Source organism: Triturus cristatus, chromosome 11 (assembly GCF_964204655.1).
Source record: "Triturus cristatus chromosome 11, aTriCri1.1, whole genome shotgun sequence".
Classification (NCBI taxonomy): Eukaryota; Metazoa; Chordata; class Amphibia; order Caudata; family Salamandridae; genus Triturus; species Triturus cristatus.
Window position 1 is genome coordinate 1,042,910,977 of NC_140594.1, and position 72,089 is coordinate 1,042,983,065.

Sequence of the window (72,089 nt, forward strand, 5' to 3'; positions counted from 1 at the left end):
CAAAATTAGCCAAAGTCGATGTGAAATTTGCCAACACTTTTTGTCGATCCCGTCTTAGAATATTTGGCCCTTAGCCATCAGATCTTGCTTTTGCTGTGTTCTTTTTCAATCCGAAAAAATAGTACTAACTTAGGGCCAGGTCTATCAGGGGCTTGCATTGCCCTTGTGTCACACAAGGCAGCACAAGACCTCAAGTTAGCTTTACTGTGCCACGTAGAGCCAACTTGCATAGCTCTGCGTGGCTTAGTAAATCTGGAGTAACGCAAGGCAGCGCAATTCGTGCCTTGCGTTACTCTGCCTTGGTAAGGTGTTCCATGGGTGGAGTATGGACGTTACCAGGCATCCGGATATATGTATTTACAACGAATGCGCTACAACACATTCCATTACAATGCGGTCGTTACAACGACCGTGTTGTTACAACGCAAACCATTACATCGCAGGTCCTTACAACGACTTGCTGTAGGGGGTGCGCGGGACTTAGGAGTAGTATAATTTACTATTCCTACTCCAGTTTGTGCAACAGCAGTGAAGGGGTTGGATTGTAAAAGCAACACCAGCACGCCCCCTACAGCAAGTTGTTGAAATGGTTCGCGTTGTAACAACGCAGTTGTTGTAACAACCGCGTTGCAATGGAATATGGTGTAGCGCATTCAATGTAAACAACGTCTCCCCACGCATCCACCCATGGTTTTTGGCGCATTCCCAGATTAACAAAGACTATTAACTTGGGAAAGCGCCAAAATACAACGCCTTCCCAGGTGAGGCGTACCAATGAGAAATATATTTTTTTCTCCTCGTTATTTCCTCCTTCTACGTGTGCTGCATTCTACAGCACACATAGAAAGAGAAAAATGTATCTGATTATTGTTTTTGTGCAGGAGAGTTTCTCTTCCTGTGCAAACACAACCCTGTCTGCAACACAGGCACTCAACTCTTGCACCATGGCGCAAGGGAGGGCCTGCGCTGGCGCTTGGTAGCTACCAGTGTGCCAATGCAAAGAGAGAGCAGAAATGTACCATATGTTGGTAATATGGCACATGCCTGCTCTCTCTCCACTTGATGCAGAGCAGCAGGTTGTCCAGCTGCGTTGCGCTAAAGGTTGATAAATGTGGCCCTTCGTTTGATGCATCTTTTTACACTGTCACAACATAGTCATCTATTCTAAACTTGTAACAAAGAAATGTTCACTTCATTTCCTATCAAGAAAAATCTAAATATTACAAAATAGATTTGCTTCTTATGTTTTCATCTGTGAAAGAATGTATTATTGTCATATAACGTTTGATATAAGGTTAAAGAAACAGCTAAAATATCCCTCCTCCAGATGAATTGATGGCTCTCGGACTCGATTCCAACAGTTCAGCTGGTGAATGTTCTCTCTAGAATAACTTTGTGGTGAAGACAGGGAAGGGTGTAGTCGAGAAGTAATAAAAAGTCACAAGAATGACAGACTTCTGTTCAGTCAGCATGATCCAAGCCAACCTTCCCAGAAAAAGACACAATGCTGTTTTCGGTTTGATTTCACATGGGTAATTTCCATAATTACAGGGTTTTGAGTTTCAACAACGTTTACTTTGTGCTCAGTTTTATGGTATACAAACAATTCCAAGTTGTGTGTCTGCCAGACGCAGCTCAAAGGGAAATATGTTGTGGCGCTGCTATGTAACCTATATGGTTCCCTTGAAATACTGTTCACAACTTTGTAATGGTACTTGCTGTTCAGATGTTCCACACCCTTAAGCTACGGAATACCTGTATCAGATTTGTGTGTACAATAAAGAAATGTGGTTTTAAAAAAGAGGTTCTGATGAGACCAGGAAGCGCAGGAGTGAATTTTGAAACTCTAGAAGCGATGAGCTGAATTCACAAAACTTCTACTACAAGTAAGTGTGACTTACTCTCGTGGTACTGTCCTCGCTTACTCTTGGAAGATACTATTCCAGTTTGCAAGCGGTCCTTTTTTGTGGAGCAACCACCCACAACTGTGACAGAACAGATGTATTCAAATGGACAACAGTGATGGGAACAATGTTTGCACCACCATTGACAATTGTTCTGGGTAGCATTCCAAGCCATCGTCTTTCGTCCTCTGTGCCATTCTCGACAGAGGACAGCTTTATGAAAAAAATTACTGATTGAGGATTGTAGTATTGCATATCTACCCCCCCTCCCCGAATATTGGGGTACAAAAATATTGAGTACAGACTATCAAGGGACAAAATATTGTACGGTAAGTGAATATCGGGAAGTACAGATTTACTATTCCGAAGTCTACATCTGTGTGCCTTGAAGATATATGTGCTACATAGGCACATATGTGCAGTTAGAGATAGAAAATCTAGTTATACGTACCTTTCAATATTTTTGTTAAATATTTTAATCATCTATATTTAGTTCCATCAATATTTTCGGGTTGATATTCAGGGTAGTCACCCATGTGAGTAACCCCCTTCCAGAAGGGAACCCAAGTATCCCTAGCCGGTTTCAGCATTAATAAGCCTTGTCAGTGATTATCCTCCATTGTAATAGAAATCTGACCTTTGAAATGGTACTTTTGCTTAATGCCACATCATCATAGTGATATTCCCCAGTTTAAAAAAATATCCGCCGATGAGTTTTTCCAGCCTTTCCAAAGTCCGTAAAAGTTTGAAACACTATATCCACCTAAATTACGCCTACCTTTCATTCCTAAGAGTCGACACGATCTGGCTCTTTCTGACCTACAAGACATGACCCGTCAGTCTACCTACAGCAAAGGTACACATTAAAGAACCAAAACCCGTCCTATACCATCACCTACATGATGTGGCGTGATCGCTGCTTCATTACTGCGGCACATCACTGGCCCTCATACAAAACACCTTCTCCCACACATGGGCCCTGCCCCACTCACCTCCTCTTTCCCACATGCTTTCACTGCAAGCCATCCCTCATCTCAGTGCAGACAAGCATGAGTAAATTAATCCAACAGGTAAGGGGTTGATTGAGGGGAATGAGCTAAAATTATGCAAATCCTTCCTGCTAATGGATCTTTTTGAGTATGCAGTTGATCACCCTCTGTGGGTGTGATGGTTATTAGTACACAGTTGAGTGAACTGGCGACCATGCTTGAGTCCCGGGTGACAGAGAATCCTTGAGAAGAATTGGATGGAGACACTTTACAAAGCGATACAGAAATGAATGCGAATGGGCAGCAATGCAAGGAAAACGTTGGGATAAATGCTTGGGCCACCTAAGTCTGTCAAAGGATGAGTTGGTCGGACTCCCATCTGCTAACCCACAGTGGACCTTGGTGGGAAGGCTGAAGGTGGCTACTGCATGCCCATGGACTGGAGCAGAGTTCTTCAAAGTCGGTCCTGGAGGGCCGGTTCCATGACAGATTTTTAGCATATTCCTGTTTAAATAAATGTAGTTAAAATAAAAAATCTGGCATGGATCCGGCCCTCCAGGACCGACTTTGGAGAACCCTGGACAGGAGGATGGGAGAGAAGTAAAGGGAAAATGCAAACATGGTGGAAGATGCTGAGAGAACAGGTCTCCCCAAGGATATGCATCTTGTGTGTTTATCTTGTCAGTATGCTCACATTCAAAGATGAGCGCGCAAGAGAACCAGATGACTCCATATCATCAGTGACGCCATGCTCCAAGTCTACCTACAGTGCTCATCAACAACCAGGGCTTTAAGTGGGGTCTGAGCACCGGCAGCTTTTTTAAGGGGGGCCTCGAAACGGGTCTCTATCGGGCTCTGTTTTGTGCCCTGGCACAGGCGGCCCGTTTTGTTTTCCGGACTGCAGTGACAGCAGGCACATAAATGTGCGCTGCTCTCACTGCTCACTTCTCACTAGTGAAGAAGTTACGGCCTGACGTCATGCCAGGGGAGCGTTGTAGGGGAAGGGAAATGCTTTAAAGAGAGTAATTTTCTCTCTGGGTTTCCCTTCTCTTTTTTAAACTCTGGAGCAGCACAATTGTCGTGGTGTCACCAGGTCTTTAAGTGGAAGCTTTTTCAATATTATATACAAGACATAGTTGCTGCTTATTTATCTTATGTATCTCACAACCATTGACAAAGCCAATAGTCCTGACTTGTTGTAGGTATAATGTTACTTGTTGTATCATATCTCTAGATGCAATGACAGAAACAGCAAAATACAGGTCGGGCGGCACACTAAGCTAATCACAGATTTTTAGTTTGTGTGTTTTAAAGCCATGCCCTTAATTACATTGGCCACACCCCTTTAAGAGACCACCCAGTTTTTTCATCCCAATTAAAGCCCCGTCTACAACGTTAATACAACTGCAGTTTACCAGAACTACCAGTGCCAGAAAGAATAGTGATCTAAAGTGAATGTTTTATAGATGTTGTAAATGAGATTTTTGAAATAAGTTTGTAGAAGAACTTTTAAAAAGAGATGGAATTATGTATTTAGTATAATTGTCGATCTCGTAAGAGATCTAAATCAATAAAAAATCTAATTGAATGAGTAAAGTGAATTCCCAGATTGAATCATGATGTCCCCGATAACATGATGTCATCTGGTCACTTTACCCAGAAGGTATGTGAAATCTCATAACTCAAAGACCCACATCAGAAAGTCAATAACACGTCACAGTTGTGAGTATTCACTAATCTTGGGACTGGCCCTTAAACTACGGAGTTACACAACAAAGAGATCAAAGAATGAAATTTGCCCCTGACCCTGGTCCGTGCTTCAGAATACTCCCACCGTAGTCGGTTGATGGAAGCCTGCACCTTCCTCCTCACGAGGAGCGCGCGGCGGCGCGAGGACTTTCACATTATAGTTCAACAGCGGGGGTGACATTGGGCACGCGCGGAAAATGGCGGTCGATATATTTCCATGTTCCCCCTCTTCAGGAAGCCAACCCTCTATTTTTCCGCTTCAATTAAAATGTCAGTGTGAACCCATCCTGCAGCAGCAGGCTGACATTTCTGCCTTTCGTATAAACAGATGTTTGTGCTGGCTGCTGATTCCAGTCAGTTGAATTTTCCTCCTCTAAAAATTTGCACAAAAAAAAAGCTAAATAATAAATGGCTTGTTTTAGCACCAAACCAAGGAGCGGGCTTCGGTGTCATCTGTTCCCGGCAGTGGTGACAAGCCCCGCCGCGTGCTGCTCGGTGAAATGCACCCACTGTTGTGTTAAATTGAGAGTTATTTTCAGGGGCTGTCTAGAAACAATGTATGCATCTTTAGATGTAAATTAGGCTGTTTCTTGGAAATAAACTGCTCGTGTTTGGTTTACTGTCTTCATCCGCCCACTTGTTCTTGGTCTGAGGCTGAAAAGGGAACCCTCTCGGCTCGGGCCACCCCAATTGCAATGGAATACAAGCCACAGTTCTTGCAAGACAGGCAGGGGCTCGTGAAAGTTTTCAAAGGCGATCAAGCACAGCAATGACATTTTTTTTTCATCGTCAGTCACCTGCAAATCATAATAAGGCATCCACTGGATCACAGAGAGGATGTGGCTAAACGGCTAGAGCGTCCGACTTTGAAGCTGGGGAACCAGGGGGCATATCAGCAAGGCGAGGCGATAGAATTATCAGCGCTTTAGCGTCTGTTTTCGGACGAAAAGCAGCGATAATTTTATCGCCCTATCAGCCTGGACACGCTAACGCGTGAATCCATGCCTTAACGCCTGTTTCCGGAACACCCAGCTTCGCATCTCTAGTGAGATGCAAATTGGGCGTTCCTCCCCAAAATAACTGGAGAAATGTCGCTAACCGACATTTCTCCAATTATCAAGCTTTACGCTAACAAGCAGAGCGATAAGAAAAGTAGCGCTAACCGCTTTTCTTCTGTAATCCAATGTGAGGTGGATTACATGGCTAAATCCACCTTGCCCTATCATCAAGGTATCGCCGGTCTCAGTGCGATTATCGCTGGATTTCCAGCGATAATCGCACTGTTTTCTAGATAACGCATGGATTTCTATCGCTTTGGAGATAAGCGTTGCTGATAGCACACTATCTCCGCGATAGAATCCAGCGATAGCCGGCGATAATTATCCTAGCGCTAAGTGCGGTTAGCGATAATTATCGCCTCGCCTTGCTGATATGCCCCCAGGTTGGAGTCACACATCCTGTGATTCTGGACAAATCACTAAAATCTCCTGTGCCTAAAAAATGAATGTGTCCTTCTGTAATGCAACTGCTGCTCATGTAAAGCGCTAAGAAACCTTCAGGTCGAGTTCCTGCTATATAAAGCTGCATAAATAATAATAATAATACATTCTCACGGCACAGGTGCCTCAAACTAGAAGTGATGCTTGCTTAATGATCATTGTAACCAGGACCTATTTGAAGGGCAACTGAATTTATGCTATCTTGCTACGTTTTCTGCATAATTATGGATTTGCTTCATGTCCCACATAATCCATCATCTGCTGCATAATCTGTAAATTTAGGGATTTTTTTTTATTTTGAGCTTAAATGCATCAAACGTTACCACAAATGCAGCAACACGCGTTGCTGCACAGAGGAAGGCTCTCTGCAAAGTTTGACTGGTCCAAGGGCCAGACTGGCTGTAGCCAGGGCCGGACTGGCCGTAGTAGGCACCGGGAAATCCCCAGGGGGGGCGGCCGAGCACTTTGCCAGGGCCAGTTTTGGTTCCCAGTCCGGCCCTGGCCGTAGCGGGCACCAGGCGTTTACCCGATGGGCCAGAAGAGTGGGGGCCAGTTTTGTTACTTGGGGTCGGTTTTGCAGCAGTGCTGCAATATCGGCTCCCTGTAACAAAAGTGGCAGCAGTGCTACATCTCGCTAGCAGCCTTTTCTTATCTCGTAATTTAGCCATTCCTGCCACATAATTTGGTCCTCCCCTGCCTCATACATCCAGTGTCCCTGCCTAATGATCTTCTATCATCAATGATTTACAAACACATCACTCTTGCTTACCTTTAGGAAGCAAAGGGTCCAAAGGAGTTTATATTCGACTGCAGACATTCAGGCGAGAGAGTGAAGTAAGAATTTAGAGAGTCTTGCGGCTCAAATAATGGATGCCTTATTGTTTGCGGTTGTCTGTCAGATGGAGTTGGGTCTCATATGCTCACATATGCTAAGTGGCTCTGTGATCACTGAAGTCCTATGCAAGAGAGGGGATGAAGGCACCCAATGAAGACAGCGAGAGTGACAATCCCTGCAGGATCTCCTTGAAAGTGTTTGCAAGATAGAATTTGCATTCTTCAAATGTTTTTTTTTTTTTTTTAACTATTTTATTAACATTTCGCTTATTGTTACAATGTCTTGTAGTACAGTAATCGTGTACGGTGTACAAACAAAGATGAGATGTCGTATTTATAGAAGTCTCACAGTGTATATATAAAATAAACTTGTCCCATTCTTCAATTTTTGACATATTTGGAAATATTATGGCTTGTTCATCAAGGCTGCTTTAACCCAGAAAATTGACGTGCAATTGATGCCCATGCTCATTCCCAAAGTAGTGCCTCTCGGACCATGGATTTGAACGGAATTCAAAATTGGACCTAAAAATTGTTCCTATTGTTGTCCATAAATGGATTATCCTTCTCAGAACATTTTCAGATGTATTTTATTCTCAAAAAATGTTGATATGTTTGTTGCACGTTTGTAGTTTGTCTGTTTACTAATTAAAGTTAAATACACTTTTTGCACACACAAATATATGTTAATTTACGAGTTGCACCATAGAAACATAAAACTGTTTTTTACACAACGTAATTGACGTTAACACATACAAAACAAATTGGTTGGGCAAATATTACATTTAAGGAAACACAAAGTAACTGATGATATACATCGACATTATTTATCTACAAAACATGTTTACAGACTCCTCACATCTCATTAGTTCTGAGGGTAAATCCACAATATCGCAACCCTTTGTTGCTGTATCCTTGACTTGTGTCCTCAGGGTAGTTAAGATGGGGACCTGTTTCTTGGTCCTCTTAATAACTTGTTTATCCCTACTACTCTATGGCCCTATGGAGGTCAGAGCAAAAAGATATTTGGGCAAATTCCCAAATTTCTTCTCCCGTTGAAGATCATCACTCTATACTCTGTGGTTCAGAGAATGGAAGCTCTTGGCTGCGTCAATGTTTGCGCCCGCAAAGGCATTAGATAAGTACATGGTCATTTTCCAAATAAACAAGTACTCCTTTTCATGAGGATGAGTATTGCAGGATGATGGGCATCTACAACCATTAGAAGAGTTTAGCCCATACCCATCAGGATATATTCCATCCTGCTGACGTGCGAGGTTCGGTGGATGAACTTCTGATTGTCTCATGTCCAGCAGATTGTTCCATGGCCTTATGAACAGAGTGCAGAGTGGAAATGGGTCAGTAATTTGAGAGTTTTCTTAGGATCAGCCTTTTGTCAGGAGTGTACTTTAGCTTTCTGTAAGATCTTAGGGACTGAGACTTGGGCTTTCATGATAATCATCAGGGTATGTGCAATTGGATGAGCTCCATCATGTCTTCTTTGCTGGGAGAGAGGGAAATGCAGCGATTTGGAGTAATGAGACTATCTAGCTGAGTAGTGTTATATCTAGTCAGTCAATATCTTTATTTCGGGCTAAAAGGCCATAAAAGAGCAAGATAAATACATAAATACAAAATATATAAAAGCAAAAAAAATACAGAGCATATAAAAGAAACTAAAAAGATCTGACTAAACATATTAGAGTAAAACCAGGATAAAATATTTTAAAACGGTAAGTACACAGCAGCATTAGGGGACACCCCTTTTTCTGTCTTAACCTCCACATCAAATACCTTGTGTCTGCAAAGACAACAGACTGCTTTGTATTACTTCTGAGTATTCTAAGGGTGAATACTAATTCCTCAGTCCCAAATTACAACAAAGTGGCAAAATCCACATTTTTCTTGGACCATGATAGGCTGGACAAAATAGAATTACATGTTCAACCACTTCGATCTAGGGCCAGACTGGCTACTGGGTGTTTTTTATTGGGTTGGCAGGGTGGGGTCCAGGTTCACTGCTGAGGGGCCGATTTTGTGGCTGGGGAGCTACCGGCGCTTCTAAATGAACACTGCAAAACAAATAGCTTTAAAGCGTACTTTTTAAAACATTTGTTTTGCATTATTTATTAAGGATAGCCCAGTAGCCAGTCCAGCCTTGCTTGGATCACCCCAGGGCAGAAAGGGCATGTTTTGTCGGAGTCCTAGTTCCCAGCCCTCCATTCAGTGGTAAAGGCTCAAACTGGGAGGATCCCTAGATGGAACTTTAAGTACAGGGTTCTGGCATGGGGAAGTTTCACCTCATCCAAAAATGATTCAAAGCAGTAATCAATCTTGAACTTCAAGAAAGAGGCAGTGAGGGAGCCCACCCTAGAGGTACCCACAGTATTTTGTTCCGCATATTGCCATTAGGCTCGATTCAATGCCTGTTTGGAGACCAGGGCAACATCAGTTGGTGTTGACCAGAGATTGCCAAAACCAATCTGTCTCAACGGATCCCCGATCACCCTAAACCAGGAAATCTTACTGGACCACAACTGCCCCTTTACTTCTTCCTATATTTAATATCTAGCAACTTGACTACTATGGGCTTAAAGAGGTTCAGCACGTTAGTACATAGATTGAACTAGGGTTCAGGAGTAGGACTCTATATGGGGCCTGTTACCAATGTAATGACCTTGAATAACTCAATTTTTGATGCATGCTCTATCAGTGAGCAGTATATCGCAGTGCTTTCATTATGACAATATTCCTGCGGGTGAAAGAACCAGGGTCACACTAGGCTTTACAGTGGCTATGCGCAACATTGCGGGGAAAGGGAGGGCAGATTCTGCACCAGCATTTGAAGATTGGAAAACAAACATGGATTGGTGTATGCAGGCTGAGAGGGTTATATATGAAGGTTGAGGCTGCCCGCAAAAATTGGAAAAAATATAAGGGAAATGGAATACAACTAGAGGGTTGCTCTGTCTGCCTGTTAATAACAACTCCCCACTCGAAGAGTTCTAAGAGCACAACACAATGAGAATAAATGGTGTAATCTCTATTAATGGGAAGTGAGGTGAACTATACGATGTACTGCCAATGCTGATGATAGTCCTGTTGTACAAATGTCATGCTACCTATGAACATGTACTGATTGATTACTTGATTTTGTATTCTGTATATGGCCTCATTTGTTGAAAATGCAACAATAAAAAGACTATAAACAAAAAAAAAAAATTATGGCAATATTTTCGACTGCGCATCTTTTAGAACAGTTTTGTTTTCTTCACTTCCTGCTTTGCGCCATCTTACTTCTAGGCCACGACCCTTCGTCTTCACACACAGAATACTCATTTGTAAATGGTTGGGAATCATAATAATATTTGTTTCTGGAACTGTGCATATAGTGCAGAAGAAAACTATCAGGAGAGGCAGACTACTTTTTATAGACCAAATCTTGTCTACTGCAGTTTAGTGACTGCAGTGCGGTGGCAGAGATGTGTGGGTTAAGTCTTAAACATCAGGTTTCTTGACGCTATAGAACTACTGAGTCGTGACAGGGCCGACCTATTGTTTTCTGTGATGTAGCAGATGATTGTTATATGATTATTAGCATGGTGGCATTGGGCATGGATTCATATGGTTGGTGTGTTTGAAATCAGGGATGGCTCCTGACAAAATAAAGTGGCAGGGCAAATAATCACTTTTAAAAAAGCACTTACCTGCCACTCCCGCTGCCGCCCGCCTTAGTGCTCCTCTCATCCTGGAAGATGTCCAAGGGTCAGCACAGGCTCCCAGACTCCCCACCCAATCCACACGTTGCTCTCATGCTATGAGAGCAGTGCCAGGATTTTTTTTTTTGCAGAGTTTTATATAGCGCAGCCTTGACCCGAATCGGGTATCAGAGCAGTTTACATAGCACCAGTTACGTTACATGAGGACACACATTCATATTTGTTAGGCACGGGGAGATGAAGTGATTTGCCCAGAATCACAGGATGTTCAGCATCATTGCCGTACGAAGATTGTTCAAACTTGTCTCTGCTGTTTGCATTAGGGTTGGCCGACTTTTCTGCTTCCGCTTCAAGGTGTGGGCCTCCTGATAGCATGATCAAATTGCCAAATGGACTCATGATGTTTGTAATCGGCTGGTGAGTAGGGGCGCCATCCTTGGGTCTTTTACGGTCGCGGGAGCCTGATGAAAGTGAAGGCGAAAATGGTGACTGCGAGTAGAGTGGCAGAAGAAGACTTAAAGGGCTGGAAGTGATGATTAATTTGTGCCTCGATTACAACGGGCTTTGGCCTTTGATGCAGATCCGGGAGCTGGAGAGCTTTTGATGATCGAGTTTGGAGACTTGGGACTACGGTGGGTGCTTTGGGCGTAGCTACCCAACCGTTGATCGGGGGACCACTCCTGTCGGTCTCACTTCTTGTGATGGTTCTGTCACGTGAGGAACTCGTGGGAGCCTCACTTACGAAGACTGTGGTGGGGTGAATTGAAATGTTTGCTTTTGGAGTTCTTGGCAAAACACACAAGATGATGGACGGAATGTTGCACAATGGCAAAACATTCACCCCCAGTCACAGATCTGGGTTTAATCCATCATTATTTTGCTCACCACGCCACCCCAGTTCAGACATGGCCATATGTAAATCAGTCTTGACCCTGTGCCTCATGGGAACAGTCCAGCCCAAACTGCCAAGCCATGTCTTCGCTGGACCACAATCAAGCATCCTAGGACCGGTTTCGGGGTTTCACCCCTCTTCAGCCAGGATAGCTTGACTCCAGTGGCGTAGTGAGCACGGGACCCACGTCTGGGCATACCCTTCCCACATAGGGCGGACAGCAAAACACACAAGATGATGCACGGAATGTTGCACGATGGCAAAACATTCACCCCCAGTCACAGATCTGGGTTTAATCCATCGTTATTTTGCTTACCACGCCACCCCAGTTCAGACATGGCCATTTGCAAATCAGTCTTGACCCTGTACCTCATGGGAACAGTCCAGCTCGAACTGCCAAGCCATGTCTTCCCTGGACCGGAATCAAGCATCCTAGGACCAGTTTCGGGGTTTCACCCCTCTTCAGCCCGGATAGCTTGACTCCAGTGGCGTAGTGAGCACGGGACCCACGTCTGGGCATACCCTTCCCACATGGGGCGAACAGCAAAACACACAAGATGATGGACGGAATGTTGCACAATTGCAAAACATTCACCCCCAGTCACAGATCTGGGTTTAATCCATCGTTATTTTGCTCACCACGCCACCCCAGTTCAGACATGGCCATATGCAAATCAGTCTTGACCCTGTGCCTCATGGGAACAGTCTAGCCCGAACTGCCAAGCCATGTCTTCCCTGGACCGGAATCAAGCATCCTAGGACCAGTTTCGGGGTTTCACCCCTCTTCAGCCAGGATAGCTTGACTCCAGTGGCGTAGTGAGCACGGGACCCACGTCTGGACATACACTTCCCACATAGGGCGAACAGCAAAACACACAAGATGATGGTCGGAATGTTGCACATTGGCAAAACATTCACCCCCAGTCACAGAATTGGGTTTAATCCATCGTTATTTTGCTCACCACCTCACCCCAGTTCAGACATGGCCATATGCAAATCAGTCTTGACCCTGTGCCTCATGGGAACAGTCCAGCCCGAACTGCCAAGCCATGTCTTCCCTGGACCGGAATCAAGCATCCTAGGACCGGTTTCGGGGTTTCAACCCTCCTCAGCCAGGATAGCTTGACTCCAGTGACGTAGTGACCACGGTACCCACGTCTGGGCATACCCTTCCCACATAGGGCAAACAGCAAAACACACAAGATGATGGACGGAATGTTGCACAATGGCAAAACATTCACCCCCAGTCACAGATCTGGGTTTAATCCATCGTTATTTTGCTCACCACGCCACCCCAGTTCAGACATGGCCATATGCAAATCAGTCTTGACCCTGTGCCTCATGGGAACAGTCCAGCCCGGACTGCCAAGCCATGTCTTCCCTGGACCGGAATCAAGCATCCTAGGACCGGTTTCGGGGTTTCACCCCTCTTCAGCCAGGATACCTTGACTCCAGTGGCGTAGTAAGCACGAGACCCACGTCTGGTCATACCCTTCCCACATAGGGCGAACAGCAAAACAGACAAGATGATGGACGGGTTGTTCGGGCAGTTCGGGCTGGACTGTTCCCATGAGGCACAGGGTCAAGACTGATTTGCATATGGCTGGGTTCAAACTGAAACGGCATGGTGAGCAAAAAAACGATGGATTTAGGCCAGATCTCTGTACTGGGGTGAATGTATGACATTGTTCTGCATTCTGTCCATCAACTGTTGTTTTTGCATTTGTCAACCCTAGTGGGAAGGGTATGCCCAGACGTGGGTCCCGTGCTCTACATGCCACTGGAATCAAGCTATCCTGGCTGAAGAGGGGTGAAACCCCGAAACCGGTCCTAGGATGCTTGTTTCCAGTCCAGGGAGGACCTGGCTTGGCAGTTCCGGCTGGACTGTTCACATGAGGCACAGGGTCAAGACTGATTTGCATATGGCTGGGTTCAAACTGGAACGGCATGGTGAGCAAACAAATGATGCATTTAGGCCAGATCTCTGCACTGGGGGGAATGTATGACATTGTTCTGCATTCTGTCCATCAACTGCTGTTTTTGCATTTGTCACCCCTAGTGGGAAGGGTATGCCCAGACGTGGGTCCCGTGCTCTCCATGCCACTGGAATCAAGCTATCTGGCTGAAGAGGGGTGAAACCCCGAAATCGGTCCTAGGATGCTTGTTTCCAGTCCAGGGAGGACCTGGCTTGGCAGTTCCGGCTGGACTGTTCCCATGAGGCACAGGGTCAAGACTGATTTGCATATGGCTGGGTTCAAACTGGAACGGCATGGTGAGCAAAAAAATGATGCATTTAGGCCAGATCTCTGTACTGGGGTGAATGTATGACATTGTTCTGCATTCTGTCCATCAACTGCTGTTTTTGCATTTGTCACCCCTAGTGGGAAGGGTATGCCCAGACGTGGGTCCCGTGCTCTCCATGCCACTGGAATCAAGCTATCTGGCTGAAGAGGGGTGAAACCCCGAAATCGGTCCTAGGATGCTTGTTTCCAGTCCGGGAGGACCTGGCCTGGCAGTTCGGGCTGGACTGTTCTCAGCTGGCCTAAGTGGGGTCAGAGTTCTACCCGTTCAAATGGCTCCATTGATGGTAATGACCAAAACTCACATCGTAAGGTAAGAAATTTCTGCCTACCAACTAAACCCCTCCATAACTTGAAGTATCTTTCCAAATGAGTGTACCCCATAAAACTCCCATGTGAATATATGACTCTGACTGTGGTTCATAGGCGACCACAAGCGAATGGCTGAAGAAGGGAGGCTAGGTATGCAAAGTGAAAGCACCATTCTTATCATCAATTAAAAACTGATCGTACTAAAATATATGACATCATTATTAATATGAATCCATCTGGATTGCACATTACATTAAACAATCTTCCTTTGTAGTTACTGTTTGTTTCTGCAAAAGGCCAAGAACCTAAAACAAGCAAGCAGAGTTTCTGTTTTTTCTAGAGCTGAGACTGGTCTGACCAGTGGTAAAAGCCTTTTATTTTTATTGGTGGCACGTCACAGAAAAATAAGTTACTGCTGGGCCAACAGCTGCCAACAGCAGCCATTGGAGGGCAGCCTAAAGCACCCTCGCGAGCACAGCAGTGCTGACGCAATGAGATGTTGGGCTCCTCATTGGCCATCCCTCTCTGGCGCTGCCAGCGCGAGGCCAGCAGCATGGGAACAAGGGGCAGGCTTGTGTGGCCGGTGGGGCTGTGCCAAGCAATCCCGTTCAGGAAAAAAGGAGCCTTGTGTATTGAGCAAGCCGGTGACTTTTGTTTCTATACATGCAAATAGAGGTCAAAAGTGTCCGCACTGTTGAGGCAAGTGAATGCAGGCTCTAGGTACAAAGGGAGCTAACTCACCAGCGTCATTTCTCTTTTAATGGACTCTTTTTTCAGAGTGTTCAAATAAGTCTGTATTCAGGACAAAATCGGAGAGAAGATATGTTTCTAAGAAAAAACAATGTCAGTGTCCTAAAATATACATTGTTATAAACGTCTGTGCATTATTTTCTAATCACAGGTGTGACTTGACGTCAGAATGCATTTGTAATGAGAAAAATACATCACTACTCATTCGTAATAATTTATTGCAAGCGAGTAGTGATGTCATAATGCTTTGTACTCGACAGTGCAAGGAGCAGACCGCTGCACGTTCTATTAAAGCTGAAAGAGAAGCTTCCTGTAGGGGAGGATGTGGCTTAGCAGCTAGAGCAGCCGACTTTGAAGCTGGGGAACCAGCAGTAGCGGTCCGTGAAGGGAGTTCGGTGGGGCAGGGTGGGGAAATGTAAACACCGGAATATGGATGAACGGAGGTAAGTACACATTTAAATAAATAAAACGAATTTCGTTGCGCGCGCTGCACCGCATTTTGCGCTGCAGCGCGCGCAAAGGAATTCGTTTTATTTATTTAAATGTGTACTTACCTCCGTTCATCCATATTCTGGTGTTTACATTTCCCCACCCTGCCCCTCCTCCGCCTCTCTGCCCCACCGAACTCCCTCCACGGACCGCTACTGGGAACCAGACATGATGAGGGAAAATTAAATAAATAATTAATTTTCCCTCGTCATCATCCGACGAAATCACCCCCCCACCGACCTGTAAAGATTCTTCTAACACGATGTTGACGCAAATCCTTTACTAGTCGAAAGAATATGCAGACAACACACCTGGAATGCAGGAGCAGTGCGTCGCAGTAGGCAGCTTAGCAGAAACTGCCAACGGTCTTTACAACTGTCATGGGAATCCGCTGGCATTCTAGAATGCCAGCTGATTACATCATAATGCTGGCGCGAGCAAGGAGCTGCCGCGAGGGGAGAGGGGACGGAAACCTGGGAGGAACAAGGCTAAGGGAAAGGCAAAGGTAAATACAAACACAACACATCTCCTTCCCAAAGGGGAAAAGGTGAATAGGAGCACTAGTGTATCAGAACAGAATGACCCACAAAGTGCATAAACATTAATCACATACAAAGTCTTTAAACTTGCTAGGTTTGACAATAAAACGTCCAAACCTTACAGTGCCGCCACCCCCCGTTACAGAATCACCTGCGGGATTATCTTCTTCTTCTGATTGGTTGGTACTACTCATGCATGGTACATCACTAGAATAACTGCTATCCAGGGTGAGGTGTTCATCCAACATTTCAATGCACCCCTGACTAGAGCGGACACTAACACTGGTGGACTGGAAATGCACCGTGGACCTGTTGCTATCTTCCTCAGAGTCTGACATATCATCTAGCAACCAATAGGGGCTATGTGTGCCACAATCTGTGGAATGTGCATTGCTCTGTGAGAAATGAACTGTAACTTTAAGTGGGCTTATCTGGTTGCTCCAGACGTGCCCTGACTCTCCATCGCTTGGGGAGTCCCCAGGACCATGCTGGTCCACACCGAAGAATCTTTTCTCTGACCGCGTGGGTTGCAGTTGCCAAGGCTTGTTGGTCTCCAATCCGTACACTGACCCCCCAGCATTCAATATCCCTTGTGGGACAGCTCGCCTGCAGACTCTGGTCGTCGTATCCTGGTCCCCGTGGCTGCAGAGTCAAGCTTCACCTCATCGCACCTGAAACACCTATCGGTGGGCATTCGTCTATCGTGCCCCTGGTCACTGGCAAGTGACCCAGACTCTGTCCCCTCTGCTTTCAGGTTCTTCTCAGCTCCGATCCAGGCTTGGATCACACCGGACACTTCTCCTCTTCCCGGCAGCAGCACTTTGCAGCATCACGCCATTGAAAACAACGAAGAATCCCAACACCATTTGACACCTATGCACCCGGCTTCCCTGGGTTAGGTAACACGAGTACTCCGATGCTCACATGGGTGCTGGCCTTAGAACTGTCTAAGTTTGAAAGGGTTTGCTCAAAGTCCTCTCCTAAGTGTCCTTAAACTTTAAAATTCCAACCGCGACGTTCCCATAGGATTGTACGGAGCTCGCGCCTGTGTTCTCACACTGCACCCGTCCACCTTGGGTGGTTCCTTGGGGTCCCAGCGATTCTACGTGCTCTAGGCACTGCGTCTAGTCAAGCTGTGGTTCATATACCACTTCCTTAATATATGGTTTGGTCTCCCCCTGGGGCCCACTGTGTATTGTGCTATTTATTGTCGTTTTAGTACTGTAATTTCGGGTGCCTTGTTCTCTAATCTCATAAAGAGGTTAGTAGAGAGTGTTTAGAAATAAATAAATATATTTTATATATACCTAGTGTGGTTCTCCTTTCATTTGGTCAATCAGGAGGTTATAATCTGGTAAACCAAGTTGCTTTACATTCCTTCGAGGCTTAGCCTGAAGGCTGCTCTCCATAGCTACCACTAGGATAGATTTCATTAAAGGTTGTCTTTAACCTAATCATCAAAAAGGGTTGTTTGGACTGATGCAAGGTGCCCACTATAACTAGTGGACAGTATATACCAGGCCAACTCCTCACATTGGTGTGCAGCGGTTGGGATTCAAGCTTGCTATTGCTTTACCAGATAATCTCATTGAGTGACTAACTGAAAACCACAATATGTACATAGGTACATATAATCAAGACTAGAATAAAGTAAGTTCTACTGAACTTAGAGTTAGGTAAGTCAAGGGTCTAGCACACCCTTTCTCCAACTCAATAGAGTTTAGTAGTTCCCACTAGGTTAGGTAGGTGCCACCCCACATAACACTAGTATGTCTTCTAGAGCTGAAGCCAGTGGCTCCTTGCTAACTAAGTATGACCATCTCTCATTTCAGGAATTGAGAAATATGTGTGCATCTAGAAAACTGAAGACAGGGAAAAACCCTAGAACTCAACGCCTCACAGAAGCTTTGCTTTTAGATGATCCCAGAAAGACCCCAGGGTCTGATGAGGCAGGCAAGTTGGGTGGGGCAGCAGAAGAGGACAGGCCTAGAAGTGAAAACTGCCAAGACCTAGACTCTGAAGCTGACCAGGAGGATCAAGATGATTCTAATCTGGACAATCCAATTCTTCCTGAAGGTGAGGGAGAAGGCCTCTGTTTCTCGTAGGGTTTCTTCTCATAAAAGGGAGTCCTCTTATGAGAAGAAGTGCCAACTGCTTGAGTTTGAGAGAGCTACGCTCAGAATCAAGAGAGAGCAATTGGCCTTAGATAGGAAATCTCTGGAGCTTCAGAGAGCTTCTACAATGTTGGGGATAGAGCCCCATGATGGCAGCAACAGTGTCCCTTCTGGTAGAGAACAAACTCATGACCATAGGAACCTGAACAAGATTGTTCCTCCCTACCAGAGTGGGGATGACATCCACAAATGGATAACTGCACTGGAGAGGGCCTGTAAGGTATAGAGGGTCCCTCAGGAGCAGTGGGCAGCAATCTTGTGGCTCTCCTTTGCAGGTAAAGGTAGAGACAAGCTACTCACTGTTAGAGAAGAGGATGCTGATAATTATACAGTCTTGAAGAGTGCTCTGATGGGTTTGGCTTAACCACTGAACAATACAGAATAAAGTTCAGAGATACCCAAAAGGCAAATACTCAAGACTGGTTTGACTTTGTAGATTGTGCTACTAAGGCTCTGGAAGGCTGGTTACTTGGCAGTAAATTTTGTGATTTTAAAGGATTGTACAATTTAATTATGAGGGAGCAGATCCTTAATAATTGTCAAAATCAGTTGTTGCATCAGTACCTGGTGGACTCTGATCTGATCTCTCCCCAAGAATTGGGCCAGAAGGCAGACAAATGGGTCAGAATCAGGGTGAGGCAGAAGGTTCAGAACCAAGGTGGTGACTCCAAGAAGCAGGATTCTAAAAACTCTGATAAGGGTGGGGAGAAGGATAAAGACCAGAAGTCTTCTCAAGGGCCCCAAAAATCTGCATCTGGTAGGGAGTCATAATTTAACAAGGGAAAAGGCAAGAAGAAACCATGGTGTCAAATCTGCAAACAGAAGACCCATTGGACAAGTGATTGTAACAAGTCCAAGGACTCAACTCCAGCCACCATTGCCCCTAAGGCAACTGTTCCCCCTAGTCCAGCTATAAGTGGTGATACTCAGAATACGAGTGTAGTAGGGTTAACTCTGGGATCTGAGGTGGACTCTGGCCTAGTCAGAGTTCCTAATCAGGCTGTACTAATCTGTGATGGAGGCATGGATATTGCCTCCTTATTTGTCAGTCCCAGGATTCTGGGCAAATACAGACATCAGCCTTTGATAAATGGAAAAGAGGCTTTGGCATTCAGGGACACAGGAGCAAGTGTCACAATAGTGGCAAAAGATCTTGTGGCTCCTGAGCAAATCATACTTGGTGAGATGTACCAAGTGACCAATTCTAGCAATGTCAGGACAGACCATTCCTTGGCAGTTGTTAATTTCACCTGGGGAGGGGTAACTGGCCCTAAGAAGGTTGTGGTAAGTGCAGACCTCCCTGTTGAATGCTTGTTGGGCAATGGTTTAGAAACTTCAGCTTGGGCTGAAGTGGAGCTCAGGACTCATGCAGAAATGTTGGGAATCGCTGCAGATGTTTTTGCTATGACCAGGTCACAGGCAAAAATGTCTAACACTGAACAGGCCCTGGATCCTGGAAAAATGGACTGGACCAGGCACCTTCCAAGAAAAGGAGCAGTAGGGGTAAGACAGTGTCTTCCCCCCTGACTCAGAATCCAGATCAGTCTCGTGAGGGAGCTGAACAATCTACAAAAAGGAGCTAAAGGGGCAGAGAACAGGTCATCCCCCACTCAATCCATTGTATACAACAAGGACCTGTTCACACTGTGAACGGATATTTCATACATCCGTATTGATTGCCATAAGCGTTAGACACTCATTTGTAGCTTGCGATTCTATCGTCTAAGCTATTCTACGGTGTAGTTCACTAAAAGAAAGAAAAAGAAATTTTGCCTACGAGGTAAGTAAAAATGACTGTCTATGTATAGTAACCTTATGTCTCCACCGCCCACATGTAGTGAAAAAAGAAGTGAAAAGGAGTGTTGGTGCCTCACGGTAGCGCCACCACAGAGGGTTAAGCAGGATGGTACTCGCCTGCTACCTCAATTTCTCATCATCAGCTACCAACACTCCAAAAGCAAGAAAATGTGTCTAATGCTAGTGATTAACTATATAGGTGCTAGGGTGTGTAGTTTAAGAAAGAAAAGGAAACAGGAACTGTGCTATAATGTGTGCACCGTCTCAAAACCCCTAAGTGATATATACTAATATCAGAAAAAGAGCTAAATCACACTGGCTTGCATACTTTATTCTAAGCTGCGTGATAGCTCGTATGTTAAAATGCCGACATGTTTCGTTACCATTGGACAACACTCACGGCAACTTCTTCAGGGCGTGGGGTCTGTTCGTTTTTCCCTGCACCTCTATTTGTCGTTTAAAAACAATTCTGTGGGAGACAAAAGAGAATATACACACACACAACAACACAAAACAAAACTGGGTTGGTAACCTGTTAAAAATAGGGCGATTGTCCTATGTATAGTCTTATGGAACCCCCATATGGCATATATTTACCAGGATGTAGCCCACCATGGGCATACCTTTACCCTTGGGACCTTGCGGCTCTGTGTGCGCGTTCAAGGCACCACTTGTTCCACTCCAAACGTGAGTCTGTAATGTATAATACATAATGAGCAATGCATGCTTACTCCCGTTTTGATATCTCATTCGTAGGTAATACGGGTGTGTCCCCCTCCCGTCTCAGGTGGTGCCTCTACATCTAGGAAAATCATTAATGGGTACCTCTCTTTTAACATCCCCTTTAAGAAAATGATGTTCCCCTCCAAGTGGACAACCTTATCCACACTACCTCTTTTTGTATTCCAACCTCGGTATATTAAAATCTCCTCTCGTTAACCTGTCTCGAGTCCGATTCCCCAAGATTCACACTGTCTTTCAACACTCACCGTGCAACTGTTCGTAACTGGCGTTTACTCAGCCCAGGAACAACACGGTCGTTCCACGGCGCTGTTTAAAGGCGTAATAGCGCGTACCACGTGATTTGACTACGCTAGCAACAGAGCTCGATATAGTGAAAGAGGGGCGCCATTTTGGAATGGGCAATGAAAGATAGGCTCGCCGTGAAAATGTACATCACTGTTAGTTTTACTCAATATTATACCTGCCTAGCCAATCCATTGCACGAATTATGTATCATCTAATCAGTCTACGCTCGTCCCATTAAGATGCAATGCTCGATATGGTGTAAAAAGAGACTCGATGTGGTACAAAAAGTGGGGTTGCCATTTTGCAATGGGGAATATCATGTTGTGTCTATCTGTATTTATTGGCGTGCTTACTTTGTCGAGTATCCAAAGTGATGTATTTACTAGGATATTCCCACAGGTGTGTATCCAAATGTGATTTTCTCACAGGTAAAGGCGAAAAATAATGAACCTACAGTGTCAGGTAGCAGGCAACAACGATGATAACTCAGTGGTCAAGGTTTGAATATACTAGAATTGCGTTACTGGCACTAGTGACTCATTAATGCCATATGCTACATGTTTACTCGTTACACTGCTGGTATAATCTCTATGACCATGAATTTTAATAATAGATCATGCAATCACCTTGCCATCCTGCTTAACCCTCTGTGGTGGCGCTACCGTGAGGCACCAACACTCCTTTTCACTTCTTTTTTCACTACATGTGGGCGGTGGAGACATAAGGTTACTATACATAGACAGTCATTTTTACTTACCTCGTAGGCAAAATTTCTTTTTCCTTCGTGAGGGAGCTGACCTTAGTCCTGAAAAAGGAAGTGTCCCGGATGAGCTTGAACCTGATTAGGTTGAGTTCTTGGGGACAGTGGGCCCTTCCAGGGCAGATCTGAGCCAGGAGCAGCTGAGCCACCCTTCTCTTGAACCCCTCAGACAGCAGGCTGCTGCTGAGGCTGCTGGGAGTGTTAATGGGTCCCATAGGATCTATTGGGATGATGGACTCCTTTACTCAGAGTGTAGAGACCCCAAGCCTGGTGCCACCAGGAAGTTGGTTATACCTCTGAAGTTTAGGGTCTTCCTATTGACACTAGCACACAACCTCCCTTTAGCAGGTCACCTAGGCCAAAACAAGACATGGGACAGAATTGTACCTCATTTTCATTGGCCTCACATGTCTGAAGACACCAAGGAGTTTTTTCGCTCCTGTGTCACCTGTCAAGCCAGTGGTAAGGCAGGTGGTACCACAAAGGCCCCCCTGATGCCACTACCTGTGGTGGGGGTTCCCTTTGAGAGGGTTGGGATTGATATCGTTGGTCCCATGTGTGAGAAGTTGGCCTGATATGTAGTGCTCGCTATTCTAGTGAACACTGTGTATCATTCCAAACGACCCTTATTGATGATTGGTTGTAAGTCAACCTTTTAGACCAGCTATCCTAGTAGCGTGGATACGAGCAGTCTTTAGGCTAAACTCTAGAGGGCGTGTTAAGCCAGCTGTTTACCATCACATATACCCCTTGAACACCAAGTGAAAGGACACCACACAAGTTGTTATGAAAATAAAAGGATATTTATTTATAACAAGACTACCCTGGCTCTTTATGAGTCAGGGAGCTAAGCACACTACAAAACTCTTAGGAAAATACTTCAGTTGCACAATTTACACAAATGCCCGAGGGGCACGAGAAACCATCTACACTAACAGTGAAATGCGAATGGTTAGAGTCTGGAGGTACTGATTCCGGAGTGATCCGATCAGTGGGACTAAACGAAAAAGGAACGGGACACTTGTAGAGCGAACCTGCGATGGAGCACCGAGATGCTCGAGTTACCTAGCCCGGAGGCTGCGGCTGCGTGAAGTTCGGCAAGATGTCGGGAGTCCTCGTGTAGTCTCAGGAGCCTGAAAGAAGAAGTTGCTGGCAGGCGACCAGTGACGATGTTCGGAGCGATCCAAGCCTGGATCGGTGATGAAGGAAACCTGAAAGCAGAGGGGACTCAGTTCTCAACCGCTAGCCAGCGATCGTGTGGGTACCAGGAGGGTACCGGCTGAAGTCACCTCGACCAGGTGAGTGGGTGACGTCGGACTCGGCTGTTCCTCGGACCAGGAGGCGCGGCGGCGACCAGGATGGAGGGCGAGCTGTCCCACGAAGGTGTCTGCTGTCGATGATGCGGGGCCCAGGCAGGGGCAGCGGATCTTGGCAGTGGCAACCCAAGCGGGGGAGTCAAGGTGGCGTCGGGAGTGGACCAGGAGGGTCCGTGGTACTCTTCTGTTGAAACAGTCGTGGTGCGTCGTGAAGAGGGCCACAAGCCGGTCGGCAAGTGGTCGAACAACGCGGTGAACAACAAGGAGCGGAAGGGCCCCCACGCAGATCTCGGGGATGCTGGGGAGGCAGACTTCGATGCTGGAGCTGCTCAGGGTTAGGGCTTCTCAAACCCTAGGTGCACTCACTCGAGGGTCCCTCAGTGGGCGTGCTAGATAAGCGTCGTGCAGGTTCTGAAGATAGCCGGTCCCGCAGGTCTCGTCACACCTATGACTCTCAGCTGGGCTGATGAGGTAGGTAAAAGGTCAGAGATGGCAGGGACTCGGGTCTCGTCGAGCTGGACAGTCTTGATCCATAGGAGAGACTTACAGCAAACCGCAAGCGCTTAGATGGTGCCTGCTGGTGCAGGGTGGCTACTCCTTAGCCACAAGGGAGAGTCTTCAGAAATGGTCAAGAGTTCCTTTCGTGGAAAGTAGTTCGTGATTCGGAGTTACCCGATTATCTGATTATCCAATTTGGGAAGGGGACTCGCTCCTACCTTTATTCTAAGAAAAGGGGCTGGCCCGTGACTAGGTTCTACCTATGGGTGGAGCCAGGAGGGGGGTGGTTACACCCCTGTCCTTTGTCCGGCTTCGCGCCAGCTCAGGGGCTGGTGTGCCCCCGAAACTGGTTTGAGCCGGGCTATGCACAGTGAGCACCGGGGTGCCACTGGCAATCACCTTCCTTTCAGCCCTGCCTACCTGGGATACACAAACCCTGTCTGGGATGGTGCTAACACCGCCCTCGACAGGAAACCCTTTGTCCAAGCTCCCTTTGCTGGAAGGTCCCCCAGCAGCAGGAGGTCAGACTTGTGTCTGGTGGCAGCATCCATTTTGTGATGCTGAGGCTTGAGTCAACTTTAACCGGGGTTCAAGGTTACTTCCATGTCGTGTCCCTCTAAAAGGGGGGAATGCTAACCCCGTCGCCGGGGCTGGCGAGGGGTTCGTATTCCCATTCGTATGACACCTTACTCGACATGTATAGGTGAGGTGAGGCCAAAGTTAGCAATTGCATTAAAAGTAGTTGGCCCGCGTCACCATGGAACGGCTATTAGGACTTGGTTCCGCAAGCCGTCGACGGGCTCAGCTCGCGCCAGAGCACCGTGCCACATGATTCCCTGCACTCTGCCTTCAGGATTGATAAGGCCTGCTATAGGAGTGACTGATAGGAATCCATGTGTCCATTTTTAGGGTTTAGGTGTAGGAATACTACACCTACAGCAACGGGTGATTACACCACGTGGCCCCAGCTGTCGTGCAGCCAGTTGTGTCAGATTTGGGCGGCCATTCCAGGGGTGGCATAATACATGCTTCAGCCCCTGGTAGGCCCTGGGTACACCGATGCCCTGGATACCTGTGGTATGCTGAGACAGGGACTGACAAGGCGGCCCAGTTCCAATTAGTGGATGCACCTAATGTACATGTGATAATTTCGAGAGAGAACAGCTAGGCTGTGGGTCTGATTGGCAGGCCCACAGCCGGGGAAAGTCGTAAACCAATGAAGCAAAAGCAAAAAATCTGGGTGATCATAGGATTACAGACCCTACTCTCCTACATGACCCCCCCCCAAACTTTGGGACAATAAGCTAACCTTGACCAGGTGAGTCTTCTTGCTCTAAGTGGAAATACCTGGAGAGCCCATCTGCATTGCCATGATCAGTGCCAGGTCTATGCTCCACTGTGAAGTCCATCCCCTGTAGGGAAATGGACCACCTAAGTAGTTTGGGGTTTTCACCCTTCATTTGATTTAGCCACAAGAGGGGCTTATGGTCGGTCTGAATCTTGAAGTGAGTGCCAAACAAGTATGGCCTCAACTTCTTCAGGGCCCAAACCACAGCAAAGGCCTCCCTCTCGATAGCTGACCAATTCTTCTCTCTGGGGGTCAGCCTCCTGCTAATAAAAGCTATGGGCTGGTCATGACCATCAAAATTCAGTTGCGATAGAACAGCTCCCACACCCAGCTCCGAAGCGTCTGTTTGGACAATGAATGGTTTGGAGTAGTCTGGACTCTTTAGGATAGGTGCTGTGCACATGGCCTGCTTTAGGTCATCGAATGCCTTCTGACAGCTCGCTGTCCACTGAACTTTTTTTGGCATCTTTTTACTTGTCAGGTCGTTTAGCGGGGTCACAATGGATCCATAATTTCTGACAAATTTCCGGTAATAACCAGTCAGGCCCAAGAAAGCTCGAACCTGAGTCTGGGTGGTTGGAGGAGCCCAGTCCTGGATGGCCTGTATTTTGCTCTCCAATGGTTGAACCTGGCCTCCACCTACAAGGTGGCCCAGGTATACAACCTGTGTCTGCCCTATCTGGCACTTGGTGGCCTTGATAGTGAGGCCTGCCTTCTGCAGGGCCTCTAACACTTTCCTCAGGTGGACCAGGTGATCCTCCCAGGTGGAGCTAAAGACAGCGATATCGTCCAGATACGCCGCACAGAAGTCGTCCAACCCAGTGAGAACTCGATTCACCAGCCTTTGGAAGGTGGCAGGTGCATTTTTCAAACCAAAGGGCATTACCACGAACTGATAATGCCCACCCGGGGTAGAAAATGCTGTTTTGGGCTTGGCCTCCTCAGCTAACCTGATTTGCCAATACCCAGCTGTCAGGTCAAACGTACTTAAGTAGTTGGCCGAGGCCAACTGGTCGATAAGTTCATCTGCTCTTGGTATCGGGTGGGTGTCAGTCTTAGTGACTGCATTGAGACCCCTGTAGTCCACGCAAAACCTCATCTCTTTCTTACCGCCCTGGGTGTGAGGTTTCGGCACGAGCACTACGGGACTAGCCCAGGGGCTGTCCGAGGGTTCAATGACTCCCAGCTCCAACATTTTCTGCACCTCTGTCTTGATGCAGTCTCTGACATGATCAGGTTGCCGATAGATTTTACTCTTTACGGGCAGACTGTCCCCAGTGTCGACCTCATGGGTACACCACTTGGTCTGACTGGGTGTCAGAGAGAACATATGTCGAAAGGATTGAAGAACCTGTTTACAATCCTCTTGTTGATGTCCAGAGAGGCTGCCACAAAAGACAACACCATCTACTGATCCATCGTCAGGGTTCTGAGAGAGCAGGTCTGGGAGAGGGTCACTCTCCTCCTCCTGTCCCTCATCTGTGGCCATGAGCAAGCCCATGCCCTCCCTGTCGACATATGCCTTGAGCCTGTTTACATGGAGCACCCTGTGGGGGCTCCGGGGAGTTCCCAGGTCTACCAAGTAGGTGACCTCTCCCTTTTGCTCAATGATCGTGTGGGGCCCAGACCATTTGTCTTTGAGTGCTGCTGGGGCCACTGGCTCCAGCACCCACACCTTCTGTCCAGGCTGGTACACAGTCAGGACAGCCTTTTGGTCGTGCCAAGCTTTCTGTAATTCTTGGCTCGCCTCCAGGTTTTTAGACGCCTTTTCCATGTACTCCGCCATCCGCGAGCGGAGACCGAGCACATAGTCCACAATGTTTGATGCCGGCTTTCTGAGCGGTCTCTCCCATCCTTCCTTTACCAAACAAAGGGGTCCCCTTACAGGATGTCCGAACAGAAGCTCAAAAGGGCTGTAGCCAACCCCCTTCTGCGGGACCTCTCTGTAGGCGAACAAGAGGCAGGGTATCAGGACATCCCATCTCCGCCGAAGCTTTTCAGGTAGCCCGTGAATCATCCCTTTTAGGGTCCTGTTGAATCTCTCAACAAGCCCATTGCATTGTGGGTGATAGGGTGTGGTGAACTTGTAGTTGACACCACATTCCTTCCACATAGCAGTCAGATATCCCGACATGAAGTTTGCACCTCTGTCTGAGACGACCTCCTTAGGGAAGCCCACTCTGGAGAACACTCCAAGTAGGGCCCGTGCCACCACAGGTGCTGTAGTGGTCCTAAGGGGAATAGCTTCAGGATACCTGGTGGCGTGGTCCACCACCACCAGTATAAACTTGTGCCCTGATGCTGTCTGGGGTTCCATTGGTCCGACAATGTCGATCCCCACTCGTTCAAAGGGTACCCCCACCACTGGTAGTGGTATGAGGGGGGCCTTTGTCGTGCCACCTGACTTACCACTGGCTTGGCAAGTGACACAGGAGCGGCAAAACTCCTTCGTATCTTCGGACATGTGGGGCCAGTGAAAGTGTGGAACAATTCTGTCCCAAGTCTTATTCTGGCCTAAGTGACCTGCAAGGGGAATCTCGTGGGCCAAGGTGAGAAGGAAACCTCTCAGAGACAAGGGGATGACCAGCCTCCTGGTCGCACCAGGTTTGGGGTCTCTTGCCTCAGAGTACAGGAGTCCATCGTCCCAGTACACTTTGTGGGTACCTGTGGCGTTCCCTGCAGCCTCAGCAGCGGCCTGCTGTCTGAGGGGTTCAAGTGAGGGGCAGTCTAACTGTGCCTTCCCCAGGTCTTCCCTGGAGGGTCCCCCTGAGCCCAGAAACTCAACCTGACCAGGTTCAAGCTCTTGCGGCTCAGTTTCCCTCAGTTCTTTAAGGTCAGCCTCCTCGGAGACTTGATCCACGACCTGGGGCAAGGGGGAAGGCGAAGCCTTACCCTTACTGCTCCTTTTCTTGGAAGGTGTCTGGTCCGTTCTTCCAGGATCCAGCACCTGTTCAGTGGGGCATCTTTTGGCCTGTGACCTGGTCACAGCAAGGACATGTGCTGGCAAACCTAACATTTCCATGTGAGTCCTCTGCTCCACTTCTGACCATTGTGACGTTTCCAAATCATTGCCCAACAGACATTCTACGGGGAGGTCTGAACTAACCACAACCTTTTTCGGGCCACTTACCCCTCCCCAGGAGAAATCAACAACTGCCATACTGTGATTGGTAGTGACGTTGCTGGCATTGGTCACTAGGTAACTGGTACCTAGCATGATCTGTCCAGGGTCCACGAAGTTAGGCGTCACCATGGTGACACTGGCACACGTGTCCCTGTAGGCCTGAGCCACTCTTCCATTTATCAAAGGTGTCTGTCTGTATTTGCCCAAAGTATTGGGACTGGCATCAGGGGACATATCCATATCCCCTGTACAGACAAGGACGGCCTGAGTGAGCGTGCCGACTAAGTCGTCACTCCCCTCGGTTCCCAAGGTTAACCCAACTAATGCCTTGGGAGGCGCACTACCACTGCTGACTGTACTAGGGGGCGCAGGTGCCCTAGGGGCTGCAGTGGTAGGAGTTTGCCCTCCTTTCTTGGTGCACTCACTAAACCAGTGAGTCTTACTTTTACAGTATTGGCACCACCTTTTTGACTGGCCTTCTTGAGTCTTCTTCTTCTGTGAAGCCTGACCCCCACCCTCTTTGGTTTGTTGGGGGCCTGTCGAAGACTTCTGGTCACTTTGTTCGTTCTTGTTACCCTTTTGGTCTGCTTTCTTCTGACCACCCTGGTTCTGATTCTGGTTCTGCTTGACCCTTGTTCTGACCCATCTGTCCGCCTTCTTTCCCAATTCTTGGGGAGAGGTCAGATCCGAGTCGACAAGGTGCTGATGCAACAATTGGTTCTGACAGTTGTTTAAAATCTGTTCTCGCATGATAAGATTGTACAATCCTGTGTAATCAGTAACCTTGCTACCCAGCAACCAGCCTTCCAAAGCCTTAGTGGCACAATCGACAAAGTCAGCCCAATCCTGAGACTGAATTTTCTGGGTGTCCCGGAACAGCACCCGGTACTGTTCCGTGGTTAAGCCGAACCCATCAATCAGTGTGTTCTTCAGGACTTGGTAGTTGTTAGCATCCTCAGCTCTTGTAGTGAGGAGCTTGTCCCTTCCTTTACCTTCAAAGGAAAGCCACAGTATAGCTGCCCACTGACTTGGGGGGACGCACTGGACAGTGCAGGCCCTCTCCAAGGCAGTTATCCACTTGTGGATGTCGTCCCCTTGTTTAAAGGGGGGCACTATTTTACTCAGGTGTCTAGTGTCTATACCCCTGTCTTTCTCTCTATTGAGAATGCTGCCACCAGTGGGATCTAACCCACTTAATTTCTGCTCTCGGGCTAAGGCAAGTCTTTCTTTGGCGAGGGCAAGTTCTTCCCGCTCGATCCTTAGATTGACCTCCCGCATCTTCGCTTCATGCTCCCTCCTCTGAGGGGAAGTCATTCCTCTCTGAGAGGGTGCCTGAGAGACATGTGAACCGATCTGCCAGAGCCTCTGGAGAGAGACCTAGCTCGTCCGTTCCCAAGGTTAAGCCTGCTTGAGCGTGGGCCCGGGGCTCCCCCAGTTCCGTTCTCATGCCTGCTTAGGTTGGTCCTTGTAAGCCTGCCGACTACCACTGGACCTTTGTCTGCCTCGTCTCCCGATAACTCGTCCTCGTCCTCCTCCTCTGTGTGGAGGTCGAGGTCTGGGTCACCGAGGGTTCCCTCTAAGGGAGGCATGTTCCCATCTGCACTGGGGGGACCTGGGTTAGAGGACCTCCTAGCATCGTACGCCTCTAAGAGACCTATCAGTATTGCGATGGTAGGGTTAGAACCCTGGTTTAGCTTCCTGGAGGCACACAGTTGTCTCATCTCCTTGAAGCTAAGAGTTGCATATCGTGACACGACCTGTGGAGGGTCACTGACCACTAAGGGAGTCTGCGAAGACTCTCCGTGGATCGACATGCTTTTCTAGTGAGGTGTAAGTGTTGCACCTACCTACACTATGGGTTTACCTACTGATCCCTTGCTAAGAGTTGTAGTCAGGGTGTGCTAAGCCCTGTTACACTACAACAGCCGGTTCAGTAGAACTCGGAGTATTCTAAGTTAAGTTATATGTACCTGGGTACTTATGTGATCTTTCACTGCGATATTCTTAGGATACGTGTGTGGTAAAACAACAGCAAGCTCAAATCCCAACCGCTGCTCACCAATGTGAGAAGTTGGCCTGATATGTAGTGCTCGCTATTCTAGTGAACACTGTGTATCATTCCAAACGACCCTTATTGATGATTGGTTGTAAGTCAACCTTTTAGACCAGCTATCCTAGTAGCGTGGATACGAGCAGTCTTTAGGCTAAACTCTAGAGGGCGTGTTAAGCCAGCTGTTTACCATCACATATACCCCTTGAACACCAAGTGAAAGGACACCACACAAGTTGTTATGAAAATAAAAGGATATTTATTTATAACAAGACTACCCTGGCTCTTTATGAGTCAGGGAGCTAAGCACACTACAAAACTCTTAGGAAAATACTTCAGTTGCACAATTTACACAAATGCCCGAGGGGCACGAGAAACCATCTACACTAACAGTGAAATGCGAATGGTTAGAGTCTGGAGGTACTGATTCCGGAGTGATCCGATCAGTGGGACTAAACGAAAAAGGAACGGGACACTTGTAGAGCGAACCTGCGATGGAGCACCGAGATGCTTGAGTTACCTAGCCCGGAGGCTGCGGCTGCGTGAAGTTCGGCAAGATGTCGGGAGTCCTCGTGTAGTCTCAGGAGCCTGAAAGAAGAAGTTGCTGGCAGGCGACCAGTGACGATGTTCGGAGCGATCCAAGCCTGGATCGGTGATGAAGGAAACCTGAAAGCAGAGGGGACTCAGTTCTCAACCGCTAGCCAGCGATCGTGTGGGTACCAGGAGGGTACCGGCTGAAGTCACCTCGACCAGGTGAGTGGGTGATGTCGGACTCGGCTGTTCCTCGGACCAGGAGGCGCGGCGGCGACCAGGATGGAGGGCGAGCTGTCCCACGAAGGTGTCTGCTGTCGATGATGCGGGGCCCAGGCAGGGGCAGCGGATCTTGGCAGTGGCAACCCAAGCGGGGGAGTCAAGGTGGCGTCGGGAGTGGACCAGGAGGGTCCGTGGTACTCTTCTGTTGAAACAGTCGTGGTGCGTCGTGAAGAGGGCCACAAGCCGGTCGGCAAGTGGTCGAACAACGCGGTGAACAACAAGGAGCGGAAGGGCCCCCACGCAGATCTCGGGGATGCTGGGGAGGCAGACTTCGATGCTGGAGCTGCTCAGGGTTAGGGCTTCTCAAACCCTAGGTGCACTCACTCGAGGGTCCCTCAGTGGGCGTGCTAGATAAGCGTCGTGCAGGTTCTGAAGATAGCCGGTCCCGCAGGTCTCGTCACACCTATGACTCTCAGCTGGGCTGATGAGGTAGGTAAAAGGTCAGAGATGGCAGGGACTCGGGTCTCGTCGAGCTGGACAGTCTTGATCCGTAGGAGAGACTTACAGCAAACCGCAAGCGCTTAGATGGTGCCTGCTGGTGCAGGGTGGCTACTCCTTAGCCACAAGGGAGAGTCTTCAGAAATGGTCAAGAGTTCCTTTCGTGGAAAGTAGTTCATGATTCGGAGTTACCCGATTATCTGATTATCCAATTTGGGAAGGGGACTCGCTCCTACCTTTATTCTAAGAAAAGGGGCTGGCCCGTGACTAGGTTCTACCTATGGGTGGAGCCAGGAGGGGGGTGGTTACACCCCTGTCCTTTGTCCGGCTTCGCGCCAGCTCAGGGGCTGGTGTGCCCCCAAAACTGGTTTGAGCCGGGCTATGCACAGTGAGCACCGGGGTGCCACTGGCAATCACCTTCCTTTCAGCCCTGCCTACCTGGGATACACAAACCCTGTCTGGGATGGTGCTAACACCGCCCTCGACAGGAAACCCTTTGTCCAAGCTCCCTTTGCTGGAAGGTCCCCCAGCAGCAGGAGGTCAGACTTGTGTCTGGTGGCAGCATCCATTTTGTGATGCTGAGGCTTGAGTCAACTTTAACCGGGGTTCAAGGTTACTTCCATGTCGTGTCCCTCTAAAAGGGGGGAATGCTAACCCCGTCGCCGGGGCTGGCGAGGGGTTCGTATTCCCATTCGTATGACACCTTACTCGACATGTATAGGTGAGGTGAGGCCAAAGTTAGCAATTGCATTAAAAGTAGTTGGCCCGCGTCACCATGGAACGGCTATTAGGACTTGGTTCCGCAAGCCGTCGACGGGCTCAGCTCGCGCCAGAGCACCGTGCCACATGATTCCCTGCACTCTGCCTTCAGGATTGATAAGGCCTGCTATAGGAGTGACTGATAGGAATCCATGTGTCCATTTTTAGGGTTTAGGTGTAGGAATACTACACCTACAGCAACGGGTGATTACACCACGTGGCCCCAGCTGTCGTGCAGCCAGTTGTGTCAGATTTGGGCGGCCATTCCAGGGGTGGCATAATACATGCTTCAGCCCCTGGTAGGCCCTGGGTACACCGATGCCCTGGATACCTGTGGTATGCTGAGACAGGGACTGACAAGGCGGCCCAGTTCCAATTAGTGGATGCACCTAATGTACATGTGATAATTTCGAGAGAGAACAGCTAGGCTGTGGGTCTGATTGGCAGGCCCACAGCCGGGGAAAGTCGTAAACCAATGAAGCAAAAGCAAAAAATCTGGGTGATCATAGGATTGCAGACCCTACTCTCCTACACCATGGATCCTCAAACTGCATCTGGGCACACATTTATACTGGTGGTGGTGGACCATGCCACTAGGTATCCAGAGGCAATTCCCCTTAGGATCACCACAGCACCTGTGGTGGCAAGGGCCCTCCTGGGAATCTTTTCCAGGGTGGGTTTTCCTAAGGAGGTAGTATCAGACAGGGGTGCAAAATTAATGTCTAGTTGCTTGACTGCTATGTGGAAGGAGTGTGGAGTAAATTATAAATGTACCACCCCTTATCACCCACAATGCAATGGGTTGGTTGAAAGGTTCAACAAAACCCTCAAGGGCATGATTAAATGTCTCCCTGAAAAGCTTAGGCGCAGATGGGACATACTTTTGCCCTGCCTTCTCTTTGCCTACAGAGAGGTTCCTCAGAAGGGGGTGGGTTGCAGCCAATTTGAACTTCTGTTTGGACATCCAGTTAGGGGTCCATTGTGTCTAGTGAAGGAGGGATGTGAGTTACCTCTCAAACCCCCTAAACAGGATATTGTAGACTATGTATTTGGTCTCCGCTCGAGGATGGCTGGGTACATGAAGAAGGCAAACAAAAACCCTGAGGCTAGCCAGGAATTGAAAAAGGCCTGGCATGACCAAAAGGCTGTGATGACTGTTTACCAACCAGGGCAGAAAGTATGGGTGTTGGAGCCTGTGGCCCCAGCAGCCCTCCCAGACAAGTGGAGTGGCCCCCATACCATAACTGAGCAAAAGGGAGAGGTTACCTACCTGGTAGACCTTGGAACTCCCAGGAGCTCCCATAGGGTACTCCATGTCAACAGGCTCAAACCATATGTTGACAGGACAGACATGGACTTGCTCGTGGCTACTGATGAGGGACAGGAGGAAGAGAGTGATCCACTCCCTGACCTGCTCTCACGGAACCCTGATGATGGTTCAGTTGCTGGTGTAGCCTTTGCAGGCAGCCTCACTATCCAGCAGCAAACTGATTGCAGAAAAGTTCTCAATCAGTTTAGACATATGCTTTCACTGACTCCGAGTCAGACTACCTGGTGCACTCATGAAGTGGACACTGGGGACAGTCTGCCTGTTAAAAATAAGATTTTCAGGCAATCTGACCACGTCAGGGACTGTATCAGGCCTGAAGTCCAGAAGATGTTGGATTTGGGTGTGATTGAACCCTCAGATAGCCCTTAGGCTAGTCCATTAGTCTTGGTACCCAAACCTCACACCAAAGATGGCAAGAGAGAGATGAGGTTTTGTGTTGACTACAGAGGTCTCAATGCAGTCACTAGGACTGATACCCATCCAATCCCTAGGGCAGATGAGTTTATAGATATTTGGCCTCAGCCAAGTTTCTGAGCACATTTGACCTAACAGCTGGCTACTGGCAGATCAGACTAGCTGATGATGCAAAGACAGCATTTTCTACCCCTAGTGTGCACTACCAATTTGTGGTGATGCCCTTTGGTTTGAAGAATGCACCTGCCACTTTTCAAAGGTTGGTGAAAAAAGTCCTTACAGGCCTGGAAGCCTATAGTGCAGCTTATCTAGATGATGTTGCTGTCTTTAGTTCCACCTGGGAGGATCACCTGGTCCACCTGAGAAATGTTTTGGAGGCCCTGCAGAAAGCAGGCCTAACTATCAAGGCCACCAAGTGCCAGATAGGGCAGAGTCAGGTTGTGTACCTAGGCCACCTTGTGGGTGGAGGCCAGGTTCAACCATTGCAAAGCAAAATCCAGATACTCATGGACTGGGTTGCTCCAAGCACCCAGACTCAGGTCAGAGCTTTCCTTGGCCTGACTGGGTACTATAGGAGATTTGTCAAAGGTTATGGATCCATAGTGACCCCTTTGAATGACTTAACTTCTAAGAAAATGCCAAAGAAAGTTCAGTGGACAGTCAGCTGTCAAAAGGCATTTGATGACCTGAAGCAGGCCATGTGCACTGCTCCCATTCTGCAAAGTCCTGACTACTCCAAACAATTCATTGTTCAAACAGATGCATCTGAGTTAGAGGTAGGTGCTGTGTTATCACAATTGAATGATGAGGGTCAGGATCAGTCAGTAGCTTTTATTAGCAGAAGGCTTACCCCCAGAGAGAAACGTTGGTCAGCTATTGAGAGGGAGGCCTTTGCTGTGGTTTGAGCTCTGAAGATGCTGAGGCCTTACTTGTTTGCCACTCACTTCATTGTTCAGACAGACCATAAGCCCCTCTTATGGCTAAAACAGATGAAGGGCGAAAACCCAAACATTTAAGGTGGTCCATTTCCCTACAGGGTATGGGCTATACAGTGGAACATAGGCCTGGGAGTAACCATGCAAATGCAGATGGACTCTCCAGATATTTCCACTTAGAACATGAAGACTCAACTGGTCAAGGTTAGTTTAATGTCCTTACGTTTGGGGGGAGGGGGTTGTGTAGGAGAGTAGGATCTGCTTCTTATAGTTTCCCCCACTTTTTGCTGATGTTTCACTGTTTTCGACTTAGTCTGACTGGGATCCTGCTAATCAGGACCCCACGCTATCTGTTTTCTCTCTAAATTGATTACATATACTTTAGGTACACTCCAGATTGTATTCTGGGGTACCCTCTGTCAGGTTTCGAACTCCGCTCAGCGGAAAGCCAAATCCTCAGGAGCAAAGAAGGATCTCTACTCTCCCTCAGCGTACCACCAGATTCGCATATAACCAGAATACTAGTTGACTACCCTTATGGGAGAGAAGAGACAGCTCAGGACCACCAGAGCGAAGGAGAGACACGGTAGGTTCAGGAATAATCAGAGAGGCAGTTCAAATGTGAGGATGCCCTAATTAAAAAGAAAAGAGAAATCAGATAAGCAATATCTGTCACTAGCTTGTCAATACTATCTGCTACTCTCTGTCCCCCCCTATACTGATACCCCTCCCCGGTTGTGTACTCTCCCAGACTCACCGTCAATTTTGAAAGGCGCTACCATTAAGCGGAACAGGAATCCAGTCCAGACAGCGCTAGCGATGATGCAGAGAATGCTAGCAATATTTTGAACATGCCAAAATGCAGGATGAATTCCAAAAGGTAGCCTCTAAAGGTGTAGGAAGAAGCCGGTTCACTCAAGCAGTAGAGAATTCTATTGCTAGAGTCGGGACAATTACCGGAGAGTACTTTTGAGCTGCTCACTGGGGAGGAAGCGAGGGAAGCAGCAAAAGGGACGTGGCGTCTTCAGGGAAGTGAAAGAAAGAACCGCCGCTACAAAAGCGGCCATGCCAAAACTCGGCGTTAATTCAAAAAATGAGGAGTGCTCGCGCGCAGCACGTTAGGGAAAATAGAAGACAAAAAGGAAAACGGTTCTTGAATTCGGAACTGTCTCTCAAAATAAGGGCAGGGCAGGAAGCGCACAACGCGCGTTAAAGCAAGTCCAAAATAAAGCAATGCAGCAGAAGTCTGAAGGATAACAAAGCTGGCGATGGCCTCGACGGCAGAAACTAGTAGAGAGGATTCTCACGCTAGACGGGGATTCCAGGCAGAGCCAGAAAACGATCCACAGCTGAAGGGAGGCGTGGTCCACTAAAAATGAAGGTTGCCAAGCACCTGTGCTTGGGAGTCGGCCGCTTTATATCCACCGCCAAAGACACGTGATTAGTCTGCGAGTGCACACCACCATCTCCCCGATATGCTGAATTCTGGGTAATGTAGTGCAATTAGAAAATAGGTCGAGTCAAGGGTCTAAATTGCAACACCCTTATAAGTCCCTAGTATATGGTATACTATGTACATAGGGCATGGGTACCCCAGAGGCCTCTCAGGGGCTGCAGAATGTATTATGCCACCCCTGGGAGACCATTCAAAATGACACAACAGGTCTGCTACAACAGCCTGTGTAAGGTGGTGCATGCAACCCTTACTTAGACATAGGTTCACTATATCTATCCATATCACTGCACATATAAACCTATCAGTCATCCCTATGGCAGGCCTCATCAATCCTGAAGGCAGGGTGCTGGGTTTTATGTGAGAGGGTGCCCATGCATGAGCAGGGCCCCTCTGCAGCCTTCGGAACCTCTATTCCGGGGTTGTTTGTGATGCAGCCATACCATATATACTTAAGTGCATTATAACCTCGCGGTAAATGCTAACTTTAAAACGGCTGCATGGAAACATGTTGTATTTGGTGTCAAACACCTTGGAATCATACCTTCACTCCAGTAACTGGTGTGGGAGGAATGATTACACTCTACTATAGGGAGAAATATGACAGCACAGGTACACCCAGTACCAGCTTTACAGACCCTGGCATCACAAAATGGATGCTGCCAGCCACAGACACAAGTCTGCCCCCTGCTGCTGAACGAAACTCCGGCAGGGGATGGCTGGAGAATAGGTTTCCTGTCACAGGGAGGTGTGACCACCTCCCAGACAGGCTTTAGTGTATTGGGGCTGGGTGGGTGCACTCTGAGAGTGCTTTGATGTCTGCACTGGGGGCACATTTGGTATCCCAGTGCATAGTCCAGCTCAAACCGGTTGCAGGGGCTATCTGCCCCTGCTCTGGCGCGAAACTGGACAAAGGACATGGGTGTAGCCACCCCTCTGTCCTGACCCTCCCATAGGTGGGTCCCCAGAGTTTGTCCCACCCCTTCATTGGGTATAAAGTAGGAACCCCTGGCTACAGGACTTTAGATTTACCTGGGTGAAACTCTGCTACAGAATCCAAGTATTTCAACTATCTACACTACGTTGAATGACCGAAGAATCTCCCTTGGAGTAAAGGAGTTACTCCCCTGCAAGGCAGGCACCTAAAACGCATCTGACCGGTTTGCATCTACGCAGCTCCTGACAGACTCCAAAGATTTTGCAACACAGGAGGTGGGTTCCTAAGCTTCCCTGAGGCCAACCAGTGCTCTTAGTAAAACTGAGACCCACAGCCCTTGTGGGGACCGTGCAAGCCAAACCCCTGGACACCTTGCACATTTGCAGCAGCATATGTTTTTTGGGAATCCCTGAGGCTGTGCTTTGGGCTACTTGTAGTCCAGACCCCGAGCAGTGATTCCACTAAAGATTACTGGCCTACACTCCACGAGTGTTCCGTGGGCTGGTATTTTGTGATTCCTCTTGAGGTCCCTTTGCGATCCCTGGTCTGCCGACCTGTGGGTCCCTGAGAAGGGAACTGTAATTTTAAGTGGGCTTACCTGATTGCTCCAGACGTGCACTGACTCTCCATTGCATGGGGAGTCCCCAGGACCTTGCTGGTCCACACCGAAGCATCTTTTCTCTAACCGCATGGGTTGCAGTTGCCAAGGCTTGTTGGTTTCCAATCCGGACACTGATTCCCCAGCACTCTACATCCTTTGTGGGACAGCTCACCTGTGGACTCTGGTCGTCGTCAACATCTCCTGGTCCCCGTGGCTGCAGAGTCAAGCTTCACCTCATCGCACCTGAAACACCCGACATCGGTGGGCATTCGTCTATCGTGCCCCTGATCACCGGCAAGAGACCCAGACTCTGTTCCCTCTGCTTTCAGGTTCTTCTCAGCTCCGATCCAGGCTTGGATCACACCGGACACTTCTCCTCTTCCCGGCAGCAGCACTTTGCAGCATCACGCCATTAAAAACAACGAAGAATCCCGACACCATTTGACATCTATGCACCCGGCTTCCCTGGGCTAGGTAACACGAGTACTCCAGTGCTCACATGGGTGCTGGCTTTAGAACCTTCTAAGTTTGAAGTGGTTGGCTCAAAGTCCTCTCCTAAGTGTCCTTAATCTTTAAAATTCCAACCGCGACTTTCCCATAGGATTGTACGGAGCTCGTGCCTAGGTTCTCACACACTGCACCCGCCCTCCGTGGGTCCCCTGTGTCACTACCTTGGGTGTTTCCTTGGAGTCCCAGTGATTCTACATGATCTAGACACTGTGTCTAGTCAAGTTGTGGTTCTTATACCACTTTCTCAATATATGGTTTGGTCTCCCCCTGGGGCCCACAGTGTATTGTGCTATTTATTGTCGTTTTAGTACTGTAATATTGTGTGCCTTGTTCTCTAATCTCATAAAGAGGTTAGTAGAGAGTGCTTAGAAATAAATACATATATTTTTATATATACCTTGTCTGGTTCTCCTTTCATTTGGTCATTCAGGAGGTTATAATCTGGTAAACCAAGCTGCTTTACATTCCTTCGAGACTTAGCCTGAAGGCTGCTCTCCATAGCTACCACTAGGATAGCTTTCAATAAAGGTTGTCTTTAACCTAATCATCAATAAGGGTCGTTTGGACTGCTGCAAGGTGCCCACTATAACTAGTGGACAGCATATACCAGGCCAACTTCTCACATTGAGCACTTGGAATAACCTATGGTCATGGTCATACTTGTCTTTACCCATTACTAAAATGTCATCTTGGAATATGAGTATGTTTCTGACCCCCTTGAAAATGTTGTGCATCAATCTTTGGAATAAGGCTGCAGCTGATGCCAGCCCAAATAGGACCCTTTTGAACCTATAACACCCAAATGGTGAGATAATGGTGGTGAGGCACCTACTGTCAGGGTGTAGTGAAACCTGGTGATAAGTTGCAGTGAGGTCAATGGTGGAAAATACTTTCATGTCTTTGGTAAGGGCTAGCATTTTGTTGATCTTGGGCAGGGGTTATTGATCTACCAGGATGCTTTTGTTGAGGTCGCGTAAGTCAATACATAACCTCAATTTGCCGTTGGGCTTGCATGCTACAACTAAGGGTTCTACCCTCTCGGATTATTCCGTGGGTTCTATAATACCAGCTTTAAGTAGTATGTCCAGTTGTGCTTTGACTTCTTCTCTTAGGAAGAAGGGGATATGTCTGACTTCATGTATTCTTCGTACAGCATTGGCTTTAAGCTGTATTTTGTTTTGAAACCCTTTCAATTTACCAATGGTACCATTGAATACTTTGTGGAACGTATTAGAGATGGCTGGTCCTAAATCATTTTCAGGTTGGGTCAATAGCACAGGTTCAGGACTGTTGGGAGTTAGTGCTATACCCAATTAGCCTTGGTCTTTCCATCCCAATACTGAGGGTCCTGTGACAAAGATGTAAAGTTTGCTGGTGGTTTCCCTGTTCTTAAATACAAATTTAAGGTCTCTGTACCCAACTAATTCTATGGGTTCACCTTTAAATGTTTTTAAAGTGATATCAGGTGATTCCATGTTAGGACCTAGACCCTGTTCAAATTTCTCAGTCCACACATCTCTGTTCAGCTAAAATAATAATGCTCACTCCTCCTATGGCTACCGTGCACATGGGTTTCTTCTTGTTCCCCTTACCTTTCACCTTAGTATCAGAGGCTTGTGCTTCTATCACATTTAGTACACACAGGTTATATTCAGATTCATCTGATGAACTAGACCTGTGTCCAACGTTCTGCTCAACAATCTTAACCCTAGATCTTGGTTTTCTCTGACATGCTTTCTGGAAGTGTCCAATTCCTCCACACTTAGTACACCTCTGATTTCGTGCCAGACATTTCCAGTCATTGGCCAAGTGTCTATTGCTACTGCAACAATAACACTTCCTCTGTGATAAATCATTACTCCCGCTTCTTATTTCCATATCTGCACTTTTCTTATTCTTATTCCTGTAAGGTGCCTGGTACTTCATCTTGGTTCCGCTTACTCTAGCTACTACACTAGAGTCTTCATGTTTAGTTTTGTTTTCTGAGAGTACTGTTTTTGCACACCTACAAGTCATCTCAGCTCTCTTTACAATGTCTGTGACATCTTGTAGGGGTTTTTCCCCTTTAGCCCACAAGGCGTCTTGTATATTAGGATTAGCTGTACACATTACAATTTGGTCCCTTATAAATTCGTCATGCAAGTTACCAAAACGACATGTTAACGCCAAGTTTTTAAGTGCACACCTAAAATTCTCAATTCCTTCTTCTTTTCCTTGTTTGCAGTGAAAACATTTAGAGCGATCCACAGCAACACAGACAGTAGGTTTGTAATAATTGTCCAAGTCTTCTAGAGCGTGAACAAAAACATCCCCCTGTCCGCTATCATGTACTTTCTTGCTGATCCTGTTGTAAACCTTAAGCTCTCCAGCCCCCCCAAACAATGTAGCAAGATTTTCTTTTTCTTTTCAGGCATTAGTTCATCCACCTCATCATCAAATGTAGAAACATAATTTGTGAAGTACTCACGCCATTCCTCCCATTTTAATGTGGGTTCTCCTGACGCTGGTAAAGAGGATTGTATACATTGTTATTTTATTTTACTATGGCATCTGGCAAACAGCTCAAAGCAGTAAGACAAGAGGGCTGCAGCAGCAAGAGGGAAAAGGTTCTAATAGGCACATGAGAGACATGCTGCACCCAGAGCTAAAGTATTTTGTAAAGCAAGTCTCAGACGTTAAGGGGATCACTGACAGAATATCGACACTCACAATATCGAGGTACAAAAATATCGACGCAAAAATATCGATGTCCAGAATATCGAAGTTCTATCTACATAATGGTAAGTACCAAAATATCGGGGGAAAAATATTGTTGTTAAAAATATAATTGTTAAAAATATTGGTTTTTTTTAATGTTTAAAAAATAATGTAAAATAAAGTAAATAATACATATAATAAAAAAAACATAGTTAGAATTATTAGAAAATGTTTAAAATTATGAGTAATACATATAATGTAAAAATAAATTAAACATACACATGTATAAAATATAAACACAGCGTCTTCTTCACAGAAGGACTCGCACTCGGGAAGGAGAATAGACTGTTTATTTAGTCACTCGTAACGCGTTTCGTCAGTGAAACTGACTTGATCACACGAAGTGTACAAAAAATGGGAGGTGTATACATAGCTGGGAAAATAGACGACAGGCAAAAGTTTTTCTAGTGGTGTCTGTAACGTTGGCGGCCATTTCTAAATGTCAAAAGGTTGCCAGTTTATACATATATACATGACTAAATAACTAATTCCATGCTGTATTAGTGAAATCATAATAGACCTCCATTTGCAAAAGTAAATATACAAAGTGTATCAGCATGATGTACTGTACATAACCAGAAAATGCTTGGAAAATAGACAACAGACAAAGGTTTGTCTCATAGTGCATATAGCTTTGGCAGCCATTACTAAATGTCGAAGAGAAAGTGTCAGAATATACAATACCATGACTATATGCTTGATTACATGTTATGCCCACAGGTCAAATTGAACCTTAGTAGTCAAAATCAATATACAATAGTGTATCAACATAATGGGCTAAGAAACAGCTGTTTGCGGACCTTATGATTGGCATAGTGCCATGCATTTAACACGCTGTCAAATAATAGCATAAATTAGCAAGCATTGCATTTGCATACACGAATAGTGTGTTCTCACTAGTATACTGCATCACTCATCGGCAAATCAGTAGAGGCAATGCAAACGGTGCATAAAAACATGTCCCATATTGGGGAGCGTGGGCGGTCACATGACATACTGTATATTTGTATATACATTAATTCGTATTTCTTTTTTGATGAGCTTATGATTTATTTGAGCACCTTATTTGCATAAGAGGTGGTACAGTGCTGGTGGTTTTAAAATTTTGTCTGATTTGAGAGGCAACTGACATTGCAACAAACAGAAGCTTAATGTGCATAATATACAAGGGGCACTATGCCGTATTTATTTCCCTTCAAACATGTATATGTAATCAAAGAGAACTTCATGTGGTGATGTGACTACTTATGTAAGATAATTAATGTATATACAAATATACAGTATGTCATGTGACCGCCCACGCTCCCCAATATGGGACATGTTTTTATGCACCGTTTGCATTGCCTCTACTGATTTGCCGATGAGTGATGCAGTATACTAGTGAGAACACACTATTCGTGTATGCAAATGCAATGCTTGCTAATTTATGCTATTATTTGACAGCGTGTTAAATGCATGGCACTATGCCAATCATAAGGTCCGCAAACAGCTGTTTCTTAGCCCATTATGTTGATACACTATTGTATATTGATTTTGACTACTAAGGTTCAATTTGACCTGTGGGCATAACATGTAATCAAGCATATAGTCATGGTATTGTATATTCTGACACTTTCTCTTCGACATTTAGTAATGGCTGCCAAAGCTATATGCACTATGAGACAAACCTTTGTCTGTTGTCTATTTTCCAAGCATTTTCTGGTTATGTACAGTATATCATGCTGATACACTTTGTATATTTACTTTTGCAAATGGAGGTCTATTATGATTTCACTAATACAGCATGGAATTAGTTATTTAGTCATGTATATATGTATAAACTGGCAACCTTTTGACATTTAGAAATGGCCGCCAACGTTACAGACACCACTAGACAAACTTTTGTCTGTCGTCTATTTTCCCAGCTATGTATACACCTCCCATTTTTTGTACACTTCGTGTGATCAAGTCAGTTTCACTGACGAAACGCGTTACGAGTGACTAAATAAACAGTCTATTCTCCTTCCCGAGTGCGAGTCCTTCTGTGAAGAAGACGCTGTGTTTATTGAATTACCGGGAGACCTGCTCGGTTTTTACTCGCCACCTGCCCACGGGACACGGATTCCAGCAAACAAGGTCATTTTGTGGTGAATGTATAAAATATAGTATATATACTTACCTAATAATATTTATAAATAATTATTTTAATAAGTTATACATTGTAAGAAACATAATAAAAACATATAAATACATATATACACATACACCAATAATATAAAATTAAAAAATATATATATATAACAAATTAAAATATTCAAATATTTGTAATCTTTTTAAAATACATTTTACACTACATTAACTAAAACAGTAGAGAAAATATTGGATAGCAGAGCGGATAAAATTACTATTCCCACTCCAGAGAGTGCAACAGTAGGGAAAGTGTTGGCTAGTGTAGGGGTAAAAATTACTATTCCCACTCCAGACAGTGCAACAGTAGAGAAAGTGTTGGATAGCGAAGGGGTAAAATTTACTATTCCCACTCCAGTGAGTGCAACAGCAGGGAAAATGTTGGCTAGCGTAGGGGTAACAATTACTATTCCCACTCCAGACAGTGAAACAGCAGGGAAAGTGTTGGATAGCGTAGGGGTAAAAATCACTATTCCCATTCCAGAGAGTGCAACAGTAGGGAAAGTGTTGGATAGTGAAGGGGTAAAAATTACTATTCCCACTCCAGACAGTGAAACAGCAGGGAAAGTGTTGGATAGCGTAGGGGTAAAAATTACTATTCCCACTCCAGAGAGTGCAACAGTAGGGAAAGTGTTGGATAGTGAAGGGGTAAAAATTACTATTCCCACTCTAGTGAGTGCAACAGTAGGGAAAGTGTTGGATAGCGTAGGGGTAAAAATTACTATTCCCACTCCACTGAGTACAACAGTAGAGAAAGTGTTGAATAGCAGAGGTTTAAAATTAACATAATTATCAATTAAATAATTATTAAAATTAAATAAGCATTTAATAATTAATTTATAATAAATTCATTATAAATACGAATAAATAAATATTAATAATTACTTTATTATAAATACATTACTTCCCACCCTATTCCCGTATAAACACACATCCCACTCCTACAAAACACAATTAATATAATTATCAATTAATTAATAAAAAGTAATAATATTTAATAATAAATGAATTATAAATACTAATAAACAAAAAAGTAATAATTACTTTATTATAATTAAATTACTTCCCACCCTATTCCCCTATAAACTCACAACTCACTCCTAAAAAAATAACAATTAATATAATTATCTATCAATTAATTAATATAAATAAATAACCAATTAATAATCAATTAATATTATAAATATTAATAAATAACATTTAATAATTACTTTATTATAATTAAATTACTCCCCACCCTATTCCCTTATAAACCCACAACCCGTTACAGAACTAAAATACGCAAAAAATAATTTGCATAAAAGTAATTACTGCAAAAAATGTAACACATACATTAAAAAAAGGCTACACTTACACCCAAAAATTACATCACATACTTTTAACACACATACTAAAATACAGAACACTAATATAAATATCGATATTATTAACAACGATATTTTTACAGACGATATTACTGTCTTCGATATTTAAAAAACGATATTTCTTACCTTACTGTCGACATTCCGTACCACGATATTCTTGTAGTCGATATTCTTGTACCTCGATATTTCAAACTCGATATTATTGTAGTTCGGAAAAAAAAACCTCGACATCCTGTCTGTGCACCACATTAAGGCAGCAAGGCTAGAACTTTAAAAATACTTAAATTCTCACTTGAATGCTTGCACGTATGGTCCCAGACGATCCTTCAAGAATACTGCCACTCGAGTGCTAGTAAGAGGGGTTAATTACCGTTTTTCCAAATTAGTACAATACCAATGTACTTTTGCGTAGGGTGGCACTCGAGGAAATGCACTGCCTGCATGTACAATTGCGGTGTGAGCTCTCGACCAATACTTTAAAATGGCCGCACGCACGCACAGAAGACGTGCGTAGCGTCGATTGTGTGAAACGCCAACCTCCTAAATGAAACCAGTCTTCAAAGATGGTGCCTGAAGCGTGATGATGACGTGGGCAGTGGCGTGCAGGATTTGAGATGCGCCGCCCCAACGCTCTTACCTGCACGGGCCATGGCTGCACTTTACCACAAGATAAAGAGTGGTGCAATGCAAGCACTCTTTTTAGTGGAGGCAGACAACTTCGGCTCAATCAAATTCTGTACACAGGTAACCAAGATGTGGGTGGAGCCTAAGCATCTCTCTCAGCAGTACTCTGGCTGAAATTTTTTTTGTGTAAATCACATTAAACCCAAGACATCTACGCTGTCAAGGCAAACCTAAAATGGGCCACTTTCTATGTCGTAAAGAGTTAAGAGAAAATATTGTCCTTAGAAGCAGGTTGATTGATTTTTCAGACAGTGCTTGAAAACGGCTTTTACGTCGTTGTTAGGAGGTGCCATATCAATGTGACACTTTCAGCCTCTACTTATCCTTTAGTTAACATTTTGGGATTTCTAGTTTAGCTTTTAAAATTATAAATTGGGCTTAAAAATCCAGGCATGCAAAGTGCCCTCAGCTAAAAAAAATAATACTGTCCAGAGATGAGAAACATAAAGTGGGGCATAGCAGCTATAGAAACAGGGGGCCCACACATGATAAGGAATAAAATATCCCTAACATGAAAGGGATATTGTAAGTGTCCTTGGACGTCTCTAACCTTATAATGGCACTCAACCTGTGACCTCATGCATCTGTAATGTCACAAAACTTCTCATTGACTTCCAATTCTTTACATATTATGTATGGTTGTACTTTATTCTATATATAAAACACCACAATGCATTGCACCAACATGAGACTGGGCATCAAGAACTGAGAAAGCATAATGGCAAGTACTGGCTAATATACTGATGGCGGAGTTGATGTATGTTGGGTAGTGGCATGTTTTTGTGTCTACATGTGCGTATTCTCATGTATGTTTCATATATGTGTGTTTTATGATTTAAGCCTGGTACAAGTGCTCTATATAAGGGTGAGGGAGTGTTTCAATAATGGCAACAGATATCATAGGAGTTCCATTATATGACAAGGTTCTCACATCTAATGCCATGCTTCTCTCATATGGACTCACGTCAGTTAATGTCATCATATGCCCATATATTCGCATCACATGCCAGGTTCTGTACACACACACACACCCCACTCTGTCGAAGGCGAGTGACAGAGAAGGTTGATGGTAGCTAAAGAATTATTAGGGACTTGTCAATAACTGACCTGGAATGCAACTCTGCCCATTACTTTCCATTGGTTTTTGCTTTTCCACTATTTTCTTGCTTCTTATTCGTTGGTTTTATTTGTTTTAGACAATCCATCTAGTCTTTGTCCCTCCTGTGGAGCACAGACTGTGTACCATCTCTCTTATTACCTCCTTTTATCCTTCCACAAGTGTCTGCTTTTCAGGAACTTTTTTCTTTTTCTAAAAGAACTCTGTGAGGGTGCATGTGATTCCCCCATTCTCTGTGTTTTCCCATTTCTCCCAGCACGTGCCTTTTCATAATACTATAGCATTTCTATTTTCAGCACTTTTTCCTTTGAGCCGCACGCATTGCGTTTACAGTTTTATACAGATTTTCCCTTTAAATCGCTTTCCTGTGCACTATCAGTTTTAAAGTAAATAATTTGGGGCTTTTTTCATACTTCCACTTGCACATTTCATTTGTTGCCGTAACACTATCATAATATTAAAAAGGTAAACCACACTTATCTTAAGCATTTTATCCACCTGCATGCATTCATACTATTTGGCATAGTTGCCCTCAGCGCAATTATTGTGATAACATTATAAAAATGTAATTTTCCACAACTTTGCCCTTCAAGCAGCTCTTGCATACACTTTAATTTTAATACAGCTTTGCCCTTCCAGACGCTGTCTTTTGTGCTTTAATTCCACGTTGCACTCTGTTGCCCTTTAACACTGCTGGATTGTCACTTTTTTTATGTTACGATGGCGCAAAGTGCCACGGCATGTTTACAAGGTCACGTAAAGAAACTTTACAGGGCTTTTCATGACCATGTAAATATGTTCCCCTTTCACTGCGGGTGTTCCAACGCAACACCCATGGAATCTGAAGCATTCCCAGATTTACGAGAAATCACAAACCTGGGAATGCGTATTTCTATTCTATGTGTGCTCCATTTTGCAGCACACACAGAAAGAGGAAATCGCCAGAATTTATTGATTTTGTGCAGGAAGGTGTTCCTTCCTGCACAAAATCAATCAGCCCCGCAACGCAGGCACCCTTGCACCATGGTGCAATGGTGCCTGCATTGGCGTATGGCAGCCCATTGTGCTACAGTGCAGGGGAAAAGGGCATTCCTGCCCTTTTGTTTTGACATAGTGCAGCAAGATCCCTTGCGGCGCTGCCCTGCGCCTGAACCTCATAAATGCGTCCCTTTTGTTTATTAGCTTCCACATCCCTCCGCATTGCTCTGACTCCATTTGCATCCCTCCCAGCTCGCTCCATGTGTGTCCTCCACCCAGTCCCTCCCTATTGCTTCCCTCAACCACGCCTCTTCATGCTGCTTCCCACTGAGCACACACATATTGCTTTCCCGGCCCTCCGTGTTGCTTCCCCCACCTGCGTTCTTTCCCCCACCGGCTCAAGTTACCTTTTTTTGTTTATTTACTGAGCCAGCTCTTACCAGTAAACAAAATGAAACAAACGCTTGCATCATTTATAGGTGCTCACATTCTTGGTGCATGCACAGGCCTAGTGCACACGCCCACAAAATAACGCAACCAGCAACATACGCTATTTGTTCCTGTTTAATACAGTGCCTCTCATGGGGGCACTGTATTATCCGTCATGCTGCGGCCGTTGGCGGCCGCTCCGCCCACGCAGCGCTAATTCCCCGCCTGTGCGGGCGATTAGCGCAGTGGGCGGAGACGTGACGGAACCACTCCGTCATGAGCACAGCTCAACCGTGGCTCGTGACGGAGTGGTTCTGTCACGAGCACAGCGCCACCGCACCTGCCCCCAAACCCCGCCAGCGCCGTGGCCGAATTCCTGCCGCGGCGAAGGGGTTAACAAGGCGGCGATAAAAAATTATCGCCACTTTTGTGGCCGTTTTCGGCCAAAAAGCGGCAATAATTTTATTGCCTAATTAGCAAGGCCACGCTAACGCGTGAAACCTTGCTTTAGCGCACGAAATCTTAACGCCCAGCTTTGCATCTCTAATGAGATGCAAAGTGGGCGTTCCTGACCTAACATTACAGGAGAAATGTCGCTAAGCGACATTTCTCCTATCATCAAGCCCCACGCTATGAAGCATAGCGGCAGGAAAAGTAGCGATAACCCCTGTTATCGCTACTTTCCTTACGCCTGCTTCAGGACTGACTTAGCCATGATATCCTATGGAAGGTGAATATCATGGCTAAGTTTGTGAGTCCCTATCAACAAGCTAACGCCACATTTCGCGAGATTATCGCTGGGTTTCCAGCGATAATCTCACGATAGGCAGTTAGCGCTAGGATTTTTATTGCTTTTGAGATAAGCGTTGCTAATAGCACGCTATCTCAGCGATAAAAATCCACGCTAGCTGGCGATAATTATCCCAGCGCTAAGTGGGCTTAGCGATAATTATCGCCGGTTGTTGCTGATATGCCCCATAGTTTCAATAAAAATGGAGAGATGTCTGCTCAAGCAAAGGGGAGGAGGGCCGCACCCTTTTGTTTGCCCACTTGTATGCTTGTGGTGTCATGGCAGTAGTTCAAGAAAAACAGGTGTGTGCATTCACAGTGACCAGAACATACACAACATGTTCCTGCCAAGTAGGGTCTTCCAGTGTTTCCCAATGTCCTCTGGGCCTCCTTGTGTGTGTCTCCCCCTATTGGTGTTTCTCAGTAGTCTTCCAATAGTTCCCTGTGTTTTTATGTGTTCCTCTCTACCACTGTCCCTGGAGTTTTCCCACATCTTCTCATATCTACCAACTCAGATGGTGCCACTGTGTGTCACACGCTTTCAGCTCCCTTCACACGAATACCTGGTGAGAAGCCGAAATCACATGGTGGCAGGAAAAACGAGCTTAAAACCACTGTAAACAGTGGAGTTCCAGCTTGTTTTCCCAGGCACAGGGGCGTAACACAGGCCCAGGCAGCCCCCGCGGTGCGGGGGGGCCCCAAGCTCCAGGAGGTCCCCTCAGCAAAGCACTCTGGCTGCAGGGCTCCTGATTGAGCCCGGAGGGGATCCCCCCAGGTGCCTTGCAGGGAGGCCCCCTCAAGGTTCGTTACGCCAGTTCCCAGGCAATAGGACCACAGCCTCGATTTACTTTTTTTTTGTTTTGTTTTTTGGGAGGGGCTGGGGGGGCTTGGTGAGGGGCAGAGTACCAGGCCCGCCCCGTCCAAGACACCGCCCCCCCTCACACAGTGAAGTTATCTTGTAAGTTGGCAGGTATGTCTTCTTGTGTTTCACAGTCTCTGTGTATTCCCATGTCTTTCAGTTTTTCATCGTATTTCTCAACGATTACCATTGTCCAAGGTGGTAAAATAACTGTGCTGCAGCTCTTCAAGTATTTAAGACACCAGTAATCCCAAAACTGTGACCGAGACCGTGTCTTAAATTAGCATTTACAGTACTCATTTTATGTGATACAGCCCCAGATGTCTGGAAGAAACGTCCAGACCCCGACACAGACATACAATCACGCACAATCGTTATTTCCACAAAAATAACAAATATCCCTGGTATAGGCAGCCCGGTCACACATAGAGGGTCCTACTAGAGGCTTTTCAATGCCAATGGCTTGCCGGGTGTCTTATTCTGATGGTATATTATATATCAGGCACTGTTGTGGAGCTGGAAAACATTACTTTCTCCTCCTCAGAGCCATTTCCTTTGATTCTAGTGGACCCTTCAGTAAAATACTGATAGGGTCATAACAATGGTGTGCTCCTGATATCCACATCCTAATTTATCACATGCTGACCTAACTGGCTTGTTGAAAGAGACCCTAAAGAAACAGCTGTCTGAGTTTCCTAGAAAGGAGTAAAAAATTACTTATAAGAAAGCTGGAAGAGTCAAAGTCATCATCATCTTCCTCAACATCTGTTGCTTCTTCATTTCAGGAAGACAACTCCCAGGATGATGCCAAAGGGAGTGATTTCTGAGAAGATGATCCTAGTGAATTCTTATGTTATTTAAGAAGAACTTTGGGGTTTACTGTGGAAGACACAATCCACAGCAACAGTGGCAGATTATTTCCATGGTTTCATTGAGAATCCGAGCTCAGAGCCCCAGATTATTAACTCAACAAGGATCTATTTTGAAGAGAATGAAGAGATCTGCAGAGGACATCAGTAGTCTGTTTTCTATGTTGCTTCTACAACATGAAAGAAGCAAAGACAGAAATGCCCTGCTCAGATAAAACTGTCTTGATGATCACTAATCTGTCCAGCAAAGCATTAGTGGGTGAGGAAAAATGTGTCACCTGCGGAGACAGTAAAGATGCAGGATTGATGGATTCCTGAAACAAGCACTGGCAAAGCCAAAAGAGCTGGCCTTGGCAAGCCTGTAATATTTTTATTTATTTTTTGCAAACATATGCAATGGGCATTGCAAGTTTAAAGTAATTAATAAGTAATTAACAAGTAAAAACAAAGCAGTTCAAAACAGGTGTGTATACGTATGAAAAACATAAGTAAAACAATGAAAAATACATTTTAAAAAAGCCATGAAACGTAATCAAAAAATGAAAGCAAAGGTTGCATCACCAGCCTTGGTACTGAAGTGAACTACTTTTTAGGCCTGTGTGCATGAAAACAAGCAAAAATCCCTTCAGTCATGTCGAAGAGACAAGATGGCTGGTGTAGGCAGACCCATTGATCCATGGTATATGTTTTGGTGGATGCGTAGAAGGTAGCTTTTAATGATACTTGTACTGACCAATGGATGAAGACAACTAACCAAAAGCCCTTGTAAGTAAATATTTATGTTTGTTTATATTGATTTCTTTGGAAAACATGAAGCTGGAGAGGCCAGATTAAAAGGGCATATGCAGATATGAACTTTGTACCTTATGAAAGTATAGTGTCGTTAAAATTGCAGAGTTCTCAGAATTAATATTAAAATTTACAGAGTGAGCAAGTATGAATAGTGCCTCCAGCATTCAGTTGACCAAAGTTTTTTTAATCCCTGATGATGCCATGCATCTATTATCGTATCTTGAAAGATAGGTGGGAACGAGGGATTGTTCTTCAAAGGCGTATCTGAATGGATAGGAGAATCTGATATGTTTTGCGCCATTCATCCCATATTTCCTTAATGTCAGCGATAATCTTGAACCTTACACGATTATAGTAATTAGAATCCACATGATACACAGAAAATGATTGACAACATTGCCTCTAGCTATCCGGTGTATGAGCTGTTTTTTGTTGCATTGTGATTGTCAATTAAGGGATGGATAATGCGTTGCTCAAACACTGCCCAATATGGTAGTGTCCAGACATCATTTTGTGTAGACAGTTTATTGTTTCTAAGAGAATGGCGTTCATGCTGATATACTCATATAAAACTATCAATCGTAGAGGCTAAGCATTTAAATTAAGCATTCGGTACATTCAGTGGGATGGACCTAAACAGATATAAAAATTAGGGCAAGATGCTCATTTTTACGGTGCTGCAGTGCCCAACGACACTTATGGGCAGACAATACAATAAACGCATTATATTTATTAATCGTCTCAGTAGCTCCTCGTAGTTAAGATACAAAAATATTGCAACTGCGCCAATTTTGGTCAGGTATTTGTCAGTGTCTAAAAGAACATCATCACATTAAAATAGTTGTTGACATCATGTTGACCACACAATACTCTCCTTCTAAACAATTTAGTCTAATTATTGGAATCTCTATGTTGCCGCCTGACTCTGTATTGCAAGACAATGGATATCCAAAGTCCCTTCCCTCTGATGAGGAGTGGTGGACATTGATGTCTCAGATCCATGAAATGGAATCTGCCATTTTAAAAAACAAGGGTGGAAGGGGGGCAAGCTGATGAATGAAATGTGTTCTTTATTATTCTAAAGAAGACATTTTTCCTATTGGAATCTTTAAATAATTATTAAATGATATTTGATTCATTACTTGTACATTGCTCTCTCCTACCTTCTCTTCTTTTTCAAGAAAATGTTATGTATTATATTATATACTTTTAAACCACCGAAAACTTCCAATAAAAAAAAGAGATATGAACTTAGTGATGTGTGCACGAACCTTTGCCACCTATGCCTCGCAATCACTTGTGAATGATTTTGGAAAGCTTGCTCTGGCCGCTCAAAAGGATGAGTATTTCATTTTATTTCAGTCCTATGGGGTGAGGCAGCGAAAGCGGAATAATTATGTATTCTTAAGTACATAATGCCTACAAGTGGCGCTTCTAGGAGAAGAATTGGCTCTGCAGGGGCACAACCAAGGGCATCTCCAGCTCTACTGACTATGCCAGTTGAATGGTAGGTTCTCGTCATTATGGCGGCAGATCCTTACCAACCAGCGGCGCGACACAAAATGATGTGGAACCCCCATGAAGAATGAGAATAGAGGACATTGAGTCTCCCATATCTCACGAATATTGATTTGCCTTGGACTGAATGTGACCATGTAAAGTATTGGGGGGTCCGTGAAGGCTTGAGGCCCCCTGTGTTGCAGGGAAAGAAGGAGCCTGCGTAAGGTCCCTGTTGCCAACCTTTGGACCACGAGGACAGCCAAACATGACTACAAAATAAAGTTCACTTCTTCCTGTCCAGACTGATTAATAATTCTGACTTGTTCCCGATGAAAGATGTGGAACAGGAGAACATGAAAAAGCAGGGTTAGGGCTTGATCTGAAAGAATGTGGCCACTCTGGTTTTTAGAAAGAAGTACAATGAGTCCTCTCCATCCTCTTTTTGGCAGAAATGTCTCCCAGAGGCATCACATTTAACATTGACTTAAATGACTTTTAGGCCCTGATTACAAGTCTAGCAGTCCACGGACCGCCAGACTCGCGGGGGCGCGTCGATGGCGGTCTCCTGACCGCCCTATCATGACATGGGCGGTGGGACCACGACAGCCCCGCCAAAGCTGCCAGGGAACCACTGTTTCCTGGCGGTGTTGTGGCGTTCAGGAGGCAGTAATGTGCTAGGGAGCACCACAGCGGTCCCACCAAGCATATTCCAAGTTTCCTCTCTGCCACGGTTTTCATAGCAGTTTCACCACCATAAAAACCGTGGTGGAGAGGAAACAAAGGGGACACTACAAGGCCTCCTGGTCCCTCACACCCTGTGGATGCACACAGGGAGCACATGCACACCAGTTCTTGCACGGCATGGACTTTGCAGTCCATGCTTTGCAGGAACTGTTTTTAGCATTCCCATTGCGGTGCCCATCTTCAGGGCATCCCCATGGGATGTCAAAAACAAAGCTTGCCGGACAAGAGGAAACTCCTAATCTGGTGGGCGGTCGGACCACAGCTTTGATGGTGGGGCAGACAAAGTGCCAAGGTTCGCCGCCCCGCTCCCGCCACCCAGCTGCTCCTCCCTCCCGGCTCCTTACTTATGACGCCCCAAGAGTGACCGCGCAACGGACGCGCGCAGCGGGAGTGCCGATTGAGCGCTGAAGGTGCGCCAAAGGTAAGCCCGTCTGCGCCCGTCCGCGCCTGGACCGCGCCCAGCGCCAGGACCGCACCCAGCGCCAGACCCCCTGGTCCTCGCCCTCGCCAGCACACCCTGCACATCTACGACGCCAAAACCCTCCACGCACTCAACGCCGGCCCGAAACACCGCCTGCTACTGAGCCACCCCGAGACGCACCCACGGATCCTTCACCTGCCTGACCTGCCGCTTCACCGGCCTCCGACCCAACACCGCACCTGCCAAACCGAGCCCCAGCAACAAACACCTGATGTGCATCCTGCTCAACACCCGCTCCGTTCACAGGCATGCCGTCGAACTCTGGAACCTCCTCGACTCGACAGCACCAGACATCGCCTTCCTGACGGAAACCTGGATGAACGTCTCCTCAGCGCCCGATGTCGCCATCGCCGTCCCGGAAGGCTACAAAATCACCAGGAAAGACCGCGTCAACCAGACAGGAGGAGGCATCGCCATCATCCACAAGAACACCATCCGCATCACGACCAACTCCGATGACACCTTCACCTCCGCCGAACACCTCCACTTCCAGATACACATCGACCCCAAGACCACGCTCAGAGGCACCCTCGTCTACAGACCACCGGGACCACGCACACAGTTCAGCGAAGACATCACAGACTTCGTCAGCCCGCACGCCATCAATTCCACCGACTACATCCTCCTGGGGGACCTCAACTTCCACCTGGAGGACAACAAGGACCGCAACACCACTGCTCTGCTGGACAACCTGGCCAACCTCGCACTCAAGCAACTGGTAACCACCCCCACCCACTACACCGGCCACACGCTTGACCCAGTCTTCTCATCCAGCAAATACGTCACCTTCAGCCACTCCACCAATCTCCAGTGGACTGACCACAGCTGCGTCCACTACAGCTTCAGTAAAACGACGACCTACCACCACCCTCAACAAGCCCCCCGCAGGAGCTGGAACAAGATCACCGGCGACCAGCTCACCACCTTCCTCAGCCAGAACCCCCCCACCAGCTCAACGGACCCCAACGAAGCCGCCAACAACCTCACACAGTGGATCACCAACTGCGCAGACGCCCTCGCACCACTGAAGAAGAACCCCCCCAGCAGACGCGGCAGCAAGAAAGCCTCCTGGTTCACTGACGAGCTCATCACCTCCAAGAAGAACTGCCGCTCCCTGGAGAACACCTGGCACACCAACCAGACCACAGACAATATGACGGTCCTCAAACACGCCACCCGCAAACACCACCAACTGATCCGCACCACAAAGAAGACAGCCTTCAAGGAACGACTGGACAACAACACCCACAACAGCAAGGAACTTTTCAGCATCGTCAAAGAGCTCTCCAACCCCGACGCCGGAAACAATGACATCACTCCCTCGCAAGACCTCTGCGACTCCCTCGCAGCCTTCTTCCATGACAAAATCGCCAACATTCACAACAGCTTCGGCCCACCAACCACGAACCCCACCAACGAACCGATGCCCCCCACCACCACCCTCCGCACCTGGACCCCAGTCAGCACCAAAGACACAACACGCACAATGAACACCATCCACTCCGGATCCCCTACGGACCCCTGCCCACACCACATCTTCAACACGGCCGACCACATCATCGCACCCCACCTCCGCGACATCATCAACGCCTCCTTCAACACTGCCACCTTCCCGGAGTGCTGGAAACACGCCGAGATCAGTGCCCTGCTGAAGAAACCAACTGCAGACCCCTCCGACCTCAAGAACTACCGCCCCATCTCGCTCCTCCCGTTTCCTGCCAAAGTCATCGAGAAGACCGTCAACAGACAGCTAGCCGCCTTCCTCGAGACCAACGGATCACTCGACCACTCGCAATCCGGCTTCCGAGCCAACCACAGCACGGAGACCGCCCTCATCGCAGCCACAGACGTCATCAGATCCCTAATGGACAACGGGGAAACTGCGGCCCTCATCCTCCTGGACCTCTCCACAGCGTTCGACACTGTCTGCCACCGCACCCTGGTACAGCGCCTGAACAACACCGGCATCCAGGAGAAGGCCCTGGAGTGGATCACCTCATTCCTCGCCGGAAGAACCCAGAGAGTCCGCCTCCCCCCGTTCCGGTCAGCGGCCACCGAAGTCATCTGCGGCGTTCCACAAGGGTCATCGCTCAGCCCCACCCTCTTCAACGTCTACATGAGCCCCCTCGCAACCATCGCACGTCAACACAACCTCCGGGTGAGCAGTGCGCTATACAAATGCCTATGATTGATTGATTGAAGGTGGACCCAGCGCCTCACAGCCAAAGTCAGAATCTGGCCCTAAAAGTCAAAATACAAAGTATGAGAGCTGAGTTCATGCATTTTAGTCTACCTTCTAATTAACATGCATACATTTGATGAAACATTAGAATAAAGAAACCAATAGCCCATTACTAGCCGGTTTCACAGTCAATACAGATACTTTAATGAAATCAAATTTAACAAAGAAATATCCTCTCAAACCCATAAAGTGCCCCTGCACGTGTTCTGGATAGGTTACCATCAGCACAGCCTTCAAGAAGCTCAAATTATAAATTGTCTGGGTGGATGATCAGGAGTAATCTGAAAGAATTACAGCCTGCAGGATCAAAGGATTTTGCAATTGCAAAGTTTGAATTTTACAAAATCACACGGTTTGTGATCACTTTACCCTAAGTTGTAATGTTCAAAAGGTCATATTGTGACTGTGATTTGGAAGGAGAAGAAGTGGAAGGCATAACCCTTCTTACTTATGAATCGCAATAAAATGTATCAATGCTTTGCAAACACAATTTAAGTCGAAACCACTGATGACATACCAACTCCTCAAAGGTGAGGCATTCCAAAATGGAAGCTGCCTATGAGGGACAGTTTTCCCTTCTAGAATGATGACTAAGGCAGTAAGGGCACTACAGCAGTCTAACTGGCTACGTCATGCTACCCACAATACCCTACACATCATGACCCTGCCCATTCAAAGACTCAGAGCCACATGTATCAAAAAAGCATTTTGCGACTACCAAATATTTGGTAATCGCAAAATGCTATGTATGTAAGGAATCGCCAAAGATTTGGAGATTCCATACTAGTACCAAATAGAGATTCACTAAATAGCGAATCGCTATTAGATATTACTCTATTCATTCATAAAGGCCCATATGTGCGAATGGTTTTGCATTAGCTAATTTGCGATTACCTAATTGGCAATCACAAATTAGCTAATGCAAAGGCAAGAGTGCCCAGGGGCCTAAGCCCCCCCTGAAGCACCACACAAATAAAATGTGCACACGTAAAGCTCACACATGGTATGTGTGCGCTACATGGTACTTTGAAAAATGTATTTTTTTGCATTTATCTAAATTTGCACATGGTTACCATCGACTTGGAGTCGATAGTAATAACATTTTTCCAAATGCACAGTTTGCATTTAGAAAATGTTTGGTACATGTGCTAATGGAATCGCAAATTGCTACTCCCTATTTGTAGTCGCAATTTTAGGTAATAATTATTTTTGCAATTACCTAAAATTGCAAATACAAAGCCTTTCGTACATCTTCAAAGGCTCTTTTGCATTCGCAAACAGCCGAAAGTACTGATTTGCAACGTTTACGAATGCAAAATTGTTTGATACATGTGGCCCCAAGTGCTGAAATTGTTTAAAAAATAACCATTTTGCAATGTGAATGCGGGGATGCAGGTCTGTTGTCACTCGGAGGTCTACAACCCTGCAATCCAGCCCTTTCTGGTAAGATTCACAAACAGAATCCTGTCTCATTAAAATGAATGGAGCAGGATTCTGAGGATCCTAAGAATAGTTTTTGCACCATGATGGTTAGCTGTCTCCATCGCAGTGCAAAAGCATTCTAATGTTGCAAACCAGTTGCTGTTCGAAAGCAGCAACATCTCTGTGAGATAAGAATGAGACATAAGACCCTTACAGTCACTCCATGATAACGGCTATGGCTCTTTTGAACTTATTGCTAGGCCTTGTCTCTAGAGGTGGTGCCGCTGCGAAGTCTTCTTTTTCTGCTGCCAGCATAGTCTGTCTGCTTTCTGCCTGTCGCAGCATGTACTATATCTCACTGCTCAAAACACATCACACCAAGACAGTGCAGAGTGCAGTCCCATTTGAAATGACCCAATTCCATTTCTACTTATAGATGCATAAGTGCTACCTGAAAAACTAAAGCTCTCTCTAGCCAGATATAAAAATCAAAAATGTGATAACTAAAACAGAGCTAAAACAGAAGTGATGTCTGCTTGTTAAGTCAATGTTCTGAATTACACAGTGATATGTATCAGTGGTGTAGTGTAGTTCCTAAATCCCTGATAGGCTCTGCGCATTAGAATAATATATTCTATAGTTTTGACATAGGACTGAGGTCAGTATGTTTCTATCGAGCACATTAAACTTAATTACTTGTGTGTGCCAGCTAACTCAGAGGTCACTACAAACTTCCCGAATACACAAGAAGGGATTAGTTTCTGATAACCGCATAAGCATGACAACTTTGTTTCTCTTAGAGTCGGAACAATCTCAGAACCGTTGAAACAATAGATAACAGTTTCACTCAGTCAATCGTGCATGCTTCGTTTCTACAGAGTTGCACAGAAATAGAGAGACGGGCGTTTCAATAAAAAGGGGTTTGTTGACCAGTCTTATTTCTCCTGCAAGAGATATGAACTGCTACAATCGTAAGACAGGATGCGAAGTACAATATGTACAGAGTTAGCAGTAAGATAAAATAATACTGCAATAGCATGGTTTGTAGCTATGACATATATTCATAAAATACATACATAAATAACACAGGCTAAAATGTGAATACTCATCTGATGCTTCTAAATAGTTCTACCCCAGTGTACCTAACCTAAGTGTACTACGAGGTAAGAAGTAGGTGCTGTTTTCTAAAGTATAGCTTTAGTTTTAGTTTTGCCAAGAGTTGCCAAAAGTTTCTCTAAGTTCTAGTGTGCCCCATACCTTAGAATGTGTGAGGTTGGAATCTCTTTCCGGGACTCGATATCTAACACCTCGCAAGGGGAGTCAGAAACACTGGAGCTGGATTCTCTGCGAGGAGGATGACAGCGTCTGGTCAGTGCATCAGACGGGAACTCGATCTCCTTCTGAACGTGCTATTGCGAACCGCAAGTAGGCAGTTGAACTGGACCGTACCGGAACTGTGGTTTGCCAGGGCAAGTGCAGGTATATTTATACCTTGAAGGTGTTTAGGAATGCTGTATTGACATAAAAGTTGGGCATCGGAACGTCATGAATGAACCCCTAAGGAATAGATGTTCATGCATACTAAATGAGTTCTTCGAGAAATCAATATCCAAGCAAGGGAAATTCCTAAAGGCTTAAGAGTCTGGTTTTCCAAGAACTCATTGTGACATGGATTGACGGATGTGCGAGACCATGCCTGTATTTGGTTAGCATGGACAATGCCTAAATAAGGGTTGGATTTTCTATGCCTAAATAAGGGCAATATAAATTGTACCTATATAAGGGCATAAATCGGTAAACCTGTATACGGAATCTAAATCTACACACAACACCCACTCCAGTTTCGTATGAACGGCATTACTAAATCCCAAACATACTAAAAATGTCTAAAAAGAGAGTATTGCATGTTAGCTAAAACATGGTAAAACATATGTCCTAAAAATGCATTACAAAACCATTGCTATGCATAAGGTGCTGTACATATGAAAAGCAATATTTCATTCCAAGCATACCTGTGCATTTGAAATGCTAAAAAGAATGAACCAGAAATATATACACATGATGAAATGGCTCGTTAAAACAGAAGAAAAAAGCCGAAACCATTTCATTATCAGGTTTAACACAAATCAATTGTTGATGTGACAAGGTGGCAAAATGTCCCTGGAAGATTTTTAAAGAATTCTATTCTCTATGAATAGTTCTACTATAAGCAGATTACTGTGCCAAAAAATGAAAAAAATACAAATTTGGAGAAAAAAAATTAATCATGGAAAAATGTTCCAAAGTTATTCCCTTGTCTGAAAAGAATGAAGGCCAAATTCAGAGTCTCATCGGAACACTGAGTCAAAAGTCAGTGTGTGGGCCTGGAGAAAACATGAAATCTTCTAATCCTGTAGACAAAAAGTAATCTACCGTTGTAGGTGAAAGTTGGAATACCTCGTTTAGAAGATTAACTGCACATAGATGTGAACTATCGCCTTCAGCATTGGTTGCATCAGCAATGTTCGAATCGGATGTTACCTGCATGCCTGATGTCTCCTCTCGTACCTCAGCAGTAGCAATTTGTGTCTGTGAGATCTCAATGAATGCCGTCATCCTGATTGGTAGCCGCTGTGTACAACACAGCGCATGGGCCGTTACCGGGTCCAGCAGAGTATCGATATCCATAGGCATGACTGATGGGAGTGTTAGACAGATGTCTAGCACGCATTCTTCACCGCAGAGCAGGCAGGGTAGAACAGGTAAGATGCAATCTTGCCAGATTGGTCTGAATGACAGAAACCATGTGGTGTTTAATTCTCGTAGATGAGGTAAACCCAAAATTTGGACTATGTGCTCACGACACTTCATCTCCAACAGAGCTCTTTCTATGGTGGCTGGAGTGACGCTGGTGAGTTGGCTTGCCATATCATAGCAGTAGGAGCAAAAATAGGATCCCTGCAACGAGTGCTAAAAGGAGCGGCAGTCCGCCAATCACGAAGTTTGGAAATATGCTGAGGACTGCTTGAAAAGGTGCTAACAGTCCTGCACATACGTTCTTAAATACATGTATAATACCGCTCGTATCAGACATGTTTAAGATATGACCTAACATTTCTGATAAATGTACAGGGCAGTTTGTGTACAAAAGGGTATGTATCTCGGCAGAAGTCCTTGTGACTTGGAGATCATAGGTTTCTCTGGCCGAGTTCAGTGGCACTGTTTTCTGTAAAAGAATGGCTTTCATTCTGCTTAGAGTATCAGTTCGTATAGAAGAGATTTTCAGTGAAGGCCATAAAGGCGACTCCCTGACTGTGTCTATTTGTGGAAACAAGACTTGCATACAGCAAGGGACCCTGGATGTAACCGTAACTAGATATGGAATACCTGGCAACATGACACAGAAGCTGTGATCATTCAACATAATGTAACTCCCATTAGAAAGTTGAAAATTGGATTAATCACTGCAGTCGGTGAAACTTGCAGGTGACAGGATACGTTTGTGGTGGAACCATCACAGGCCCTGTGTAAGTTAATACCCTGACAAAGGAGAGAACCGCTTAGTGCGTGTTCGCAGTTTTCACCGCTAAGAAACACTTCACATTCCCCACTCCAACAGCTATGTGTGTAAGGTAAATACCAGGATATCTTGATGTATTCTTTACCCAACCTTTCATATTTGCCTACTGGTATATGTTTTAGGCAATACTGAAATTGTAAAGTTGTAACAGGCAGAGTAATTTTACCATGTATGATCCACTCAGTAGCTGGTTTTTCTGCCACTGTGAATGGTAATTTTTCCAGATTTTCAATGCTCAGCATAGTGTAGTCTGCTCCCCTTGGTGCCAGTCTGATCTGTTTATCAGTGAGATTGAATTCTAAAAACAGTGATGTACTGTTGATTAAAAGCCAAGGCACATAGCCTGCACGCAAGTTTTGTAGCGTCCAGCCCAATAGCATGATAGAACGTAGCTGAGACTGACCATGTTGCAACATGACCAAGTCTTGTTCCATGATGTCTATGACAGAAGACACAATGGTGTCCTATGAACATATTCTGGACGACAGAGTCATTAACCCATTGTCTACTACAGAGAGAGTTTTCTCTTAATTAATACGATCAATTTCTCATATTCGTTCTGCAGTCTCTGCTTGGGTAACCTTCCATGCTTTATTATAAGCAGTGTAGATACCGGCATATACAAAACTTTTTTGACGCAGTTTTCTTGGTCCTAGCAAGAACTCCCTAAGATCTGCGCCTTCTTGAAGTAAAGTTAAATGTTGTTTTACATCCTTCAGTGTAGCTTTCTGTAGCCAATCAAGGCAAAGTTTTCCTACATTGTACATAGTGTGGGTCTGGCCTATTGATAGCGAAACCCTGTGTTTTGTTCAGGAATCGATCTTGACAGTTATTCGTGTCTGTGTGCCAGAGCAACCATTGTTTCCATTCTGGATCTGATCTGTTTTGATGCAAAATATTATGTACGTCGACCTGTCCCCGTGTAGTGCTATTACTTGCAGGTATAGGTATGGTCGGTGTGTTCATGTCTTTGATCTTGGCTAATCCAAGGCAAGACGTTTGTTGGACAGTGTCATTCAAAAACATAATTTGCTCAGGGATGATACAGGCTCTAAATAATGCTTCTACCCCCTGCACTTGCCAATCTTTTGTACCCCAGAAAGATTTTGTCTCAATGTTGTCTTTCCAAAAGTCGAGACCCTGACTAGACAGTTGGGCAATAAAGGCTGCAGAATAAATCTGTTTCGTATTGGTTAACATATTTTTCGTTCCTGTCTTGTTCACATTTTTAAAGTAAAACGTTTCTGGATTAGACAAATTGTAGCTTGAAAAATATGGAAACTTCATTGCAAAAGTTTTCGAACTACCCTTTGGAGGTGTAGGACAATGTTCCCATTGGTGATACATAAATACATTCCTAGGTGTTGCAGATTTATGCAAGAAATGATGACCACAGTGGTTATAACAATACATTTGTTCATAGTCTGATGAACCCTCTAAATATTCATGATTTGTGAATACTGTAGACATCTCTAGATCAGACATCATGTTATTAACAGTCTCGAAGTCCCAATCATCAGAAAATGTACTAGAGGTAATAATGTCACTTAATGAAATCTTAAATAAATGTGGAATCTTCAAAAGCTCAGACGGGCCAAAAATGTCATATTCAGTTCTGTCCCAAACTATACCATCTGGTATAGGAATGGCTGTGATGTTCACTGCTGACAAGTCTCTTGCTTCACGATGGGATGATTTGTGTGGCTGGAGAAGTAAGTTCACTCTTTTACTTGCTGTGCCCATTTGAATATATCTTCCATTTATCAGCATACCCAGAGTTATTACCAAAGCTAACCATAGTAGAAAGAAGAATATTCCCAAAACAATCCATAGTTCAATCCATGGTGAAACCAGATAAGTCTTTTTCAGGAGATGAAAAGTCTGTTGCTTGTTCTTTGAAAGTTCTTTGTGCTGGCGTAGTTTCAGGTTCGCTGGGATCCTTAGAAAACGTATCAAACTTAATGAAATAGCCAGAGGCAGTTCTGTCAATGGTTGGAATTGTATCAGGATCTGTTGAATTCGCTGGAACCCGTTGATCACTTGATACTTCGTTGTAGACAGGTGTATCTGGACGAACTGTTATTTGGGTTTCAAGAGGGACGAATTCCATAGCTTTGTTGCTTAGTTCTTCATTTCTCACTGTAGAATCTTCAAAGGTGATGAGTCTCTCAGTTTGAACCTCTTGGATTGCAGCTATAGGAGTGTGTCTGCTACATTGTCGGAGTCCACTTGGCCTACTGCTTAGTATCGGAGTGTGGTTTGATCAGGTCGATGGACACAAATCTTTTCTCCTTTTTACCAGCAAGGGGCGGCAAAGTACTGTTCTTGATCCGTGGATTGCTAGGACAGGTATTGGTTGTCTGTAAGAAGGCCGAAATTCCTTCTTGTCTGTGATCTTTTCTCTGACTAGATCACCAAGCTTTGGGATCCAGACAGGCCTTGCTGGGACGGCCGGCTTTCCCCCAGTGATGGTTGGCTTCAGGAACACGTTGCTTTGTTTCGTTCTTAGTTCATTTAAGTCCTGTAAAACAGCCAAATGATCTTTGATATCAAATTTCTTATTTTCCATCACTGTGCCTTGCATATCAAGGTCCGGTACCAACATTCTAGTTCCAAATAGAACTTCATATGGAGTGACACCCCCTAGAGAACTTCTTGGCAAGTTGTTAAGTGCGCGCTGGACCCCATAAAGGTGTTTGACCCACCATCACCCAAACCTAATACCCTAGCTGTTATAGACTGCTTTATGTCCCAGTTTTTTCTTTCCACAACAGAATTTCCCTCAGGATGGAATGGAGAAGAATACTGCAATGCTACGCCCAAATTGGCCATGGCTTCTTTGTAAGCTTGAGAGCTAAACGCAGGACCCTGGTCAGAATGTAGTGTGCCAATTACGGACGTGCCGATAAAGACTCGCAAATCTTTTATAATAGTTCGAGCGTCAGCCGACCGCTGAGGCCACATCCATAGGAACCTAGAACACTAATCCACTGCAACCATGATATATTTATAGTTACCATCCCTTTGTAAGGGACCGCAGTGGTCCAGGTAAACACATGCTAATGGTTTATCTGAAATTAACAGGGGCATCTGCGCAGGACGTTTCACAGTAGAGACTTTCATCTTCTGGAATATTTCACATTCCAAAACATAATTCCTGGTCTGTTTCCTAATGCCTGGCCACCAGTATCTCTGTTTTAATAACGATACTGTGGCGAAAACACCTGCATGGGCAGAGGCGATTCCTTCATGTGCTGCTAGGATTAGTCCTAATCTATGTTCCATGTTTGGTATCACCCTATCCCCCACTCCAGGGATTCGAGCAAACGGATCATTGTTCGCATTAATTATATATGAGTATTTGTGTGGAAATTTTTTAGGTAACGATGCACCACTGCCTTTGCTTGAAGCACTGACAGCCAGCATTATTTCACTGTCTATTTTCGTTTTTGAACGAGTGATTGCAGCTACGGAACCCGTTTGCACAGCCCCCTTCACGGCTTCATCAGCCAATGAATCCCTTTCAACGTGAACGCCATCACGTTGCTGACTCAGCGTGTGTATCATGTGAGTGTTTTGTAGTCCATTTTGCAACTGAACTACTTGTTCCCAAAGCATTTTATGCTTGATTGTGCCACCTTTTGCATCTTTCAAACCATTTTGAAGCCAATTCTGTAAATGGTCATTGTGAAATTGAACACAGTAAAAAGAATCGCACACTATGAGTGTGGGGAATTCACGATCCGTGTTTTAAAGTGCCAACTTAAATGCTTGTAGTTCAGCTCGCTGAGCTGTACAATCTCCTAGAGACTGCGTTTTTGTGACCATTGGTCTGATTTTGCCATTGCGCATACGACCTATAACGATCGCGCATGCTTCACTGTGTAAGCTTATTTACTTTCCGTAGCGGGTTGTGCAGATCCGTCAGTATAAATTATGAATTTGTACTGATCAAGAGGGAGAATTTCAGTAGGCAGAGGACATTCGTGTTCGTATTGCAGGAATGCTTGTGTTTTCAAGTAAGGATCAAAAACATATTCAACATCAGTTGCAGCAAGAGATTTAACCCATTGTATCCATCTTGGATGTAAAGCTTTTGCATTCGGAATGCTAGCTTTAGTAACTGCCTCTAAGGCTGGTGCAGGGGTGACGACCATAATGCTTTTCCCCTATGCTAGGGCTCTTTCTTTTGCTACAGCGGTTAGAACTGCAGAAGTGAATTTGATTTCTGCTTGTTTATACAAGTGTGATTTGTATGCAATTGGTACTTTTTCATCTTCGTTAAAAGTTAAGTAGGTGAATCCGCATTTGACCCGGAATGATTCGGATCACTACGTTGCGTACGTTTACACGTGTTTGCCAGTGTTTTGTTGCTAACATGTCTGTTTGAAGTGCAAGCAGGATTTCTGTGTGTTCTTGTGTCCAAGTTGTGGCTTTGAAATCAGGTTTGATTAATTCGTAGAGAGGTTTAACCGTCTCTGCGTACTTTAGAATGTATGTGCTTCCAAAATTCAGGACACCTAGAATCGACTGTAAGTTTTTCAGTGTTTTTGGAGGTTGGAGCAGCTCACACTTTTCTAAAAAGATGGCTGCCAGGCTTTTGCCTTCACTTGAAAGTTCATATCCTAGGAAAAGGACGTTGAGATGGGCAATTCTGGAGTTTTTAAAGTTGAATTTGTAACCCTCAGAGGCGAAGCCCAATAAAATGGTGTTCACCCTGTTCAAGTGTCTGTCCAGGTCATCGTCTGTCAGATGTATATCATCGACATATGACAATGCCTCGTCATCATAAATTTGTAGTAACTCTGTTACTCTTGCTGAGAATAACCCCGGGTTGTTTTTGAATCCCTGTGGGAGTCGACAAAATTGACGCTGTGACCCCATTATTGAGAAAGCGGTCAAATATCTACTTTCAGGTGCAATATTTTGACAAAAGAAACCATTTATAATGTCTAATGTGGTTTTGTACTTTTTACGCACAATGTTATTCATTGATGCTGCACTGTGTGCATTTTGCACTGCAAATGTTTTACAACAAGTGTTTAGGTGTCTGTAATCCAAAACTAGACCATATGTATAGTCTGGTTTGGAGACAGGAAACAAAGGATTGTTCAGTGATGAGGTGCATGTTTCAATCACCCCCTGGTATTCAAGTTGATCTAAGATCGCCCTGACTTGTTTTTTAGCTTCTTGCTTAACTGGATACTGCCTTTGTGCAGTTGGTTGATTTTTTAACTGGATTTTGTGGTGAGGTGAGTCCTCATCCCATCCTACATAATTTTTATATAATGCTGGGGCCTGGTCCACTGCCCATTTCCTGGCATAAGTATATTTTAAGTTTACTGGAACATCGTTGGAGAAGGCTGGCATAATGATGTCTTCGCCATGTGGGCACTTCCTGACAAATTCTGGTGGCCAGTCTTGTTCTGCTAGAAGTATATCATAACCCTTTGAAAGTCGCTTCCAAAAGAGTGCTTTCAATTTTCTTGGTATGTCTCCCTCCATCCGGAGTGTTATTTCATATAACCTATGCGGAGAACTAACCCTGGTGTCTGCAGTTTCAACTTGAATGTCTTCATTCAGGTCCACTGTCTCCAGAAGTCCCTTCAGGTTCTGGCGAGCTACTGTAACTTCTGCTGCACTGTCCAACATTGTCTGAGCCCATTCTCCGTTCTTGAGTTGTGTTCTCAGAATCCTCAGCATGTCCTATCTTCAGACCTGCTACTTTCTTCTTGGAGAATTGAGGTTTTGGTTTGTTTTTCTGAACGTGTTGATCGCCTTTGGACTTCACGCGTTCTTCTTTTTTCTCTGACTGTCCTCTTCTTTCGGATGTCTGTAATGATATTTGAAAGGCACTAGAGGAACGTGTATCAGAATCTTGATACCTGTCAGGTTTTCTCAAATTATTCCTATTCCTGAGGTTCTACCTCCTTTCAGAGGGCTCCTTTTGAGGAGACCTACCTCAGGATTGAGAATCTTTTTCTTTTGAATGCTGTTTGTTATTTTCCCACTTCTTTTTAGAAGATGTAGGATTGTTTTTAGTAAAGGCCTTTTCAGGATTTTCAGACAGTTGTGGTTTAACTGGTTTCCTTCCTAAACTGTCTCTACCTAATTCTTCAAAGGAGTTTTCAATTATTCTGGCTAGTTCTTGTGGTTGTTCTGTTACATCAAATTCCCTTAATTTCTGGCGGATTGCCACTGATGCTGCTTCTCCTTTAATATTAGAATATATTATTGTTGAGACCTGGTCGAAATTTTTAAGTAACTTTATACCTAAATTCAAAGCAGGCTCTGCCCCGTATTCGTTTGAATCTGTTTCAGAACATCAGGTATTACCGCCATAGACGGAACACCATGTGTTTTTGTGGAGATTGCAGCAAAGACTGTGCCCCAAGTGGTGCAGTCTTCCAGATGTGGTGTGATCCCCATTGGTAAACAGATTGTTAGAATTCTGTGTTTTTCATAAGGGCTAGTATTAGGAAATACTGCTTCGATTTGAGTAATTTTTTGAGCTATCCAGAATGGAATTTGTTCACGTCTTGTGGGCATTTTACCCATGACTGCATGTAAAGTCTGTGGAGCGATTTTTAGCGTATTCCCCTGATGAGGGGCTGGGTTTTGAATGGTTAATGGTGGTTGGACTGTGAAAGACCGTATGACATGTTGAATCAATTGTCTATATATTTTGATTAGCTCCTTGAGTTGAGCTAGTAATTCTACATCTGACATTTCTTCAATGTCAGGATGAGGTGTGTAGCCGGCTAAAATCGGCCATGTTGCTCCTGGTCTACCTAGTGGACCGAGCCTGGTAATGTGATTGTAATGTTTTAGGGCGCCTTTAAACCAGAGATCATGCTCCTGGTATGTGAGTGGAATTTCAATATCATCGAAAGGAATATATTCCTCAGGTGGTTCATCTTCTTTGTAGCAGTGAAACGTTTTAGTTACTGGATTTGATTCTGGGAATACTATCCATGAATAGAATACCTCTGTCTGGTGAGATTCATGTGCCTCTATCACAAAAACTGCTCTACCACCTCTTGCTGTTAGGCCATGTTTTATAAGTTTTAGAGTGATGGCTCTCCTTAAATTTGGATGGATGTTTATAACACCCTCATCGGTTTCATTTAAACCTGTAATATTAAAAGCTGCTGCAATTTCGTCGGGTAGAGCTACACCAGTATCGGTGTTTGTGCCGTTTTCGGTCATTGTTTAATGAAACATTCAGAGCAAGTTTCAAGGGAACAAAGATAAGGTGCACAATATTTTGGAACAATGTATCCTTCAACGTTGAACACAGCAAACAGCTAATTCATAGGATTTTTGTCCTACTCAGCTATGGCGGATATTATCCCTACCCACTCCAGACGTCTTATGGAGTATTATTAGTAGGGGTCTCCGAGAAAAGCACGAATGAGTCACTTCAGTATCTAGCGTTAAATTAGTGCCTTACCAAACCGTTGGGTGCCATGTAGTGTAGTTCCTATGTCCCTGATAGGCTTTGCTCATTGGAATAATATACACTATAGTTTTGACATAGGACTGAGGTCAGTATGTCTCTATCGAGTACATTAAACTTAATTACTTGTGTGTGCCAGCTAACTCAGAGGTCACTAGAAACTTCTTGAATATTCAAGAAGGGATTAGTTTCTGACAACCGCATAAATATGACAACTTTGTTTCCCTTAGAGTTGGAACAATCTCAGAACCATGGAAACAATAGATAGCAGTTTCACTCAGTCAATCGTGCATGCTTCGTTTCTATAGAGTTGCACAGAAATAAAGAGACGGGTGTTTCAATAAAAAGGGGTTTATTGAACAGTCTTATTTCTCATGCAAAAGATATGAACTGCTACAATCGTAAGACAGGATGCCAAGTACAATATGTAGTTAGCAATAAGATAAAATAATACTGCAATAGCATGGTTTGTAGCTATTACATATATTCATAAAATACATACATAAATAACACAGGCTAAAATGTGAATACTCATCTGATGCTTCTAAATAGTTCTACCCCAGTGTACCCAACCTAAGTGTACAACGAGGTAAGAAACAGGTACTGTTTTCTAAAGTATAGCTTAGTTTTAGTTTTGCCAAGAGTTGCCAAAAGTTTCTCTAAGTTCTAGTCTGCTCCATACCTTGGAATGTGTGAGGTTGGAACCTCTTTCCGGGACTCGATATCTAACACCTCGCAAGGGGAGTCAGAAACTCTGGAGCTGGATTCTCTGCGAGGAGGATGACAGCGTCTGGCCAGTGCATCAGGCGGGAACTCGATCTCCTTCCGAACTTGCTGTGGCGAACCGCAAGTAGGCAGTCGAACTGGACTGTACCAGAACCGTGGTTTGCCAGGGCAAGTGCAGGTATATTTATACCTTGAAGGTGTTTAGGAACGCCTGTTTTGACGTAAAAGTCGGGCATCGGAACGTCATGAATGAATCCCTAAGGAAGAGATGTTCATGCATACTAAATGAGTTCTTGGAGAAATCAATATCCAAGCAAGGGAAATTCCTAAAGGCTTAAGAGTCTGGTTTTCCAAGAACTCGTTGTGATGTGGATTGTCGGATGTAGGAGACCATGCCTGTATTTGGTCAGCATGCAAGGGCTGGATTTTCTATGCCTAAATAAAGGCAATATGAATTGTACCTAAATAAGGGCATAAATCGAGAAACCTATATACGGAATCTAGATCTACACACAATAGTTTGTGACCACTCCTTCTATTCCTTATCATATAATGCCTGTGCTACTTAATCACCGGGAAACCACTGTTGTCATAGAGCGAACGATGGACTTTGTCCTACACCCAACAAAACTTGTTTTGCTATACGTTGTAGACCCCGCTCACTTCAGTTTGCTAATGAACATCAGCTGATGGTCCCAAAGATTCTTTGCTTGAGATTTGAAAGAAGGTCCTTCTTTTATCTTACCAACAAGCTCTGCAGCTCAGTGCCATCCCATCCGTGCTCTTAGGTTCATCACACAATGTTCTGAAAAGGTCTAAGGACCTGGTTGTGCTTGAACTCCATTTCTTTAAACTTATCCTTCAGAATGAACTTGATTTTCCAAAACATGGGATACCTCTTGGAATCTCCATAGCACTACCAAAGGCGCTGTTCTTTTGTTCATTTTGGTTCTGTAGTCTGCTGAAAACTGGCTTATATTAATGCAGCCCTATAACCATCAAATCTTGACACTTACAGATCTGTGGAGTTCATTATGTAAATCCCCCCCAATATGTGAAACTATGACCCAACAGCTACAGATGTTTGGGCTTAATTTGTATGTTGCCAGTAAGGATACTCAGTCGCAACGGCCCCCTTGTGCCTAACACCACGGGGATGCACCCAGGGGGGCACAACATGTGCCCCCCTGTGTGCATGCACAGAAGTTCCAGCACGGCATGGACTTTTCAGTCCATGCCGTGCTGGAACATTTTTTGACGTTTCCATTGTGGTGCCTTTTTTTTTTAGGCACCGCAGTGGGCTCGCCAAAGGAATCGCCCACCAAAGACAAAAAAATTCATTATTTGGCGGGTGGTTCTCACACAGGTTTGGTGGTGTGGCGGTCCCGCCTCACCGTCAGACTCGTAATCAGCCCCTAAGTGTTTAATATTCTTTCGACATTCATGGGGTTATTCATATATGTAATGTGTTTGAAGTGAATTACTTTCCCTACTCATGTTTAGACTGCAGCAGTAATAGAAAAATGTATCTCTTTTGCAGTGCCACACTTTCCCTATTGTTGGGCTGTATGAAGCAGGAATAGTAAGTTTCACCCCTCCAATGTCCAATGCTTTCCCTACTGTTGCACAGACTGAAGTGGAAATAGTAAATTTCACCCCTCCAAAGTCCAGCACTTTCCCTACTGTTGCACTGATTGGAGCAGGAATAGTACATGTCAATTCTCCGAAATCCAGCGCTTTCCCTTCTGATGCAGAGATTGGAGTGGGAATAGTATATTTTCCCCCTCGGAAATCCAACGCTTTACCTCCTGTTGCACTGTTTGGAGTGCAAATAGTAAATTTAACCTCTCCAAAGTATAACGCTTTCCCTACTGTTGTTTGGACTGAAGTGGGAATAGTAAATTTAATCCCACTTAAGTCCAATGCCTTTCCTATTGTTGCATAAACTACAAGGGGAATAGAATATTTAATATTCCTAGACTCCAAACGTTTTCATAATATTGGTTAAATAGATTTGATAGCATTAATTGTTTTATTTTTATATATTTTATATTATTTGGTTTTTTTTAAATGAATTTTAATGTTTATAGTATTTTTGGTGAATGTGATTTTTGGGGGTTTTCAATTTTTAGCATTTTATTTATTGTCTACATTAATACATTTTTGTTCTTATACATTTGTTTACAGTTTGTATAGTTTTACTGTGTATGTATTTTCTACATATTGTAACATAATTCAGAAAAATATTTTCTTTACATTATATTAATATGTTAAATCTAGTACTAGACTTTAGCAGCAGGAAGACGGCAGGTCGGTGCAAACAAACGGAACAAAAAAGGAATAATGTCCACTAGTTCTCAGTCCTGAGGAGAACCCACAATCAGGTCCAGGTTCGAAACACATCTACAGTTAAACCAGGGAAACGTGCAAACGCATGCCGAACTGGGGAGCCAGGGGGCAGACCAAACGTCCCACCGACCATCGCGTCAGGAGCCGTTGACGACGACGCTTTGCGCCCAGTGGCGCTATTAAAAATAGTTTACCGCTTCCCGCTGCGCGGGACACATACCGAACTGGGGAGCCAGGGGGCAGACCACAAACTCCACCGACCATCGTGGCAGGAGCCGCCGCCCATGCTACTTCATGCCTGGAGGTGCTATTAAATTGTTTTTTGGCTTCCCACAGCGTGTGATGTACCGGGGTGCTTGCCCAGGCGAAGACCGGTTTAAGAGTGCGCCACTCTTCGCCCATCCGCAGCCAGAAGAGGCTGGGCTTGGCCATCCCTCTTGGTTTCTGTGTGTGAAGTAGGTGAGAGCCAGTGTTGTATCTGATCACATCTAAGGTGAGACTTTTTTCTACCTGTACCTGTGACCGTGGTGAAAAAAAAGCT